We start from the raw sequence: 67,594 nt of genomic DNA, 5'->3' as shown, positions 1-67,594 counted from the left end.
ATCTCATAATACATTCAGGATAGGCTACTGTCCCAAAGAATTTTTTTTAATGAAATGAATGGAATTAATTTAGTCTGAAATGGCCACATTTTAAAAGAAAACAAAATATAAGTCCTTGTTCAAACTGAATTCATGAGTTATTGGGTTCTCCGTCAAAAGAAAACAGAGAAATCGGGTTCACCCCAAAGGAGGTTTGAGGAGAGAAAATGTTAATGTACTGTTGTATTAATTAGACATAAGATTTTCTGTTGAATTTTTAGACATAATGTTCAGCCTGTTCTCACTCCGGCCGGTGTATATCACCGCTCTGTCACGTACCTTGTGCACCAAATGGAACGCGGCCTTGTGCGCAAATATGATAGACCCAGGGACGCCCCGTTAAACAAGCCGTCACACCTCGGACGTATTATGGAACGAACACGGACGCACCTGGTCGGGGCTGAGGCAAAGGTCAAGTTACGCCATGGAGGCTGGAGCTGGTCTTCCAAGGGGAAAAGACCCCCTCCCTGGTTATGGTTAGGGTCTCCAGGGGAAGGCCTTGGGGTCAGTGCCTAAAGCTAACCCCATCCCCCTGTGCCTATAACCCTAAGAGACCCCTCCCCAATGCCTAAACCTAACCTGTGGAGACCCCCTCCTCAATGCTTAAACCTAATGTGTGCCTCCCAAGGTGTAAGTTGATCTTTTCCTCAACTGTGCAAAAAAAAAAAAAAAAAACATGGTATTGTGAGTGAATGTATAGTTGATTAATATATACACATAATCCATGCAGATGAATGTCTTGAAACAAAATATTGCATCATCCCAAATCCATTTAATGGAAGTGCAGCTGCAGCCAATATGACTATAGACCAAATCAGCGGGATGTTTACATTTACTTCCGGGTACCCCTGAGGTCCACACATTATAATGGCGGTGGACGGCACAAACTGACATGTTGAAGACAAAAACAGACAAAGAAGACAAAAATGGTTCGTCCGTGTTGTGTTGTTGTTTAATATCATTCATAACAACACTTTCACTAACGTTAGTGGAGACCAGACTAGCTAATTTACCTGTTGGACCAGACTAGAGTAGACTTGAAGCTAAATTAAATTGACCTGGCGTCAGTAGCTCTGTCTGTACCAGGCTCTTTCTCGCCGAGAAGAGCCTGGTGACGCGAGGTTACTCTGTCTGTAACGTAAAAAAACAGCGAGTTTGACAGACAAACAAACTTTATTAGCTAGCTAACACTACATAAAACAAACACAGAAGAAAGGCTAGATACGTCGGACAAGCATGTTTACCAACCGTTAACCATTTAAATTGAAAGTAGTCGGCCGAAAACAACGAGAGGGTTTGACAGCATTTATATGACAACACGCACATTTAAACCTGCCGCCTTTCCCAAGTGGTACCCGGAAGTAAATTTGTTTACATGGTGACGTCACGGTGATTTGGTCTATAGGGAGTGTCATCATTGATCAGAGAAGAGAAAAGCATGGGAACTACATCATGGTCAACAATAAGCACAAACATAACTGAACGGTTAAATGTGTAAATATATCACCTACAGTATATGAAAGCTGCATGTGTCTGCTGCTTATCCTCAAGAGATGTTGGTTAACTTTTAGATTATAAAGCCTAGGAATAATAATAAAAAAAACTGTATTTTATGGCATGACAGTGCTCCATCATGATTGAGATTGGATAATAGACCCTTCTCACGGGGGCCATTTTGTGTCGAGAAGCCAGGGTAAACACAGGTGCAAGCAAAACACTAATGAGGGTTTCAAACTTCCATGATTGGAATTTGGAAACCCTCATTAGTGTTTTGCTTGCACCTGTGTTTACCCTGGCTTCTCGACACAAAATGGCCCCCGTGAGAAGGGTCTATTGTTTCAATGCCATCCACATAAAAATGCTGTTGTTATATTGCCTCAAAACTTGTCAGCTCTCTGTCTCTCTCTCCCTGTGTGTGTGTGTGTGTGTGTGTGTGTGTGTGTGTGTGTGTGTGCGCACACATGTGTGTAAATCAGGGTGTGAATAGTGTGTAGTGACGACAATATTGTCCACTCTGTGAATGAATTAAAACCGAGCGCTTTGTAAAGAGCACTGACGCACAGCACCCACTTTAATCCAGATTACACTGAAACACTAATCCTTTAAAAACACTTTCTTAAAAAAAATATATATATATTTTGGGGGGTACATTTCTTTGTAAAATATAAATATACAACATATTAGGTATGTATTTGATATTGTGTAAATATTTGGCAATTAATGTGTCTACAATATTGTTACAAATGTGTTTGTTATTGTGTAGCCTTAGCCTATACAAATGGTGATTTCCCCAGTTCAATGGATTGATTGGAAGCCTCTTCTCAGAGCAGCTGTGTGCATGCATTACCATTGATTGCCATGTAACTGCTCAGCGTGTGTGTGTGTGTGTGTGTGTGTGTGTGTGTGTGTGTGTGTGTGTGTGTGTGTGTGTGTGTGTGTGTGTGTGTGTGTGTGTGTGTGTGTGTGTGTGTGTGTGTGTGTGTGTGTGTGTGTGCGTGTGTGTCTGTGTCTGTATGTATGTGTGTGTCTGTGTGTGTTTGTCCTTATGGGGTGGGGGTTACATAATCTGCTTCAAATCGATTGAAAGAAAGTGCAGTAGACCTTGTGCAGCCGGCTGACATTTCACCTCATTTGTACGCCCGGCTGGGTCCGGGCCTGAGCCCTGAGGTCGAGCACGAGGTCCTGAAATCACCATCGCATTAGAGTTTCATTCAGATGAGCTTATAGGAAAAACACTGTGCTTTAGGTTGGAGGGTGTAGTGTCTTTCTTTGTAGAGACAACATTAGAGTTTCATTCAGATGAGCTTATAGGAACAACACTGTGCTTTAGGTTGGCGGATGTAGTGTCTTTCTTTGTTAAGACAATATTTGACCCCTTTTCACCTTTTTATCTCTTTGCTCATTTGAGTTACATCTCTCAAAGTGTGATGTAAACATCTTACATGTGACTATTACCAAACCCAGAGTCATATATATATAGAAGAGTCGCGACATTTCCATTCACTCCAATGGACCAGTTTTTTACTCTCAAGAGTTCCCGGAAGTAAGGTTCTGGATTAAGCAGAGCTGTCGAATTGCAGCAAAATGGACAGTTTGTGTTGTGCTTTGAAAGGGTCAGACGTTTAAAGAATCAAATTGTACATTATCAGTTTTATTTTAGCATTCAAAAGTACTGCAAGCCTCCTTCCTGGCTATTCATTGGCTACTGAGTGACACATTTTGGTCCTCTGCTGATGCCACTCTCTTACTAGATTGCAACTGAAATCAATAAAATGTCAAATAGAGATTTGGATTCAAAGTCCAACAGTTACCCAACTTGGGTTAAGCGTGCAAATCTCTGACCAACGTTCTGTGACGTCAAATCATTGGGATAAAAATAAACTTCTGTGATGAAAGCAAGACTATTTTTAGAACAAATTAATAACATTCTTATGCTGCATTATGTGTGCAATGTGCTATTCTCAACTCATAAGCCATTAAACCACATTACATCACTCAGCTATTTCTCAGTCGGTCTAATAGCTACTGTATATAATGTTTCCCAGTTCTTGTTGGGTAAACAATGAACTAGCCTAGCCTACTAATATGGAAGGCCTTTTCAATATTTTGATTAACAACATACACACAGACAATATAGACTCAGAAGTGTTAGTATAGTAAACTCATTTAGTGTAAGCCTGATGTAATCTGCAGTGGTTGACTCATTGATACTCTGCCCTGCTTTTTGCCGAGCTTGTTTACAGAGGCAAGGACAGACGGAAAGGAATGACACATGGAAAGAAAACAGATAGGCTGAATACAGGTAAAGTGGGACACTTTCTGATCATTTACCTTCTGCGTCATTTTAAATTATGATCCAAATGTCTTATCCCCTCATATGATACTATTCTAAATAGCTGACTATGTTATACACATTTTTAAAGGTCTTAGCTGATGTGAATGCACAGAAGCACAGTTGATTGCATTGCATTGAGCTTTTTTGGATAAAAGCATAAATGAGGTAATGTAATAATGTAATGTAATTTAATCCAGCAGAAGATACACATTTTAAGAAACATTAAACACAGGGTGGATAACTCTTCCTCAAACACACTTTGACCCAAAACCACATTTTTCCAGGTGTCAATCTCGTTAATTGGCAAACCGGGACACTTAACGCTGGTAACGATATCACCCTTATTGCGCGTGACTGTCATGACATCTCACAAGTGAAATCAGTGTTTTCATACAGATGATTGAATTAGCTGGAGAGTGATGTTGACACTGGCAGGGTTTGCCCACTGCAACATGTGTTGTTGTCACTAATTATGCAACAGCGCTGTCTGCTGGGAGACCGCAGGCTGTCATCAATTAATCTGCTTAGCAACACCCACTGGAGGTTTGTGCTGTATGGTGCAAAGCGTACAGTCGGGTGTTATATATCTTCATTATAATAATGGCTGAATGTCTACTATTGTGCTGCCATGCATCAGTGTCATTTGAACCTTCTTTTTTTAACATCAGGTGTGCGATGTGTTAGACAAAGGTTAGACAAACGGTCTTCACGGTCTTATTTATTAACCAAAAAATGTATGGCTCCATTTGAAAATATTTCCTTCTGACATACATTACATTGTGTTTTTTTTATGGTTACTACGGTCACTTTCTATACATCACAAAACAACGGATGAAATGACAAAACATCTAGAATTTCTTTCTTTTTTTTTATAAAGAATGAACATGAAAACATTGGAAATAAGCATTTGCAGAATTGACAGGGTTCCCTAAGGATAAATAACTACACAAATTGGATATACACGACTACTTCACACACAGGATACTTAAAATGTAAAGTAAAAATGTATACAGTACGTTAGCACCAATCTTCATCTGGGCTTGCAACTTCTCGAGCCCAGGTACTCGCCAATAAATAGTCAGGATTTCTGCTTGACACTGATCCATCTACAAAGGGTGTGACTGGGCATGTGCTTGTGCTGTTGATGATGTCACAAATCACATGAATGTGACATGGAGAGCCAAAGTGAACGTCACTTCCTGCTTCAGCACTGTACCAGAGATGTTCTTCCGCAATTTATTTTCCCATAGACATTTCGTAAAATGCTTATAAAAATAGTTTTACTTGGTCAAACCAAACGGTTCAGCTATATTTAGAATCGGGAGAGACCATAGAACATTTCACTCAGACCAAAACTTAAAAAAAACAAACATCGAAAAAATATTTTCTTCAAACCCGCACGTTTTTTTAAACGTTTTGGTCCGAGTGAAATGTTATGCGATCTCTCCTGTTTCTAAATATATCTATACCGTTTGAACAAGTAAAAGTATTTTTATAAGCATTTTACGAAATGTCTATGGGAATATAAATGGCGGATGAAAATCTCTGGTACAGTGCTGAAGCAGGAAGTGACGTTCCACTTTGGCTCTCTATTGTATGATTGTCAGAGTTGGGATTTGTTATGCTATCCCCAGGTAGAATGTGATAGAAAGTTTTGTATTATGTCAAAGGCTCTTGTGATGATGTTCATTGTTCTCCATGCTACTCCGCTCTCTGCCTTGTAAACATTCTTTATTATTTTGTGCTATGTGAACCGATATCCTACATTCAAAACAATGGCACAGTAGTGGCCCACTCGGTTTTTAAAACCCACTATAAGTACGGTATGTTGATTATATGATAACCAGTATGTTGTGTATCGTTTCACCTTGTGGCGGTCAGGCAACTTTCAAAGAGCAATTATGCACTACTCTTATTTCTGAGGCAATTTTCTGAGGTAACAGGTGTTATCTTGATATATGTTATATATTCACATTCTTTATTTAATGTTACGCACAAGTCAAAAGAGGTAAATGCATCAGGAATTTTTTTGTAAACTATGATCAAACTATAGTGTATGACTTAGTCATTTTAATCCTGGTGAAATCAATAATCCTTGCATCTTTCTTTCATTTGGCTACTTAGTGGCAATCAATTTAATAGATCAATTTAATATCTTTATTTGATATGGAGATATGGAGGCGAGAAGCACGTCTAATTCATCTTGTAGTCTTTGTTGTGGGGGCTTGTGTTGTGAATGGTGCTCCTGTTCTGAGGATTAGAGGGAGTCTAGTAACCACGAGTTCACTCACAACCTTACGGAGACATGCTGAAGGATGACTGATCATAGCTGCCTCTAGAGGCAGTAGAGAGGTTGACCAGTGGACCAATTATTTATATGATGCCTCAATTGAAAGACTGTAGCATAATGGAATAACGATGTGTGGACTGAACACTAGCGTACAAATGTAATGTTGGCCTAATCTCGTTATCATCTAGAATTGCTTGAGCCTTGAAACATCATACTGTGCATCACTTTCCTCGTAATGTTTATATTTTCAAGCTGAATGAATATTTTCCCCAACATTTGTGATATCTGCTCTATAGAGCATTATTCTAGCATGAAAGTCATCCTCAATTCATAACAAACACTACACTCATTTCCACAGAGACCAAATGGAACAATCGCATGCCAAAGCAAACCCAAAGTCTATACTACTGCATGCCAGGCACCACATGGCACAGAGAACTAATGCTGCACTGGTAATGCATGCGCCGCAAAAGGAAATAGGCCCTTTTCGCAGCAACCGTCTTTAGGCGGTAAAGCAGGGAAGTAAAGCAGGTGTAACCAATAACATTAATGAGAGGGCCCTGGAACACCTAAAATGGGATGGAACTGGCATTGGTTACACCTGCTTTACTTCCTGCTTTACCGCCTCAAAACGGTTGCTGTGAAAAAGGTCTATTGTTTGGGGAAAAAGTCATTTGCAAATTTATTTTAAAATGAGCCAAATCAGTTTGCCGTATTCTAAGAATAGCCTCGCATGAGAGCTGCAGTAATAATGGACAATAGGTCCTGGGTGGCCGGGTGCGTTATATAGGGCAGGATGACTATAGCACAGCACAAGGTACAACACAGGCACATACACTCACACAAACAAAAAACATCGAGGTACCTGTGAGAAACCACCAGGACAGAACGTGTGTGTGTAATTATTGCATGCTTAGTTTATTTGGACTTGTTCTCAATTTGAGGCACTTCAATCTTTTCCCCGGTGAGGAACTGCCAGATGCCTCCTCTGTAGTTCTCATTTCCCAAGGCGTACAGGAACACGTTGAAGGTGGGAGAGGTCTTAGCCAGGATAGGAGCAATCTGCAGAAACAGGTGCGAAAACACAACGAGGTTGTCAACGCTTAGAAGACCTGCAGAGGCATCACAGATTCTCACTCAAATACAGTTATCAAGTAGAGCTGCTGGTGCCAGCTCAGTAGCCATCTGTACACATTCAACATTTTGTGGTTTAAACTATCTTTATACGCATTTTACGAAATGGCTATGGGAATATAAATGGCGGATGGAAATCTCTGGTACAGTGCTGAAGCAGGAAGTGACGTTCCACTTTGGCTCTCTTATGTGAGCGTGTGTTTGTTGTCCTCACCATCCTGAGCTTGGGGGACACCAGGTTGGCGTTCTCCACGGCAGCGTAGAAAGCCAGGACGCCATAGGGGCCCCAGCAGAACAGCATAGCCTTCAGAGGAGTGTTAGCGTTGAACTGCGGCAGAGAGAGAGAGAGAGAGAGAGAGAGAGAGAGAGAGAGAGAGAGAGAGAGAGAGAGAGAGAGAGAGAGAGAGAGAGAGAGAGAGAGAGAGAGAGAGAGAGAGAGAGAGAGAGAGAGAGAGAGAGAGAGAGAGAGAGAGAGAGAGAGAGAGAGAAAGAAAAGAGAGAGAGAGGGAGAAAAGAGAGAGAGAGGGAGAAAAGCAGACAACAGAACAAAAAGGAGTTGTTAGTGTTCGCTCCTAAAGAGTGGCAGGACAGAGAAATGTGTCATGAGGTTCACCCTCATATCAGGGACAAGTCACAAGCCTGGGATAATGGTTGGGGGGGGGGGGGGGCTGTGTCTGGGTTAAGATAATTTCATGCTGAATTGATAGAAATAGCGAGTGCGTGACGAGGCAGTTTGCTCTGATCCAGAGTTTGAAGTAAGCATTATTTTAACCATTGATTATGGAAACCAACCCGTTCCTTTTCCTAATCAGATGGAAAAGGCACTTGTGTTATATCGAGAGCAGTGGCTCTCAAAGTGGGGTCCCCAGGGGTCCTTGAAGGGGTACCAGGGGGTCCCCAGCAAAAAGGGGAATCATTTATTTTCACTAGAATTCCATCCATCAGTAACATAATGACTATTTTGGCCATGGGTTTCATGCACTTTCTGTAATAATACATCTAAAAGCAAAAATCTGATCAAATTGGGATCCGTGGTCTAATTTGTGTCAGTTTAGGGGTCCTTGATTTGAAAAAGTTTGAGAACCACTGATATTTCAGATATCAGAATATCAGAGATATTTCAGGACATCAGAGCACTAGGGGCACTTCAGTGGACACGCCCACCCAGTTCAGTGGACACGCCCACCCAGTTCAGTGGACACGCCCACCCAGTTTAAGAGAATACTGCTTTGTTTTTTTAATCATTTTCAACCCTCATTTTATATACCTGGCCACATTTTTAATGGTTCAAATTTGGCTTGGTGGTTAATCAAACAGATTTTTTTCTGTGGTGTGACAAACTCAAAAACACATATTTATTTTTGGTTTCCAGGTGCTTTAAGGCATAAATGTCATGTGCTTGATCTATGTCTTGACCTATGTTGTTAATGATTATGTAATTGTATTGTGCTAGTGGAGCGCTTGGTGTTTGTGCAGGCTTTGTGCTTGTCATAAAAGTGTCTCTTTTTAGCCAGTTCATGACCGTGAGTAATGAGGTCATGCGACGTATAGAGAGCCAAAGTGAACGTCACTTCCTGCTTCAGCACTGTACCAGAGACTTTCATCCGCCATTTATTTTCACATAGACATTTCGTAAAACGCTTATAAAAATCGTTTTACTTGTTCAAACCAAACGGTTCAGATATATTTAGAAACAGGAGAGACCACATAACATCTCACTCAGACCAAAACGTTTAAAAAAAGAGCAGATTTAAAGAAAATATTTTTTCGACGTTTCTTTTAGTTTTGGTCCTAGTGAAATGTTCTATTGTCTCTCCCGATTCTAAATGTAGCTGAACCGTTTGGTTTGACCAAGTAAAACTATTTTTATAAGCATTTTACGAAATGTCTATGTGAAAATAAATAACGGACGAAAATCTCTGGTGCAGTGCTGAAGCAGGAAGTGATGTTCACTTAGGCTCTCACTTAGGCAACTGGATTCAGCCTCTGAGCAGCCACTATTCAGAAGTACATTGTCTTTCTCACAGCACACCAGCTACTGGCAGCATTCCTTACTGAGGCACTCAGTCCTTCTTTCCCTGTGGCTATGACCTACATGTGCGTTAGAACTTGCATGCTCCTTAATCACAGGAGCAAAACAGCATGATGACGAGTGACGACCATGCTGCCTTACAAAGCTATTTCAATTCTGGTCAAAAATTAGATTCTTTAAACTACGGTAGTTCAAAAACTATTCAAACATATTCAAAGATCTTATGACAAGAAATTTGGTTAGGTAGTCAAATAAATTCTCAACACTATTTGTCAGTTTTCCTTTGAGCAGTTTCTACCTTTTGCCTTTATTGGGCAAGCATGCAAGGAAGTTGGACTTTTTCCTGTTATGAACCACAGGAGGTTTTTCTAGTGAGGCAAGTGAGGATGGTTATCCTCCCTTGCCTCCCTTGACCTTATTTTGTTAGAAGAGATGGGGGATTTTATATAATATATATATTTTTAATAAAATATCAATCAAAAAAAATTCTTAAAGGTCCCATTCCGTGCAAAAGCTGTTTTTACTTGTAAATGCATATATACTGCTGTCATCCCTCCCTGTAATGAGTGGTCACAAGCTCAGAACTGCCACAGTTGGATTTGTCCCTATCCAGCTTCCCCCTGCAGTCTCCTTCAAGCCACGCCCCCTAACGCTCTGTTCCCCAGACGGGGTATTGGGACGTCACAATGGTCCTCAAGCATACTGCGCGCGTCTCTCTCACACAAGCTACCTGCACCATTTTGTCTATAGCCACAAAATTAACACTTCTAGCTGGAGCGACGCCAACTGTACATGATCCAGCAACTGCGGAGGTGCATTCGGTAAGTCTTGGCATTTTGAGATGTCCTCTTTAGCGTAGCGTTGCTAACGTTAGTTGTGGACACAACCTAGCGTGCTGGTCCACAGACGCTAATCTGATTGGCCGCTGGGAGCCTGGGGCGGGCTCTCCCTCAGCGGCCAATGGGAACTGTTAGTTCTGAATATATTATAGAAACAGACCGTTCTTGGGACGCAACGAGATGAGGAAGGGACAACTCCGTCACAACAAACGGGGTTGCTATATTTTCGACAAATTAATCCAGAATCATGTTTTATGGACCAGAGACACGTTTTTAAGAGGTTACAGCTGCACGAATTGGGACCTTTAATAAAAAATCATGCTATTCTTAAAATGCTTCAACAACAGTGACACCTGTAGGGCACTGATGGAGCTGCATGCAGACAGAGCCTGTGCCAGTCTGTCATGCCCTGGTCATGCCCTCGGGGGGTAGACGAGAAAAACATTCTCCACTAGGGCGTTTGATTCCCATGGTAATTTATCTCATGCTAAATATTATTGGTTGAAAACTCATGCATTTCACAAGGAACAGTGAAATTATGTGTTTTTTTTAACCAATCATATTTAGCTGGAGCCTAACCCGCCCTCACCAATCAATACCAAACAATTAATTTATTCAACCTAATTGGTTGTTGATTGGATAGATCGGTAAGATTGACATTGTATTGTCCAATGTTGAATGAGTCTCTCAACGCTGAATCCAGTTCACTACGAGGAAGTGATGACATCAAAATTCCACTTTGCTGTGATGAGCTGACAGGAATATATAGATTTACACGACACTGACGACAGTAGCAGCATATTATATTTTCCCCTTATTTGTATTTACTTTTTATCAAGCAGTAAGTTAGTTCACAAGCCAGACAGTCGTTGCATTGCATTACGAGCCGACACAAGTTTCGATCGGGCGGGCCGCGGTACGGAGTGGAGACCGAGAAAACTGGGATATTTGCAACGTCTCGGCTGCATGCGGTTACACTACAGACGGCATGGATGTGCAAGTAAGTCAATTCATTTCAAGTTATCCGGGTCTTCTAGTAAATTCGGCATGCAAATGGTCTACCAAGCAGTGCTATTTTTTTCGTATTTATGTTTCATGCTGTCATTTTTCCTAATAAAAACCGCAACCTTAAACTCCCACATTTTTAAACTGAATTTGGCCCGTAAATCCATGGCTGACAGCGAGCACATTTGTAAAGCGTGAGTGAATCGATTGGGCCCAAGCATCAACCTAGCATGTCGAGAAGGGGGGGTAAATAACGCTCCGAAGTTGATGAATTGGAATGTAACTAAACAAGTATGTCAAGTCTCATACAAACACAGTCATTATAAAGACAGGTGGGCTGATTGAATGAACAACACCTGTCCTGTGAAAGCACACCTGAGTGTGATTACAATGACATCATAGGATCAGTCATGCAGTAATAGGCTACATTTAGACAGATTAATCAAAACATTGATGTCACAGGTAGGCTGTATACCATAATATATCATGAATCTATGTGAATAAATAGATTTATATAAATAGTAATCACAGCCTAAGGCATAGAGATAAATCCTGAAACCTTCTCGTAACAGTTGTAGCCTAAGCCAGTGGTTTTCAAAGTGGGGTCCCTAGCAAAAAGGAGGGATAATCTATTTTAACTATAATTCCATGCCATCCATAAGTAATACAAACTAAGCTAGTGTAGAAGTGAGTAACCATAACAGCACAAATAATTGACAAAAATCTCGAAATAAATATACAGTATTTACTCTGAGAAATGAAATAATGAGAAAAGGAACTATTATTGATGGTTAAAACTGTATAATAGAGTCCGCACACTGCTCGACTTGCTCCCAGTTGATTTATTTTTAACGTTTCGGTCAACAAGGACCTTCTGGCCCCCGAGCGACACCGGGCAAGCGGTCATCTGTACGCCACATTTCCCGCGTCCGCCCGTCGGACGGGGATTCGGCGCTGGGCTCTTCCCTCTTTGCTCGCCGCTACTGAGGGAATCCTGGTTAGTTTCTTTTGCTCCAGGCTGCCTCCGGGGCTCGACTCTGCTGCAGCCAGAAGGTCCTTGTTGACCGAAACGTTAAAAATAAATCAACTGGGAGCAAGTCGAGCAGTGTGCGGACTCTATTTCTTTTTATATGTTTCATTGCTTTTGTCCTGCACCTGCAATTTGAGTGGATGTGCGCGCTCTACTTTTTATAAAACTGTATAATGACATCACAACAGTCTAATCCTAATGCTAAATTAAAATGAGATATTCCTCTAAATCTGTCTTCAAACTGCAAAAGGAAAAAAAAAACGCCCACTTTTTTTCTGCTGGCGCCAGCGAGAGTTTCCTCAATTGCTTTCTAGCTCACCAGCCACCACTGTTATGAACAATAAAACAGAGAGCAGAGCTCCTCTGGTCCCTTCTACTGGACAACTTCAAAGACAACAGATTACATATTTGAACTGATTTGGCAGATAGATACAGTGTGAATAATCTAATATGTGAGGTATTCTTGTACTTCTGCATTCAGTTTATTGGATTTATGAATAATCTAATTCTCTCAGCGTTGCCATTATGTGTGTGTGAGATCGCGTTTGGGTTTGCTAAGTGACTGAACCAAATAACAACTCAGAGCTACTGTACTGCTGCGTTGATACAAACCTTTAGGTCATCTTTGATCTTGAATCATCTTAATATTGAATTATCGATAAGGTAAATCTCTTTCTACATACAGTGAATTACAGTACTTCTAATTCTGTGTGGTGTAATTAGCAGATAGCTTTCTTACCCTGGGGTTTCCGGTCTTCTTGAATTTCTGTGCAATGGACTGGTAAGAGGACATGACAACAAACACCTGGATGCCCATGTTGAAGATGGCCATGGGGATCAGGTAGGACACATAGTTCCTGTGTGTGTGTGTGTGGGGGGGGGGGGCAGAAAGGATGTCAAATTGTTATGAACTATGAGTACCTAGTGATTGATTTGTTTTATTTATTAGTTGTTTAAGCAGAAACAAGATGGAGAAAACGATATATTGAATATTGACCTGTCTCCCTTGCTGTAGTCCAGAGTGCAGCAGGTCCTGAGTGGCTCGTAGTCGTATTCTCCCCAGCCAATGAGAGGCATGGCAGCCCAGAAGGCGGTGAACAGCCAGATAAACACAGCCAGAGTGACGGCACTGCTCCACTGGAGCTTTGTCCCTGAGAGGAACAGGGGGGGAAACAGCGTTGAGGAATAACATTTATGATCTATTTATTATATATATATCTAGCGTTCCCGACCTTTTCCGACTCATGGAATGGAATGTCATGTCGTGAAAATCTCTCAAATGTTCGCGGCCCACATCCGACCGTAAAACAGTATGGAGGCCAATGAAACCACACAGAAATCAGAAACTTAAAAGTGAGGCGCCGTCTGCAATAGGTTAATTAATGGATAATTGATTACAAATTAATGGTACCATTCAACAATAGAGAATTGCATTCTCATATACTCTCATAATACATAATAATCGTATTTTTTTTTACCATGAAGATTGTAATGTTTTGCAAATGATTTGTCGGCCTACTTGCAATACCTGCGCGGCCCACCAGTGGGCACCCACCCACAAGTTGGCTGAGGACGCACCTAGTGACACTCAACAGTTGATTGTTAATGCCTTAAGTGCATTGCTAATGTTAGCATGGATCCAGGGTGCCTGATCAGCTCCGGTCTAGCGCGAATGCGTGATGCTGAACGACCGGCGATAGCATCATTTTCTGACTCTGGTAAAGACAAATTTAGAGTAAATGATTAAAACGATACCGCTAGAAAGATAAGAAGTTATACTTGACTTTTACACCATTAAACTTGTTGGGAACATTACAGGGTTGTTTATAACAGTAACTAAAGGTGTCTGACCATTAAAGATGACATTACTGCTGAAGCACAATGTAACACGACACTTTACTGCAAAGCAACGCTGATATTTAAATTGTCAGTTGCTGTTAATTATGACACGTTGTTTTAATAACACATTCACTCCACAGCAATGACCCTATAGTAACCTCACAATCATGTGAGAACAGCAGTTAAGCTGTTGAGTCACAGCTCCTCCTCCACCTTTGTTCATGCTTTGGTCAGGGTTGAAAGACAAAATCATTTCTATTGAAACCCAGGTTTCCTAGCTAGCTATGGTATATTTAAGCAATATAGCATGAGAGCCAGTGTGTTGTGCCAAATATATCCCCCTGATCAGCTGTTATCGGCCGAGTGGGATAACTGCTGAGCAGGGGGATATATGCCACAACACACGCAGCTCGAGTGCTATATTGCTTTTATAAAACGGTTTCCAAGTATGATAATATAACAATAATAATAATACTATAAGTCCGACTCCGACTGGCATGTCATTCTGATAGAGTCAGTTGAAACACTACTGTAAGGCGGGACCGCAAGAACGTGCGGGTGATTTGATTGGATCGTTCTGGAGACTGAAGTTGACATTGGCCAATCCTGGCGCTTGCTGAGAAGTTGAGAGCTTTCTGGAAACCCCGACAGGCAGCTCAAGCGCAGCGTTGCATTCTCAGCGCTTGCTGAGAAGCTGAGTGCTTTCTGCAAAGCCCGACACCAACTAACGTTACGGGGTTAAATGCGGGGTTAACAGCCTTTCTTTTGCAAAGAAGACATTAGCCCGCATCTATTCTTGTACAAAACATCATTTTCTGCTAAGTATTAGTAAAGTTATAAGCGAAGATCGATTCACAAGGATCTGACAGCTGTCTCCGCCATTTGTTTTTTTTTAAACCAAAGGCTTTTAGTAAGAGAGTTGCCATGGCAACCAATAACCGAGTCCAATAACCCATGGCCATGGGTTATTGGACTCGGTTATTGGATTTATACAATGGCTGTGAACCAATCAGATTGCTTGATTTGAGAGAGCCGTTTTATAATTTAGCACTATTCGCTTCTCCGTTTATACCAATTGTCATATTCATTTTAAGCGAGTGTGCTTGTTTTCTGATGATCGTTTAACAATTGAGATGTCATGGCAATTTTTGTGAGTGGTTCGGGTCGTCGGGAAAAACACCTAATTTCTCTTTTGGGTCCCAAGCTGGAAAAGTTTGGGGAGTGGGACCTCCTCTTTTCCTGGGATCTTCTGTCTTGGGGAAGCTTGGGGAACAGAATGGACTCACTGCACCCGGCATGATTACAGATAAGAGCCACTTGTTGAGTAGCTGGCCTCTTAAGACTTAGCATATCAATCGGTCTTAGAAGCAGCTGAGCAAAGAACAGAAATCTATTGAGTGAATGCATGAATGCAGTGTGTCTGTGTGTGTGTGTGTGTGTGTGTGTTTGTGTGTGTGTGTGTGTGTGTGTGTGTGTGTACTTTGGTGCCGTTGCTAGTGTTAGCGCCGTGGCTTATTGCGGTGGCAGAGGTACAATAGGCGTAATGTAACTTACTTGTGCAGTACTGGTGATATCTGTCCCATGCAATAGCAGCTATGAAGTGAATGCTGGCGAGCGCTGTGGCAAAGCCCTGGAAACCGTGAGACTGACATCCATCCGAGCCATAAGGCCAGTACCTGGACCCAGAGTGAGTGTTCACAAATCACTGCATTTATGTATCTAAGATGAATTATTACAATTATCCAATCATGACCGGGTCGTTATAGCAGGGTCTGTTCAGGTCTCTTTCATTGTCCGTGGCCAAACACGTTCACAACTGAGAACCCGGTGATCCATAATAATCCCTGAACATCTCTCATCTCCTGATTACAGTTTGAAAATCCACTGTCCCTGTACACCCGCTCGCAACAAACTATAGCCTGGATGTGTAGCTTTATCAATCTTCTGACTAGCTCCAGGGACATATCAATGTTCCTCTCTGGTGAAAGGTGATCAGTAGCCTCCAGTGATAATGATATTGATTGTTTGTACATTCCATTTTAATTTGGCAACAATTGGAAATTCATTGGTGACCGGTGGTTATGTAACGTCACTCACCTCAGAAAGCTGGAGAAAGCTGCGATGGTGGCGTTCATGGAGATGCCCATGTCAGCCAGTGCCAAGCTGAAAACGAGGAAATTTCCGGGGGTCCTCAGTTCCCTTACTTTGACGAAGGCGACCACTGTCACGGCGTTTAGGAAGAACCCGAGAAGACCTTTGGAAGATGACAGAATTGATCCACGTAATGAATTAGACTAGTGTTACGTAGGATAGTGGTGGGTGAAAATCTATACTCAAGTTCAAGTACAATTACTCCCATAAAACTATGACTCAAGTAAAAATGAAAATTACCATTTGAGAAACCTACTGAAGCAGGCTAAAAAAGTAGGCTACCTGGTTAATAGATTACTCAAACTACAAGTTACTCCCCATTGCAATATTTTAGGGTATATGCGGGCCATTGCAAAATAACAGTAGACTACTTGTTCATAACTGGTAGCCTATTAAGTAGTCTATGCTAGTAATCAAACAAATAAGGATAGCCCATACAATTAAGATATGAACCTTACCCTCTCTCCCCCCCCCCCCCCCCCTCCCTCCCTCCTGACCAGGGTCTTTCTCCATTTCCCTATCTGTCCCAGAGTGGACAAATGCAGTGAAGTAAAAAAGTAGAGTAGCCTAGTAACGAGCAGAAGTAGCCTGCTACTGTTGAAGAAAATGAGCATTTTTCGCGCGTAATTACTTGTAATGCGTTACTACTATAGTAACCCACCCCGGAGTATGAATGGAAATTGGAATCCAGTGCGCACATCTATCTCACACAACACTTTCATTTTTCAGACAGACGGGAAAATGGTCTCACGGGGGTGAGAGAGAGCAGAATGCGTGCCGGCGATCCTCCGCTCAGATCGGTTATAGATGAGCATGAGAGAGCGGTGACCGCCCGGGGAGCGTCGGGTACGTAGGTCCTGTCATAGGTGGTGGAGGTTAGCAGGTTAGGTAGGCTAACCATCCCGCCGGTGTTTGGCTGGAATTCCAACAGAAAAACACTCACCCTCCACCAGCAGACAAGATCCCAGGGAGAACACATCGAAGTCGGAGAAGCCATCCGGTAAAGGGTAGGACGAGACCATCCTGGAGGCGATTTGACCCAACAAAGTGCAGCAATCACGGAGCGCACTCACTCGCTCACTCCTCCACTATCCGCTCCTGTAGGCTACGATGCGCTTCGATATGCCTCAAAGAAGAAGCCAGCTTTTAAAGGGGCATTTCACGTGAAAAGCACGTAATTATATAAAGGGCAAGCAAACCCCCTCTCTCGCTTTCACCCCAATCCGCGCAAGAATGTCTTAAATGAACACAACCCGCAGCAGCCCCTTAAATACGTATTAGCCACCCCCGCAACGCTACTAGCCCGCAATTAAGTTATACAACAAGCCTTTTGTGTCGCCATGCGACCGCCATCCATTACGGTGCTGTGAGGTCAAACACGTTTGGTGCAGCCGCAGCCTACACCTCTGCACCGCTTTAAGGAGACTGTAGGCTACAACAGACAACAGGTGTCTGCTAAGCAACAAGCGACTGTCTGTCACCAGGCAGCAGTGATCGATGCTGGACGCACTGACGTGACGTGATGTAGCATACTGACTGTGTAGGCCTGTGCTTTTTACTTTACATGATGACTGCATGACTGTTGGCCCTATAATTATAAACAATGGTGTTTGTTTAGCCCCTAAACACAACACCACCAAAACTCCATGCGCTATTAACAACAACAACAACAACAACAACAACAACAACAACAACAATAATAACAATAAAAACACTACAAATCCATTCATTAATTTTATGCATGAGCCAAAGTGGAACGTCACTTCCTGCTTCAGCACTGTACCAGAGATTTTCATCCACCATTTATTTTCCCATAGACATTTCCTAAAATGCTTATAAAAAATAGTTGTACTTGTTCAAACCAAACGGTACAGATATATATTTAGAAACAGGAGAGATCGCATAACATTTCACTCGGACCAAAACGTAAAAAAAAATGCGGGTTTAAGGAAAACATTTCTCCTCCTCCTCCTCCTCCTCCTCCTCCTCCTCCTCCTCCTCCTCCTCCTCCTCCTCGCTCAATCACCTGGCTCCAGTGCAGATTTCAGCTGCATTCTACTGCATGTTGTACACTGACTGTCGGTAAGTAGGCCTACCTCACATAAAAAAAAAATTGAACTATCCCTTTAAATTAGAAAGTAAAGCATAAGACATTATAAGACATAATCTATGTTATCTCTAGGCAGATGACTGCTTATTGCTTCCCAACATCTGATATAAAATGTGCATCAGTCAACTGTTTACATTTCTTGTCAAGTTGAAATACAGTATACTGAAGTACAATCTAGCCTATATGAGGTTTTACAATTCATTAAGCCTGTTCATTCATTCATTCATTGATGACTCAAAGATGACGATGGAGTGATGATTGCAAACACACACAGAGGATCCACAGGATCCACATCCTGGCTATTATACCCTAGATCTGTCTCACTTTATTCATCCTTTATCCCATATGGCAGCACTGTGTTTTGACTCGTGGAGGAAAGTCTGGACTCACCAGGATTTGATTTGTGGTCAGAACACAAGTCACGACTCAGAGATGTCAACAGAGAACACCAAAGCCTCTCACTGATAGTCTCTCACAGACACTCTCATACAGTAGTCAGGGGTACACTGATGCCATGTTAGGGATCAAAAACAATTCTGGGATCTCACTGACGAGACAAGAAAATATTAAAAAAAATTAAGTCACAGCCATAATGCATGCCCATTTAGGATTAATTTGGAGTGGGGTTTACTGAGTGATAAGTCCAAAAATATGGTCTAAAATGAGCAACTAATCCTGTAACTGATCAACAAGTGTGTAACTTAGACAACTATTTGTGTGTGTGTGTGTGTGTGTGTGGGGTGTGGGGTGTGGGGGGGGGGGGGGGCGCGCAGACATAGTACAGACTGCCCAGATGGCTGCATTTCTCTTGGTTGTCTCGCTGATGTAAATGCAAAAATCCCTGTGTCCTTGACTGACCCCTGCAGGACAGACTTTAGATGTGCACTTTTCACATTGGACATGGGCTTGTTTTTGTGTCCTAATGTGCTCCTTAAAATTGGTCACAAAAAGAAAACACACTTTGATTATAGGGGCCTTTACTAAATTGAGCATATTCCTAAATTTAACTGGAAGAGTAATCTTGTGAATGTAAAGATGCTGACACAAATAATAATAATTATGTGGATATGTTTTGATGACTTTGTTTTGAAATGTGTCGTAGTTGATTCATTAAACAAACTACAGTTTATGTTGGTGGCAGAACTCTGGCACAGTATAATCCTTACACACAGTATATTGTATGATAATCACACAATGAACATACTTGTTCCAATATTAGCACAATATGTCATTCTCTATGTTATATATTATAGAGAATATCTGCACACTAAGAATGACATTGCTCCTTAAATAACGTCCAGTCTTCTGGTCCATAGCCTAGACAGCTTAATGAGATTAACAGTGCAATATGGAATGTTTAAGTTCACAAGGTTGTCCTCCCTTGCTCGACACATTTAGTGCCTAAACAAGATCCATGCAGCTTTACATCCATACAAGGTTTGTGACTTGAAGGATTTACATACACAAGGTTAAAGGGTGCATAACTGCCACTTAAGGAGGATGAGAGAAAAGTTTGAATGTCAAATTTTAGTGCAAGGCACACACAACACAGACACACATGCACATGAGGGTGAGAGAGAGAGAGAGAGAAAGAAAGAGAGCTATATTATTGATGTAAATAATGTTTTTTGTTATTGTCCCCATATTGCAGAATGGCAGATTCTGTCAGACTTTGAGCAAACAAACTTCCGACATGGCCTTGTTGTTCTAAATCTGTTTTGGCTTCCAAGTCTTTAAAACACATTTAAGCCTTGGATCATTTGGCCGTCTCTCCAGACTTTGTAATGCGAGCCAAGTGTAACACTAACCTTGTAATGTGAGTAAAGGGAAACACGTTGGAGCGGTGCCAAGATGTAGTAATTAGTAGTAGGCTACGTAGTAAAAAAAAAACTGTAAAACAAGAGGCTTTGTAATTTCCTTTGAGGTGTTTTCCCAGTTTGTGGAATTCTGGCCACAGGTTACTATGGACAAGAACTAAAGGGCCATTCTCCTCTCAGTCAAGCCAAAGTATGGCTCCTGTATTTTCTTACTCTTGTTTTGATAAGACCTTGTGTCTTTTTAAATATAGATTTGTGATTTACTTGCAAATTAAAAACCTGTATATTAATATAGCTAAATGTAAATATTTTGTGTTTGTTTGTTTCCTTTAGCCATGCTGCCTTGACAGATGAGGGATAGTGCCTGCAATGCAGGCGATGGAACGAAGAATGAAATGAATATGAATGAAAAATGATTATGTAATAGACTACTAGACTACGTATAAAACTTTTATTTACTTTAATGAGAATTGATCTGTGGTTGATTTGCTGTATAGTGCCTATTTATAATGACACAGTGTTCCATGGGGCGTTTTTTTTGTCCCTCATTTAGCATAAATTGTCTTTTTTTAACAATATGTTTTATTGAAATAAAATATACAAGTTTGTGTTTCCTGACTACACTGCATTCATTTATCACAATAATGATAATAGCAGTAGATGTAATGTAAATTAAAAATATAGGCTTTATAGAAAGAAAAATCAGAAAATGTGAGCATATGTGAAGCCACAGCAATAAGTTAGGGGCCACCTTGTGGCAAAACATAGTGGTGTCGTCCATTTACAGATTAACAGTCACGACAGGGCTCAAATGAACAAACAACATTTGAAGGGGGGGGGGCGGTAAACATCACAGTGGATTATGACCATTTCGGAAGTATTTTTCTGTGATAATAAATAGGAGGTCTCTGCGCAGCCTATTGGATTCCGGGACGCAATACGCGCATCCAGAAAGAACGCCAGTCCTTTCGCTAATCCTCGTCTATCCTTTTTGATCTGGGGACTCACAGCAGTCTGATCATCACTATGGGACAGCGGAGCGGTGGGACAATTAAAGCCATGCCGATGATATTCCGATAAATGAGGGGGGGAAAGCAGGTCTGTTGTGCGCGCAAACTGGGAACACGTAGGCAAGCTGCGTGTGCGTAAAAGGGGGCCAAAATGTTCCTCATCCTGCTGCTGGGGCTCTATCTGGCCACAGGTGAGCTTCTCTCCTCGGTGAGCGCCTGTCCGTCGCAGTGCAGCTGTTTTTACCACAACCTGAGTGACGGATCTAAGGCCAGGTAAGTGGTGGAAACACTGCAATGATGACCTAATCAAACTAATCAAAATACCTATGCTAATTTTGTTTCTGATGTGTGCGCCACGGAGGCATCCTTTTTGATGGGCAGGTATTGTGCTCATATGATTATGCATGGTGTGAACACGTGTACAAAAGATCATTCGAGTGCATGGGTGCATGTCCAATTTTATTTAATGCTGGATTATCTCTCAAAGGCAAAGATACTTTGCTCCCACATCGTTTTTGTGAGTTTTTGAATGGATTGGGGACAGACCCGGTCCCTTTGAAGTGGGAGTGCACTAGTAGCAACAGTGCAGGCAGGCAACAGCAATGAAAATAGTGTAGGTGTTATATCATAAATTGTTGCAGCAATTTTTGGGTGATATCATTTGTTACACAGATTTGGTGTAAGATTTAACCATTTTTGACCACTCAAGAATTGAATTAAATATGGTCAGAAATCCTTCCAAAAACCACATTAACACCCCAAAGACCTTGAGGAACACCATCGAATAATTCATGCTGTGATTTGGTATCAAAAACTTTTGACATTTGGAGATTTCTGTAAGAATTGCATTTTTTCCTGCGATTGGGTGGCGAGCGCTTCTGTTCTGGAAATTTCTCAGAAAACCCCCTTATTGTCAATATAGGAAAGCCTACTCCCCCCCCCCTGAATGAGGCTCTGATTACATAGAGGTCACAATAGGTCATTTTATACATATAACAGAATAGGCAAAAACATCACACATTTATGAATTACTTGATTTCATAAATTGAAAGATAAATGCAAAGAACTGCATGTTTTTTGTGTGCCAAAACCTGCATGGGATTAGATCAACGTGGGCAGGTCTTTAAAGGGGAGACTTGTGGGTACTCATAGAACCCATTCTCATTCAGATATCTTGAGGTGAGTGGTCCAGGGAGCCCTTTACAAATGGCCATGCCAGTTTTTCACTCGCCAAAATTTAGCCTAAATTTGGAGCGTTAGCCCCCTTCCCAACAGGCTAGCATGACATGGTAGGTTGTCACCAACTATGTTCTAGGTCTTCTAGTTTCATATGATACCAGGATTTTCATTCTAGCTTTAGAAATGAGCCTGCTACAGCCTCTGAGGGGGCAAAATATTAAACTGAGGGTGCATTGCATGCTCTTGCACCCCTATAGAACCGGGCCTGCTGAGTAACCCCTAGTATTTTTTGTTACTTGTGATCTCACAGCATTTCAGTGGACTTTGGGGTTTAAAATGTTAAATAAATATTTTCTATTGGGCTGTTAATTTGCAAATTTGCAATGATTATGCACAATATGTTGCTTTTAATTCTTTACACTATAGTAGTGAACACAAATACACATGTATTTCATACAATATGTCTCTCTTTTAGGAGCGTAATCTGCAATGACCCCGAGATATCTCTTGTGCCTGTCGGGTTCCCTGTTGACACGTCCAAGCTGCGGATCGAGAAGACAGCCATCAAGCAGATACCGAGCGAAGCCTTCAACTCCCTCTCCAGTCTGGAGTTCCTGTGGTTGTCTTTCAACACGCTGTCCGCCTTGAACCCGGACAGCTTCCGGGGCCTGTTCAGCCTGGAAGAGCTTCGGCTGGACGGGAATGCCCTCCCCGACTTTCCCTGGGAGTCTCTCATGGATACGCCCAACCTCAGACTTCTCGACTTGCACGACAACCAGCTGGGCTCGCTGCCCGCAGAGGCCACAGCTTACACGAAGAACCTCACCTACCTGGATCTGTCCAGCAACAGCCTGCTCACCCTGCCGGCAGAGGTGCTCACAACCTGGCTGGTGCCAAAACCTGCGCAAGGTCCCGGGAGCTCCAAGATGATACTTGGTAAGACATGACGCGTTGCTTTCAAACTTTGTTTACCCAATAAACGATTCGAGGCTGTAACACCCCTAGTCCACATTAAGGCCATGCAGGGGTGGATTTAGAGAAATACTCATGGAACAAGTACTTTTCATGTCACTTTTTTAACCTCTTCCACTTGGTTTCTGTAAGAATTGCATTTTTCAGCGATTTGGTAGTGAGCACTTCTGTTCTGGAAATTGCTCAGAAACCACCATATTTTCAATATACCTAGCAGAACCATACAGAACCTAGCAGAACCATACACCCCCTGAATGTCCCAGGTCTCTAGTTTGTGGCTGTAAAGTTTCACGAGGCTGTGATGATCCTAGAGGTCACAATAGGTCATTGTATAGTACAGTGAGGTCAAGTTTTGAAAAGAATTGTCTCACTCCAGTGAACTAGCTACTCATCGTCCTACAACATTCTAGAACTTGCCTCTGCCAATCAGAACTGCAGGACGAGGAGTAGTCTAGGGCCTAGAGACTACTCCTCGTCCTGCAGTTCTTCAGGGGTGGCCAAACCTTTTTGGTTGTGGGCCACATACAGATAGCCTATAGGCCCCTAGGCCTTAGGCTATCTGTTTGGTAACAATTATAGGATTATATTTCACATGAGAGGCACTGCACGCATTACGCTGCTCCACTTAATGTTTTGGCAACGAAACCTGACCTTCATCACGACCATCACCGATATGATCACCACCGCCGCTGTCGCCGTGGTCGTAGTCTTGATTTAGTTTATGAATTAAATGTTAATCCTCTTACAGGATTTATCACATAGCCTATACATCCACAGCAGCCATCTGTAGGCTCGTCTATCACCAGCTGGATGCCTTTCTCGCAGCCTCACTTGTCCCGCCCACCCGTCCCCTCTCACCTCAGGTCTCCACGATAACCCCTGGGTGTGCGACTGCCGGCTGTACGACCTGGTGCAGTTCCAGAAGTCTCCTCTGCTCTCGGTGGCGTTCATCGACACGCAGCTGCGTTGCTCCGCCCCGGAGAGCCTGTCGGGGGTCTTGTTCAGCGACGCAGAGATGCGGCGCTGCCAGACGCCGCGCGTGCACACGGCCGTGCCGCGCGTCCGGACCTCCGCGGGAAATAACGTGCTGCTGCGCTGCGGCACCATCGGAGTGCCCATCCCGGACCTGACTTGGCGCAGGGCGGATGGGAGAGCCTTCAACGGGACGGGTGAGTGAGTCAGCTTTTGGGAGTCTGGGGTCTCTCTCGATCTCTATCGCTCTCCCTGTCTCTCTCTGTTGTGCTTGAGAGAAGAAATAATTCGTTAAAGACCCTGGAAACCCAAAACAAATATGCATTTTGAGTTCTTCACACCACAGGAACATATGTTAATAAGCCAACAGCCAAATATGAACGATGATGAACGTTGCAAAGTATAAATTTAGGTTTGAAAGTCATGGAGAAACGAGGCAAAATTATCTCTTTATATTGAAATGGCGATATTTAGGATTTGGGTTGAAACTAATGTCTCAAACTTTTTGAGGCTTATAATTACTCACATAAGACCCTAAATTACATAGTTAGAAGGTTTTTGTGGATTTCGGTTTCCAGGGTCTTTAATTAAACAGAGAGCTACTAGGTAGGTAGTAAGGTTGTACATCTGTCTGACAGCTGTGGCCAGAACAGTGAGTTATGCAACAGCGATGATGGATGATGCAACATTGTCTAATACGTTCTTTCTGCACGGGCTTATACATATTATTTACACTTAACTAACACATTTATGAATGGGTATTTGCCTCAGATTACACAATTCTTTTCTACTATTCAAAGTGGTCCTGTGCTCAAACCCTTTTCATTTGTTTTCCCCGTCATATTATTTTTTTGTAGCGTGTCCTTTTTGTTGTCACAGTTTAACAGCCAGTGTGTTTGTGTCCTCACAGTCCAGCAGGAAGCCTCCAAGGAGGGAATCACCTGGTCCATCCTCCGTGTCCCCGAGGTGTCACATCACGATTCAGGGAAATACATCTGCAAGGCCGTTAACTATGCCGGGAACGCCGAGGCTGTCGTCTCTCTCACGGTCTTGAACACGCCCAAACCAGATGCTAACCAAACCAGCATTGACAAGAAACCCAAAGAGATGGGCAAGGCTGCCTACCAGGAGAAACTGGTGGCCATATATGTGATTCCAACCTCCACACCTCCACTCCCACCTACGCTTGAGCCTGGTCCTAGTCTGGGTCCAGGTCCTGGAGTAGTCGGTTATAGTGTAGCTGACAGAGCCACCCCCGGGCCTGACAGAGCCACCGCCGGGCCTGACAGAGCCACCCCCGCGCCTGACAGAGCCACCCCCGCGCCTGCCACCTCCTCCAGCCCAGACGGACTGCTGGACCTGGAGAAGACCAACCTCAGCAACCTGTCAGCCAACACCTCCTCCCTTCAGCAGGACCCCGACAGGGTGGTCCGCTCTGTGAAGGTGGTGGGGGACACAGACAATACCATTTCCCTGAACTGGAGGGCCCCTAAGGCCAAGAACACCACAGCGTTTAGCGTGCTGTACGCCGTGTTCGGCGAGCGGGACATGAGGAAGATCAACGTCGGGACGGGTCAGAATCGCGTCACCATCGAAGGGCTGGTGCCCCGGACCAAGTACATCGCCTGCGTGTGCGTGAGGGGGCTGATCCCCAAGAAGGAACAGTGTGTCATCTTCTCCACCGACGAGGCGGCCAGCGCCACCGGCACCCAGAGGCTGATCAACGTCATCGTGATCACGGTGGCGTGCATCATCGCCGTGCCGCTCACTGTCATCGTGTGCTGCGGGGCGCTGAAGAGGCGCATCCAGAAGTACTGGGGGAAGAAGCCCAAGGACATCCAGGACTCGTACGCCACTTTCGAAAAGCTGTCGCCCAGCACAAAGGCCAAAGGGCTGGAGGGCGAGTATCTGACCCGACTGAACCCGGAGGAGTCCAACGGGCTCCTGTCTGCCCGCTCCAGCCTGGACTCCGAGGCCACGGCTAAGATCGAGGGACAGCCCGACGAGTACTTCTGCTGACGTCACGCTCCAGCTCCGGCGCCCGCTCCGCGCCACCTCCCTCGCACTCGGCCACACACTCCGCTCCCCCATCAGAACCATAACGCTCACTCACATCCCCGCCCCCACGCCCACCCCCACCCGTACCCCCACCACTACCCTTACTCTCACCCTCACCTGCATCCCGACGTCAGTCCCCCTTCCACGGGTCCCCACAGCCCCCAGCCGTGGGAGTCCCCCCCGCCTGTCCCCCCTGCTCGCTGGATCACGCCACCAACGCCGCCGCCACAGCGAGGCAACTTCTATCAAAGGACGTTTGCACGCTGCACTATCATGGAAATATCAGTTTAGGGGAATTTTTGAAATTGTTATTATTCCCCCCCCCCTCCGAATGTTTCTGGAATGTTTCATGCTGAAACTCACCGGAATGTCATAAATGTATCCATAAGATAACACCAATACAATTTATGCACTGAGACAAAATTCAAACATGCATGCTTTCATGCCCAAACATTTATATTATATCAATATGGGAACCCAGAGTCTATTTTTATTTGAAAAATAGACTCTGGGACAGCCCTACCTTTTTTCCCAGCTTCCTGTACAGCGCGCCTCTCCTGCCGCCGTCACTTCCTTTTCCGCGTCCGTGCTCCACTGTTTACAGTCTAAATAGCAACTTGCACCACGACTTTCCAGTCATTTCCCACTGTTGCTGTGAGATGAGTTGATGTCTTCTATGCAGTGTGTTTATGCGTTAACGTTATTAGTGAATAACCGAAACAGACGCGGAAAAGGAAGTGATGGTGACTTTTCTGTCACTTACACTTTCCTTTTCCGCGTCTGTTTCGGCTATTCACTAATAACGTTAACGCATAAACACACTGAATAGAAGACATCAACTCGTCTTACAACAACAGTGAAAGATTACTGGAAAGTCGCGGTGCACGTTGCTATTACAGGGGAGCACGGACACGGAAAAGGAAGTGATGGAGGCAGGAGAGGCGCGCTGTACAGGAAGCTGGGGAAAACGGTAGAGCTGTCCCAGAGTCGATTTCTCAAATAAAAATAGACTCTGGGTTCCCAGATTGATATTATATAAATGTGAAAGGCTGAAGGAGCGTAATACTCTCAGACCTCTTGCCCCAGTGAAGACGCCTCTGCAAACTGTTCCGATCTAAGGGGAACTCAACAATTGCTATTCCGTTGTTTATATCACTGTATGTGTATGATCTGTAAATACTTTCCTGGATGATGTCCACTTACATACACACAGTAAGTCTATGCCTCTGTCTATATCTCTCATATGTTCTCAGAGAAGATATCCACACAGGCATGGTTCAATACTCTGATGACTGGATCATATGTTCTCAGAGAAGATATACACACAGGCATGGTTCAATACTCTGATGACTGGATCATATGTTCTCAGAGAAGATATCCACACAGGCATGGTTCAATACTCTGATGACTGGATCATATGTTCTCAGAGAAGATATACACACAGGCATGGTTCAATACTCTGATGACTGGATCATATGTTCTCAGAGAAGATATCCACACAGGCATGGTTCAATACTCTGATGACTGGAGGAACGCCGGAGCTGGAGAGAAGTACAGAAAGGACTGAACTGAAACAATGTAAATAGGGTGGAAATGATGCAAACTGTTCAAACTATTTATATTTCCCAACAATGAGACACATATTGCTTCAAATATCTCTATATACCTGTTGTGTGCCACCTAGGCAGCATTACCCCATGTAGAGCTATATCCCAATTATATTATTTGAATACATTTAAATAAACTTTTATATATATTATATTTATCAAGTTCTAGCGCTAGCTCTGTGTGTTCTTACCTACAATTTCATCTCACCATATCAAGATCGACCAAACTTCAATTTGGTTCTACATTCAATGAAGACAAATTTCACACAAACACATTTTCTTAGGTTTGTACACTGGTTTGCTGTTAGTTGATCTGTCTAGTTTACACTGGTTTGCTGTTAGTTGATCTGTCTAGTTTACACTGGAATGGCTTCAGTATCCGCGTGTTACAGATAGCCAACTGCTAACTAATAGTGACCTGTCAGCTGGCCAATAGAGAGCCAAAGTGAAACGTCACTTCCTGCTTCAGCACTGATAGAGAAAATTTACATCACATTAGCCTTTATTTGGACAATCACTAGTTATTAATATATTCATACACATTTCCATTTTAGTTACATATAGTTATGACACAGACAGACTTCATATTTTATGGTGTCAGAATTATGTGTATGCAATCATAACTTATTGATTAGGAAATGCGAATGGAACTTCAATTTTCTACCACAAGCACTGTACCAGAGATTTTCATCCGCCATTTATTTTCCCATAGACGTTTCGTGAAATGCTTATACAAATAGTTTTACTTGGTTGTTTTTTTTAGTTTTGGTCCAAGTGAAATGTTCTATGGTCTCTCCCGATTCTAAATATAGCTGAACCGTTTGGTTTGACCAAGTAAAACTATTTTTTATAAGCATTTTATGAAATGTCTATGGGAAAATAAATGGCAGATGAAAATCTCTGGTACAGTGCTGAAGCAGGAAGCAGGCGGTCACTTTGCCTCTCTATAAGAATTAAACCTGTAGTTAGTGGGCCAGACCATCGGGGCCAAAGACCTACTGACACTGTCAAGTGTTAATCATGCGTGTTTGTGCCAAGCCTACGTCAGGGATTAAGATTTAATAGGCTTCTCTCGGCTGCCACACTGGTAGCCTTGTCTTGAGCACGGATGTAGCCCAGAACCTTTGGCATTTTCTCGGACTATGGACATAATCTGTTACTTGCTAGTTATAGTTTTGTTGAATATCCAAATGAATGAAACTTATTCCCAATGTTTACGAGGATGCAGCTGTGTAACAGACCGTCATGGAAGGTAAGACCTTGTGGCTAATCTACATCGAGGGAAAAGGAGCCAATTTAAGCTGCTGTTATGTGTCAGTGGCTGAGGTTGGATGAATCGACCACAGGGCATATGGTTATACGGATATTATAGGGCTTTTATTTTACAAAGCTATTTGAAATGGTGAACTTTATGCCATAGTTAATCCAATGTATTGTACCTTTAATTTGTGAATAGCCTACAGCCAGCTACTGGGCATTGTTGAACTTTGTTTATGATTATTAGACAACATGCTAACCACAATTAGCCTAGATCATTTAAGCCCTGTTCCCTTCAACCATAGGTCGCTCATATGCATGGAGGAGAGCGCGTTTGGGGCCATACCAGAGAACCTTCCAGATGATATGACCAAAATACGAATAGAAAAATCCCACTTCACAGAAATACCCCGGGGGGCCTTCTCGAAAACGCCCGCCTTGGAAAACCTGTGGCTGAACTTCAACGACATCACCGTGATCAACTCCAAGGCTCTGGAGGGTTTGGGGAACCTCACCGAGCTCCGTCTCCAAGGCAACAAGCTGCGGTCGGTGCCATGGACAGCGTTCGAGGACACGCGTGCCCTCAAGATCCTGGACCTGAAGCACAACCAGCTGGACGTCCTGCCGGAGCACGCGCTCAAATATTTGCCAGGTCTGACTTACTTAGACTTGTCCTTCAATCAGCTTACGGTGATATCGAGGGAGGTCTTCCTAAACTGGCCTCTCTATCAGAAGCTACAGAGCGGAGAGGAGCGGGAGAATGTGGTGCTGGCGCTTCACGACAACGCCTGGCTGTGCGACTGTCGCCTGAAGGGCTTTGTGGAGCTGGTGCGCTCCCTCAGCCCTCCGATCATACTGATGAACTCCTACTTGAGCTGCTCCGGGCCGGACTTTAGGGCAGGCACGTTCTTCCATGACCTGGAGCTGAGAGCGTGCACGCGGCCCGTCGTCACCATGCCGGCCGCCAACGTGAGCGCGTCGCAGGGGGGGAACGTCACTCTGCGCTGCCTGGCCAAGGCCCGGCCCAGCCCTGCCCTGTGGTGGACATACGGGCTGAAGATCATCAGAGGGTTTCAGGGTAAGTGTTGAGTCTGATGTCCACCTCATCCAGACACTTGGCTGTTGAGGGATATCTTGTGGTAAATTATCATCATCCTACCAACATATTTAAAGGTATAGCAACTTTTTAGGGCCCTCCAAACATAAGCAAACCATAAACTGTTTGTTTAATTTTGTATTGTTTGTCAACATTAGAGCAAAACAGGCCTGTGTTTTGACTTATGGTGCAATAATAAGAATTAAAAGAGCACATTGTCCATCTAGAAGTCCTATTCTTCAAGAATATGACTTTAGAAAAACGTTTTTTTTTACGTTTGAAAAAGTTGCATAGTATACCTTTAACATACAAAGCCTACAACATTGGGACCCCAGAAATAAACTAGGCTACTGTAAGGAACAACCATCATAGTAAAATGTTAACTTATCTCAAAACATTATGTAATTAATGTAATCTGAAAAACAAACAAACAAACAAACAAACAAACAAACAAACATATTATTATTTTAGGAAAGTTACAGTTAAAATCCATACACATACTCATGTTCTTTGGTATAGCTGTGTGTGTGTGCGTGTGTGCGTGTGTGTGTGTGCGTGTGTGTGTGTGTTGCAGGAGTGGTAATGTTAATGTTTTCCATTTCCCTTTAATCTTTGTAATCTCCATTCAAACACGACTGTAGCATTCTAAAATTATTGTAACTATATTCAATCAATCACACACATAGTCCATAGAAAGAAGATTGAGGAGAAAAATATTAATATTATATATAAATTAAAGGGCTACTTTGCCGATTTTCAACCAGGTTTGTATCATTACAGAATCGGTAGTATATGCAAATGAACAATATTTAACTAACCTACATCTTGCCTGGACCAAGAGCTCCATGTTCCTTCACAGAACCTCCTGGGGCAAATGTCATTTGGTGCAGTTTTTCCATGGTGTCACTATTACTGTCACCATTCATCATTATTCCCTTCTCTACCTTCATTACTGTCACTATTCATCATTATTCCCCTCTCTACCTTCATTCACACAACTTCCTGGACCAAATGACATCATTATGACATCATTTGGACCAGGAAGTTCTGCGAATGAACGGGGAGCTCTCGGTCCAGGCAAGATGGAGGGAGATAAACATTGTTCATTTGCACTACTGATTTTGTAATGATATTCGAAAATCGCCAAAGTCACCATTTAATGACATCATATGTTTCCTAATGCCGTTCGAGTGTTATGTAGGGTCATTTTGTCAGCACATGTGCCCTTTCTCAAAACAGTGCACATCCTTGTTGTTTTCCTCTCAGAGTCTCAGGAAAGAGTAGATGAAGACACCCTCCGGTCCCAGCTGGTGATCCCCTCGCTCCGCCTGGCAGACCGTGGCATCTACACCTGTACCGCCATCAACTTCATAGGAAACTCCTCCACCAGCGTTCTCCTGGACGTCCCCTCTCCAGACGGCTCCCAGGCCTCACACCCCCCCGGCTTCCCCCCGGCGGCCACCGCCGAGGAAAACGTCTACATCGACATCCGCATCGCCCAACAGACCATACGCGGCATCACCATCGAGTGGTCCGCCGCCTTGGATCGCCCGTCCGAAACCGGGTTCACCGTCCACTTCGGCCGGTCAGACTCCACCAAGAAGGAGACCATCTACATCGGCCCGGGGAGCAACTCTTACTCTGTCTCCGATCTGATGCCCGCGACCAAATATGAGATTTGTGTCACCCTTAAGAGCCAGGCGCCACGCCCCGGCCAGTGCATCGTCTTTGTGACGGGCAGCGACGTCACGGAGAAGGAGCAGAGGGAGAAGCTGATTCACATCGTGGTCATCGTGTTGGCCATGGTGCTGGCCGTGCCTGTGGGGATGTACGCCTGCACCACGGACACCAAGCTGGCCTGCCCGGAGGGCTTCACGGACAGCTGGAAGAGGCGGCGCAGAGAGGGCGGCCCGCTGGAGGTGGAGAGGCACTGCACTACCTTCGACAGCCTGCAGGCGGCCAGCGACGAGGGCCTGGTCAATATGGAGTCCAGTGAAGACAGGAAGGTGAGGAGGAGATCTGATGACAGGCTGCATCAACTCACAGCCCAACTATATTAAATTAATATTTACTGAGTCACGCGGTGAAAACACAAAGCTCGCTTGCTTCAGTTCAGACACACAAAGTCACCCCCTGTTTCTAGCATTTCACTGTAGTGTGCTGATACCGTCCACAAAGTATGACAGTTTGTTGTTGTTGTTTATATGTAAATATGTAAGCTTTGATATTGACAAAGTACAAAATTCACAAGAATAGAAATATTGCCTGCCTATGGTTTTAATCTTATCTCTTCCTCTGTTCTAGGCATGGACTGAGAGTGTTGCAAAGATGTGAATGATGATCAAGATTGTAATTCAAGGATTTGCACCACTGTAGAGATACTGTAGAGATATACATATTATATATATATATACTGTAGAGACATACATACTGTAGAGAATGTGCTGCTGTCTGATTCTGTTGAATTTGTTATGTTTAGCTTGATGTCACAATGTTTTTTTTGTTTTTTTGGTTTTCTTTCTTCCCCCCGCTGATTCTGCCAAGCCCGTTCCCTTGGCTGTGGTTTCGCTAGATAGTAGGTAGGGACAAGTGGGAATCTCGATGTCATGATGTATTTCAGTGTCAATTTACACTCTTTGTTTGCTATGAAGCCTTTGTGATCGAGTTAAATGAAAGAGCACTCAAGATGGCTTTTTGCCGGACCCGGAACGGGCCGCCAAGAAACATCTCAGGGGCTTACTGACTGACTGACTGACTGACTGACTCACTGAGTGACTGACTGAGGGACTGACTGACTCCCCATTGTTGAAACATGCATGCGTGCTGTTGAACAGCAGCGGCAGCAGTTCGGGTCCGGCTCAACTACGCTTGCCTAGTCTTGTTTTTACTGATGAAATTTTCGGATCTCAACTCTAGATCCATTCTTTATCCTTAATTCCTTGTTAGCACTTTCATTTTGTTGTATTCATTAATGTATCTACTTATACTGTATATATGCATTTATTTATTCATTGTTTTGTCGCACCTTGTCATCAGATAACTTGACACATGACCTAAGAGAAGAACTTTGATTCAATCTGGTGATGATTCTAACATGGCTGAAATAGGTTCAGTGGAGCAGTGGTGGGCAGTCATGAACATGTGTCTGTGTATGTGCAGTGAAAAATATATTTCATTTTGTGACATTTGGCCTTGGCAATCCCTCAGCCCTTTCAGACAAGTAGGATTATATGAGCAGACTTAAGCTTTAAAAACTTTAACTCTGCATCCGTTTTATAATGTGCAAGGTTACTCGGCAATGCCCACTTTGCATTTGAATGAAATCGATTCATTAAATTGCGTGTGAAAGTGTGTGAATCTTGTACCATTTATGTAATGTGTGTATTTTTGTTTTTCCAAGTGAGTGGCAAAGGTTAAAACCTTCACAAACTTTAACTCAATGTCCATTTTGACAATGCACAAGGTGACAGGCTGATGCCTGCTCACACTGTATTTGAATTAAATTGATCCACAATAATTAACAGCTTAAATAAGGTGAATTATAAAGAATGAGAAGTGTCAACGTTGGAAAGTTGCCCCCTCTGCAACAGATGTTGGACTAGTGTAAATAAACAAATAAAAGGATTTATCATTGAAGTGTGTGAAGTCAACATAGTTTGATTGTGGAATGTTTAATCCTTCTTACGTCACTGTATACGCTACAGTTCCTGTCTGCCACTTCTGCCACAAGAGCCGTGCGTCACACATGACCTGTGCTGTCTGCTGACCAACCCAGACAGATGGCACATCGGATGTGCGTTGGCCAATGGCATTGTTCATTTGACATAATACCTAAATACTGGCATCCTCTTGGATCAAATCCCTCCATCCCCATGTGTTTCCTCCTGTGACGCAAGTTCAGTCCATCTCTGAGTCTGCGGAGCCGGTGCTGCTGACTTAAGATAAGGGCTTTAGCATTAAGATTAGGGTTAGGGTTTTCTTATCTAACGACGACCAGACCCAAACCCGAACCATATTGTTGTACTTGCCTAAACCTAATGTTTTATAAAAATGTGTGCAGTTTGACCAGGAGTTGAACTCTAGTTCTCTGATTGGAAGGCGTGCACCTTATCCATTTAGCCATAGGTCCAAGCTCACTGACAGCTGCACTTTTGTCACACCATAACACACCCTAATCTTAACCACATTTTTTCCCCTTGTTGTTGGAGGATAATGATTGGCTGTTCAATAAAGTACTTACTAATTAACACCAGAAGGTGTCAGTTGAGTGTGTAGTTTACCATGTAACCTTCAGTCCTCCCACAGTAACCCTGGTTCAAATCCAGCGTATGGTTGTTTGTTACATGTTCTTCTTCCTTCCACACCTCTGTCCACCATACATCTGTCAATAAAGCATCAAATGTCTGAAAAAAATAAAAACATAAAGGATGAGCTCTTATCTTTGTTTTTTTACCATTAAAGTTTTCAGAGACTGTCTGTTGTATTCATTAATGTATCTACTTTATACTATATGCATTTATTTATTCATTGTTTTGTCGTGCCTTGTTACCGTCATCAGATAAGACCCCTTATACGCCTACGTCACAATGACAACAGCGTCAGATGCGCAAGACGGAGGCAGAAAGACAGACTCCGCGCAGCCCTGTCAAGTAGTTTTCCAGTGCCTGTGAAACTATTCCAGCAAGACATGTCTTCGTGTTGTGCAGTGCGATGCCAGAAGTAATCTCAAACAAGCCATTATAGCCTATACTTTCATTCAATGTCACAATGCTGCGGGGGGAAGTAGGCTACTTCATAGCTTAAAGGAACACTGCCGATTTTCAACCAGCTTTGCATCATTAGAACATCAGTAGTATATCAGAAAACTGTAAACTGTTTTTAAGTCTGTCATTTAATTTGACAGTTATTGAGTGTTAAAGTGTCCACACTCAAATTAATAACTCATTAACTCAAATCAACTCTCAATAACTGTCAAACAATTCATCATTCATCTAGTTTGACAGTTATTGAGAGTTGATTTGACTTAATGAGTTAAGTCAAATCAACTGACTTACCATATCAATTGTGTTAGGGTATGGTCGTGGTTAAGAAAACCCTAATCTTAACCACATCTATTTGACTTGCTGCATGTGCTGTGTGTTTGAGCTGGGCTGTAGTCCAGTGGTGAAAGACCATGCCTTCCAACCCAAAGGTTTGTGGTTTGAGTCCCGGTACGGACACTAAAACCTTTTCAAGTCTTTCATTGGGAAAGCCATAACAAAACTGCCTAGAGATCCATTGTAAGTTACCTAGGCTGATGGTCTAGGGGTTAAGGCGGTGATCCTTAACAACCCCGGTGCAGGTTCGATTCCTGCAGGGGCTTTGAAGTCGTCTCCCCACCCCTCCCTCCTCCCCCCCCACCCCTCCCTCCCCCCCCCCCACCCCTCCCTCCCCCCCCCCCCCCCAAGGCGGTCACCTTAACAACCCCGGTGCAGGTTCGATTCCTGCAGGGGATTTGAAGTTGTCTCCCCACCCCTCCCTCCTCCCTCCTCCCCCCCCACCCCCCCCTCCTCCCCCCCCCCCCCTCTGCCATCTCCCGGCCTCCTTCCTTCACCGTGTTCTCACTCAACCACTCTCACCATCTCTGCAGGGACTGTGCCTGCTCCCCTCTCTCCTCTGCGGGTCAGTCCCTGCAGAGATGGTAGTAGAGTGGTTGAGTGCGAACAGGGTGAGAGGAAGGAGGCTGGGAGATACATACATAGATGGCAGAGGAGGGCATTTTGTTGGGGGAAGGGAGGAGGGAGTTAGAATGGGGGGATGGGTGGACAGGTTGAGGTCAGACAGTGGGGGGGCGGTGGACTGGTTCCTGCCTTGGGGGGGGGGGGGGGGGGGAGATGGGTGGACAGGTTGGAGGGGAGGTCAGACAGTGGGGAGGCAGGGGGGGGTGGTGGACTAGGGGGGTGGTGGACTGGTTCTTGCCTTGGTCTCTTGTCCTCTCCTGCCTTGAAGTCCTCTCTCCTGCCTAGAAGTCCTCCTGCCTTGCCCTCTCTCTCCCTGTCCTCTCTCCTCTCTCTCTCCTGCCTTGAAGTCCTCTCTCCTGCCTTGCCCTCTCTCTCCTGCCTCTCTCTCCCTGTCCTCTCTCTCTCCTGCCTTGTCCTCTCTCTCCTGCCTCTCTCTCCCTGTCCTCTCTCTCCTGCCTTGTCCTCTCTCTCCTGCCTCTCTCTCCCTGTCCTCTCTCTCTCCTGCCTTGTCCTCTCTCTCTCTCCTGCCTTGTCCTCTCTCTCCTGCCTCTCTCTCCCTGTCCTCTCTCTCTCCTGCCTTGTCCTCTCTCTCCTGCCTCTCTCTCCCTGTCCTCTCTCACCCCCCACAATGGATCTCTAGGCAGTTTTGTTATGGCTTTCCCCAACAAACGACTCGAAAAGGTTTTATTGTCCTTAATAAACAGATCACTATTCAAAACTTGACAAGACAAGACTGAACTAAACCAAACACATACAGTAGGCTAAGCCCCTGCAAATGGGTCCAGTTACAGTATGTAGGCAGCAGTCCTGGTGCCTTCCCCTGTCAGAAGCAGGGACATGAATCCCCCATTGAAGGATGCAGCCCCTCCTATGCAGAGACAAACATCATTAGTTTTCAATTAACCACTCAATACAACAAGAGTCCCCTTCAACACAACTATTATTACATTGACTTTCCCATACGTCAAACCTAATCATTTATAATGACTCCAAGTAGTTTAACCCCTCAAAAATTGGTTTTACAGTTTTTCACAATTGTTTAAACACATTAGACACAATGTGCACAACCTGAAACTGAACATGCAAAGGCATAATTCTACTGATAAAGCATTCATATAGTGTTTTCCATTCTGCACACCAGTGTTCAATGGGTGCTTAGAAATGTCTACTCATATGATGTATGTGTTTGTCATTTGAAAAGAAAATACCATTTAGTGAAGAGTTAACACTGTTTTGAGGGCAAAGTGTGCTTTTGCAAGAGAAGGGTAGGATTTTGCATTTTGTGTGTGAGTTTTGAGATTTGTGTTTCGGGTTTTGAGAAAGTGAGGTAGTCTATCAGGAAATGTGTTTAACACGTTCACTGCCAATGACGTATTAATCCGTCAAAAAAAATCCAACGGTTGACTGCCAATGACGTATTAATACGTCAAAAAAATGAATCTTTTTTTTTTGACCGTGGGATGTGCATCTAACCCTTTTACATCTCTTATATGATGCCACTAAGTGGCGACAGTGCTCTGCCAGACTAGAGGAAGGCAAGCAAAAAGCTGTGTGACGAAGCCATTCTCATGAAAATGGATTGGCGAAAACGCTTTCGTTTTCGCGCTGATTGCTGGCGGTGCGGGATTGCAAATTTGCATAATAGATTACGGGTGGAACACACTTTGAAACACGCAGCATAAATAAGACCAGAATCGCAAAAGCTTCATCAAAGCTCTCAACCGAAACCACAAGAAACGAGCGAGCCCATCCAGACTTGCACAGCGGCCGCCAGCAGACAGGCAGCAGCAGCAGAAGCAGTGAGCCTGGTGACGCGAGGTTACAGCAGCAACAGAAACGAGCTTGTGACACGCCCGCTGCAGCCAAGAAGAACACACACGGAGGGAGGAGTTTGAAGGAGAGGGGTGTTGCCTGCTGTTATGGAGGAAATTACTGTTCAAAACTATTGTTTAGATGTCTGACGTCTTACTGATGCCAAAAATGAATGGTTAAAGTGACTGTTCTATCGAATTTCACAAAAAGCCGTTTATCTCAGAATAATTTTTCAGACGCTGAAACCATGCTGTATTCAACTGCTAATGCTTACATAACTACTAACTCTACAAACTAACTCTTTTAGACAGAGAAAGCACACATTCTATTAGTTCTTTTGAGATATTGTGTGTTCACAAAATCTTAGCAGAAAAGAATCCTCGGGTCTTGAAAGATGAGCCAGAATCCTCAAAAAAACCCTCTGGCAGAACCTACCTACAGTAAAAAAAAAACGGCTGGCAGTGAATGTGTTAAGCAATTGTGAAAAACTGTAATCAATTAAACCCCCCTACTGAATCACACTTGGCATGTTCCATTGCTCCCCGTCTACAAGTGAGGTTGGACCATGGGTTGGACCCATCTGCCTCCGTTTCGCCTCCTCAGTCCAGACCAGGAAACTGAGAACTGAGAAGAGGTGAGAAAACACACGGGGGTACAAACATTTTGCACAATGTTTCCCAATAAAGTCATTAGCTAATAAAATGTCTCTGTGTTGTTATTTAACTGTTTGAAGGGATTTTACAACGTGAGAGATTGCAGGATTACGTGGACACAGCACACGGAGTGTTAACTATCGCCCAGGCAGGAAGGCTTCCCCGCAGACAACAAATGTAAGAAATCGGCAATTAAAGTTTTTTTGGTACTGCCGAGCAAAAGGTAGGCAGGAAATCTACTGCTGCACCACCCGGGTGCCCAATTTCATGTCAACCGTGTGTACCGGTGTCAAAGTCACCAGACATGCCAATGAGAGCCAGTGGAGTGATGGAGACGTGGAGGGGGGAGGGAAGGCGGGGCCTGTTGGTCACAGAAATCCACCTGTAACCCGGGGCGCCTACCTTGTGCTTCTCTTAAGTAAAGAGTTTTAGTGGAGTCCCACCTCGTTCTTTTTGTTCTCCCCGACAAACAACGTGGCCACGTGGGCCGGCAGAACGTTCTCCAGCAGCAGGTGGTTCAGGTTCTCCCTGGTCTCGATCTCGTCCTGATCCATGTGGTTCTTGTTCTTCAGCAGTCGGAAGCACGACTCGTTCTAGCAGAGAGAGACGGGTGGTGAGGATGAGGGAGGTGTTTTTTCTTCTTCTAAAATATATATATATATATATATATATATATATATATTATATATAAAAGTATATATGAAGAGTTCATTTGCAAAAACAGGTATCTCCGTTTGGATTTTTTATCATTTTATTTTCTATATTGATGTATTGATACTGTAATTAATTTATTTTTGGGAAATGTTTATTATCAATCATAACTAAAACATATTCATCTGATAATTTCCACATAAATCAACTCAATGTTTTCTATGTGCACTCCAGGGAGTATCAAACAGATGTTGTTTGTTCATTTTAAGAATGGCGTTTACCTGTTTTTGCAAATTAACTCTTCATATTATATATATACTTTTTTTTAATATATATATTTATATATAGAGGTTGGAGAGGTTTGCACTCAATTTGAGAAATTATTTTGAGAAAACTTGTTATTTCAAGGCAAAATGACAAACTCCAGCATAGCATAAGACGCAAGAAGCTACTTGTTACATAGTCAAAGCCACATCACTGGCAGAAAAGCAGCTCTTACTCTAGGTAAAAGAGAGGAGGGCCATGAAGGAGGGATGTAAGAAAGGTTAGGAACCAAAGGTCACACATCTGCCATCCAGGTACTTGCGAGGCACCGTTAACTCTATAGGGATGCTATCAGTCTGTCTTTATGCCTGTGAGCAATACAAAGTTATTCATGTGTGTGTGTGTCTCTGAGAAATAAGGGATAAAAACGGGGAGGGAAATGGGGTGAGGAGCATTCTCCTTACCTGTTGTGAGATGATGAGCATAGTGACCAGGAACAGGGTGATATATATGCAGCTCATCACCTGGGGGTGTTTAACCAGGCCAAGCTCATTCAGGACAGATGCATCGTTAATGCTGGAGCACAAAGGGGAATTCATGGTTGGACCTCAGTTTCATTTGAAATGTTTCACCTAATTCATACATGGTCATTTTAGGGATGCAGGAATAATTAGGGTTAATAATTGTAACATTGTTTGTTCGTTTGTCTCTGTGTCTTTGACCCTGGTTGTCTAATGATGTTGGTATCAAGGTATTTAAGATGATCATCATACTATGCTGGTCACTGTAAGTGGTTCTGATAAGATCTCACCACCTCTGAAATACTTCATGAGACTGAACTAGACGATGCATGAAATCTAAGTGACTAGAGTGAGTGACTAGTGTTCAATTATGACTCATATCCTGTAATGCATGAGCACCCCCTCCCCCCTCACAGTACAATAAGACCATGTGACAGGATACAGGGTTGACATCCAGAGTTCAGTCCCACCTGTTGCAGTTCCAGTCGTGTGGATAGAGGATGCGTCCATAGGCCATGAAGAGCTCCTTCTTGCAGCCGAGGATGATGACGCAATAGCTAATAATTTGAGAGACAGGATGCAGCAGTAGACAGAGTACTGTGGGAGAGAGATGGGGGATGGGAGTTAGACCTGTGATAGTTAAAATATAGTTACAAGTTAGGAATAAATTGATGAAATAGTTGTAATGTATTTTCATTTTGTAAAATGCTTATAAAAATAGTTGTACTGGTTCAAACCAAATGGTACAGATATATTTACAAACAGGAGAGATGGCATAACATCTCACTGGGACCAAAACGTAAAACAAATGCAGGTTTAAAGACAATATTTTTTCAATGTTTTTTTGTTGTTGGTCCAAGTGAAATGTTCTATGGTCTCTCCCGATTATAGCGTTAGCTGAACCGTTTGGTTCGACAAACTATTTTATAAGCATTTTACGAAATGTCTATGGGAAAATAAATGGCGGATGAAATTCTCTGGTACAGTGCTGAAGCAGGAAGTAGGCGGTCACTTTGCCTCTCTATTGTTGCCCCTCTAGTGCAGGTTGATCATTTTATTTTCCAAACAATGTGGCATCCTTTCGTTCCTAACACATTACCAAGTCCATGTTAGGAAAGATATCCAGCATGATTTTTCCCCCCATTGAGATCTGATGTGTTTTCTAAGTGTTCCTTTAATTTTTTTGAGCAGTGTACGAGCAAGATTTTCAATTGTTATTAAACAGTCTAAATGTAATAACGATGCCTCACATCTTACCTTTAATAGTAGATGAGACCTGTCTTGATGATTGCAGTCTGTGTGCGGGCCGGGCAGATCAGGAAGAGAAATGAAACAGTGAGAAAACACACGGGGGTACGAACGTTTTGCACAGGGTTAGGGTTACACAATGTTTCCCAATAAAGTCATTAGCTAATAAAATGTATCTGTGTTGTTATTTAACTGTTTGAAGGGATTTTACAACGTGAGAGATTGCAGGAGGATTACGTGGACACAGCACACAGAGTGTTAACTATCGCCCAGGCAGGAAGGCTTCCCCGCACGGCTGAGACGCTGCAGTGACATGGGCGACAGACTACAGTGAAGACACATCTCCAACCCAAACAGTGCTCCACTTAACCACCACCTCTTGTGTAGCCCCCAAGGTGTAATGTATTTACAATATTTACAAACAAATACTAATTTCATCCAGGTAATGTTACTGTTTGGCATATTACTATTATAGGGCATGGGCTTCACCATGACAGTTCCACTTTAAGTTAAACATATTTCAAGTCATTATTGCTCGTCAATACACATTTCACCAGAGATTACTAAAAAAGAATAAAAATAATTGCCTCTTTGAGGTTGGTTCAATGTTCTTCTTCGGAAAGAGTCCTGAATTCTCCGTCCTGTGTATGGAATGGAAAAGGTAACAGTCAATCTGAGGACTGATTTACAGAGGTGAATACCAAACATGACAGGCCTTGCAGGGCAGGACTTACTCGCAGAGCTGGAAGCAGATCGTACAGGGGTGGAGCCAGTAGATCCATGTCCTAGAAAGATGCTCATTTGCGTTGACATCACCTGCACAGTGCACAGACATGGCCAGACAAATGTCAATGGAAAGTATTTGAGAAGTTATTAAATGTTCAAATCCTATTTAATTTAAGAGTTGTGACCAGCAGCTCAGCAGGTCATTCTGTCGGTTGGCCGGTCCCCAACAATTTCACCACACTTAGGTTAAATGAGGCAAGGTAGTCGTGTCATGTGTGCGCGTGTGTTTCTGTTCATGTCAATTGATGGAAAAAGGGGGCAATGGGGGCCATATTTAATAACTGCAGGGTGGCAGAGTAGAGTGGATCCTGCACCTGCCACCATGAATGTTACAAAAGTGTGTGTGTGAGAGAGAAAGCTTGAATTCATGTACATACACATACAGATCCTTTAAAAAAAAATTGAATATCATGGAAATACCATGGATGACCGTGGGCTTCAGCAGATTGTCAAGCAGACGATTAAAAAATTTGGCGGAGATTCAGAGGGAGTGGACTGAGGCTGGAGTCAGTCATAACTGAGAAGTAACTGCTGATTTTCTTCACACTATTCTAATTTCTTGAAATACTGTTTTGGGGGGTTTTCTGGAGCTGTAGGCCAAAATGATGAAAAATGACACAAATAAAGGCTAGAGATATTTCACTTTGTGTGTAATGAATCTATAATCTATGAAAGTTTCACTTTTTGAAAGGAATTATGGAAAAAACTACCTTTTCCATGATATGCTAATTTTTTGGAAAGGATCTGTACATTGTAGCAGCTACTTCACATTTGTGCTTGTTACTTGAATATGTCGGATTAAATGCAACACTGGCACTAATTGTTCCAATCACGTCTCGTTCCACATATCTGATGTGAAATCATTGCAAGTTCAACGCCATAACTTCATGTCCAATCAGAACTGTTCAATGTAGCCGAATGCCATGGGAATTTTGTTGGAATTACTGCACCCACTAATTTAGGGGTGCCAAATGAACACAGTAGCCTACTATAATCAAATTCAAATGAACACAGTACTATAATCAAATTCAAATGAACACAGTACTATAATCAAATTCAAATGAACACAGTAGGCTACTATAATCAAATTCAAATGAAGTACTGACCACAGACTGTAGAAAGAGATGTAATGCAGGATAGCCAAGCGAATGTGTTTGGATGGAAGTTTGACGCTAGGCCAATCAGAGGCAGAGAGGGGCGGGTTATGCCTTCGCATAGCCTTCGCCATCATCCGAAAAAAATATCGCCTCCGGGACAACAACGCTTCCTACCCAGCGTGTGCACGTCTTTCCGACAGGGGTGGTTGTTATGGCAACTATCAACAACAACAACAACAACTACTACTAACTACTACAAGACATAAAGACGGAAATAGGCTACCTTGTTAATGTGTCTGTCGGAGACACGGCCGAATATCAGCCTGCGCTCAGCTATGTATACAGGAAGTAAACCGGATATTCAGGTGGGTTGTGACGCGTGATTTCTAACCCCACATAGGATAAGCAATAACCACGCCCTGTGGCGCCGGGATTGGCCAGGAGCAACACTGGAGGGCACGCAGAGCGGACATTGAAATGAATTATGGTCACCTACCTTCCTTAGCATAGTAATAATAATAAGCATAATAATTCTACACAATCTACACAATCTACAAAAACATGCAATAATATAAACGGTGGTGTGTTCACGTTCATAGCTCATATAATATAATGTATCATATCGTTAATTTCAAGCTCAATTCTTACCCAGAGAAAAGGTACAGCACTGAAAATGTAACAAGCAAAAGTTTTTTAAACATCTTTATTTTAAAAGATGAAAAACCCCAGGTGCTTTAGTCCCAAGCTTCAATGCTCCTGGCCAATCCCGGCGCCACAGGGCGTGGTTATTGCTTATCCTATGTGGGGTTAGAAATCACGCGGTTGTGAAGGTTGTTATTGTTGTCAAGTTAAAACTGTCTATAGCCAGGCACTTCAAAAGTCATACAGAGAGAAGAGAGAAATACAACATGAGTGGCAATGCCTTTGTGGTTCACTGTGTATGTCAGCTGCCTCCAGAGGGAGAGGTTGTGTGTTCTAATCTGGGATGTGCACAGACTGAGCTTTCATCTATGTTTTTTGAGGCAGCAAAGTTATTTGTATTTGAATAAAAGTGTAAATAGGCGCCGCATACCAAACTTCTTTTAGTTTTTATTACAATTCGAATTAATTTGAGGATATTAAAGTGTTAACATAAATGTTATTTAAGCAACCACCACCATCCAAGCTGACCGTCCTGATTGTACCTGAAGGAAGCTTCACTTTCATGTGATCGAGAGACATAGAGAGACAGTGAGAGAGAGCGAGACTAAGAGAGTTCGCCCAAAATCCCGCTGTAAAAAGTTTGACCTGTCTGGTTTTAAAAATGTTACATTTCAGCTGTCAATCAACATAAAGCTGGTGTGTGTGTGTGTGTGTGTGTGTGGGGGGGGGGGGGGGGGGGGGGGGTTCCAGTAGACTATTGTGACACCTTGCCCGAAAGCCTAAAGAGTAAATGTGGAGTGACACCAGAGGTTTAGCGCAGGCAACCACCACCACCACCACCCAAGCTGAACGTCCTGATTGTACCTGAAGGAAGCCTCACTTTCATGTGATCGAGAGACATAGAGAGACAGTGAGAGAGAGCGAGACTAAGAGAGTTTGGCCAAAATGCCGCTGTAAAAAGTTTGACCTGTCTGGTTTTTAAAATGTTACATTTCAGCTGTCAATCAACATAAAGCTGGTGTGTGTGTGTGTGTGTGTGTGTGTGTGTGTGTGTGTGTGTGGAGGGGGGGGGGGTTCCAGTAGACTATTGTGACACCTTGCCCTAAAGCCTCAAGAGTAAATGTGGAGTGACACCAGAGTTTTAGCACAGGTTTAAGCAACCACCACCACTCAAGCTGAACGTCCTGATTGTACCTGAAGGAAGCCTCACTTTCATGTGGTCGAGAGACATAGAGAGACAGTGAGAGAGAGCGAGACTAAGAGAGTTCGGCCAAATCCCGCTGTAAAAAGTTTGACCTGTCTGGTTTTAAAAATGTTACATTTCAGCTGTCAATCAACATAAAGCTGGTGTGTGTGTGTGTGTGGAGGGGGGGGGGGGGGGTTCCAGTAGACTATTGTGACACCTTGCCCTAAAGCCTAAAGAGTAAATGTGGAGTGACACCAGAGGTTTAGCACAGGTTTAAGCAACCACCCCCACCACCACCCAATTTGAACGTCCTGATTGTACCTGAAGGAAGCCTCACTTTCATGTGATCGAGAGCCATAGAGAGACAGTGAGACTGATTGTACCTGAAGGAAGCCTCACTTTCATGTGATCGAGAGCCATAGAGAGACAGTGAGAGAGAGCGAGACTAAGAGAGTTTGGCCAAAATCCCGCTGTAAAAAGTTTGACCTGTCTGGTTTTTAAAATGTTACATTTCAGCTGTCAATCAACATAAAGCTGGTGTGTGGGGGGTTTGCAGTAGACTATTGTGACACCTTGCCCTAAAGAGTAAATGTGGAGTGGCACCAGAGTTTTAGCACAGGGTTAAGCAACAGCTGAAATGTAACATTTTTAAAACCAGACAGGTCAAACTTTCTGAATTCTACACACTGTGTTCACACTGACAACAACACAGACCATAAAGAGTGACATAGGGTGGAATTGAACAAGTGAGCAGCTGTTTATCTGACTGAGCTAGAGTCAGAGACTGACTAGACTCCTACATCAGCTTATTTCTGTCAGTGTTCAAACTACTGATGATAAAAACAGCATCACTGGTGCTGCCTGAGGCAGGAATCGAACAAACAACCTTTGAACATCTCACAACATCCACATGTTTATCTGAGTGAGCTATAGCCCACCTCCTCTTGTCATGTTTTCATATTGTCGCTTTAAACCTTGATCTGTGACTGTTGAAGTAGGGCTGACATAAATATTTGGAATTGATTTAGAAACTTTTCATGACGTGATCCCAACTTTTTTATTAAAATGATTTTAAAGGACATTGAAAAATGTGAAATTGTTATTGTTTACAATGAAACACTGCTTTACTCCTGGGCAGTATAGGATTAGAGGTCTTCCTAAGGTGATCAGTTTGATCCACTTCCCCTGGTTGAGCTCTTTACACAGTTCAAGTGTCATGAGGGAATCTCTTGTAAGGAGCTTGGCTGGACACCAGACAAACAGGAGGGCTTGTTGAAATGTTGCTCATGGCTTCATTCCTGACAAGCGACGTGGGGGCAAAGAAATGCAACAACTTCTGTGTCAACAAAAAGTTCAAAGAGTGGACGTATACAAAATGACAGAAACATGAACCATAAACGCATACAGTACCGCATGGTACTGAACCACAAACATTTTGAATGATGACATAATAAGACTGGAAAGATTGTCTTCCATTACATGAAAATGAAGTTAATTGTACACATTGATGACAAAGTACAGTAAGCTGTTCCCATGTTATAAAAAACACACGCACGCAAGCAAGCACACACGTACGCACATGCACACGCACACACACACACACACACACTGCACGTCACCCAGCAATAGAGAGGCAAAGTGACCGCCTACTTCCTGCTTCAGCACTGTACCAGAGATTTTCATCTGCCATTTATTTTCCCATAGACATTTTGTAAAATGCTTATAAAAATAGTTTTACTTGTTCAAACCAAATGGTTCAGATATATTTACTGTAGAAACAGGAGAGACCACATAACATTTCACTCGGACCAAAATGTAAAGAAATTGCAAATTTAAAGAAAATATTTTTTCGATTTAGTTTTTTTAAAGTTTTGGTCTGAGTGAAATGTTCTATGGTCTCTCCCGATTCTAAATATAGCTGAACCGTTTGGTTTGACCGAGTAAAACTAATTTTTTATAAGCATTTTACGAAATGTCTATGGGAAAATAAATGGAGGATAAAAATCTCTGCTACAGTGCTGAAGCAGGAAGTAGGCGGTCACTTTGCCTCTCTATACACCCACCAAGTGTGAAATAGATCGGATGAACAGTTCTCATGATATGCGAAGGACACGCACGCACGCACGCAAACACACACACACACACACACACACACACACACACACACACACACACACACACACACACACACACACACACACACACACACACACACACACACACACACACACACACACACACACACACACAGAGCTCTTCTAGTATTGGTTCTGCATTCTCTTCTGCTCCAGTCTCATTTTGAGCTCTGAGACCAGTGCTTTGTTCACAGTGTCCTGTACGCTCATCTCTTTTCTCCGTTTGGGCTTGACCGCCACCGCCGCCGACACCGTGGGCACCGCCCACTGCCTGTTCCCTGCTATGTAGGTGGGGGGCGGAGGGGGCAGAGAGGGGGCACAGGGTGGCGCGGGCGGGGGCCACTGTCTCACCACCACATTGCCGATATTGTTGTTATAGTTGACGTTCTCCACGATGACCTCAGCTGGTTCTGGCTCCTCTTCCTCCACACGGAATCTCACCCCGGGGTTGTCGGGCTTCTTGAAGGGGTTCCTCAGGGCCCAGCCGTGGTGCCGCGGCCTCCGCTTGACGCGCCGATTGGGCAGGATCCGGTTGGACTTTTTGTTGCGCATGAAGGTTGCGGTGGAGATGATGACTGTGACTATGAGCATGAGACTAATGAAACCAGCGAGCATGCCTAGGATGTGCAACGGCTTGTCTCTACTATGCATAAAAAATGATGCCAAAGGCCCCCCACTGAGTTGGGTCTGTAAAAGAGCACAGGGAGAATGTGTGTGTTACTGCAGGTATTATTATCATTTGGACGTTGGGACGTACAAAATGTTACTTCTGCCAAAGAGACCCAGCTGAATTCAGAAATGAGTCACGACCAATACTCCAGTGTAACTCTCCAATGCCATTCATCAGAGGTCCTGATGTCAGTTTAAAAAGAGAAGATCTATTTCTGGGTGCTCTTGACAATTAAACACGTTGAAAATATTAATTCTCTTTGATCAACTGTTTTGTTTTGCTCACATTTCTGTCAAGACAAGATCAGAAGGGTTGATTGGGACACCCATAGCTGAGACCATTCAGCTAGTCCATTTGTCGATGAAATGATGGTATGAATTGATTTGAATGAATGTTAGAAACTACAAAGCTGAATTCATCCATTCATTGGATTTTGAAAAGTTGTCTTAATTTTTTTGGGGTGTGTGTATCATAATGTGATTAGTACATAAAAAAAAATTAAACTGTCAAGAGAATAATCTATATTGTGCTCCTGTACAGTACTCTTTTACAGACACAACCTTATCCTAGCACAGCAACTTTTCAAAATAAAATGCCAGAAATTCTTCTGAAATCATCAGAAATTCTGATGACCTCAAGGCAAGCTTGATCTATGGCATGTGCCTCCTTGTAATCTTTCTGATCTTGCCCTGATGGTGGATGCGGGACTTTTTCACAGAGTTCCAGTAAATAAGTGTTGAAATGAGGATTGTCAATGAAATGGCGAAGGAGACAAGGGTCAAACAGATCCCAAACACAGCCCCTCGACGCTTCCTGAGGCCCAAGAAGTACGAGACAAATCTGGATTTGACCTGAAAACACAATAATTGCATGTGCATGAGATTCAATTGGTCTAGCAAATTTAAAATGGCTATCTAAAGCGATCTAAGCAAAGAAGTGATTGAAGCTTTGGGGCTGTGTTCATAAGAGTCTGCAGAAAGGTACCACCTCCACATGCAGCTCACTTGAGTGTTTCAGCACATACACAAGCCATACTCTAGAGCAGGGGTCGGCAACCTTTTTGATATGAAGTGCCATTTTCAATTTTGCTTGTCAATCAGTGTGCCACACCAAGACTAATGACTCGCACATCCAAATGTAACGTTATTCCTTCCAAAATCAGGACATTGAAGTAAAGCACTATACACAGCACGGCCCTTCTCTGTCTTGCTCGCTGGCACTTTTCATCTGCTTTCTGCTGCCCAGAGCCATGTATATAGGATATTTACGGTAGTGACCCACTCTCTGCCTCTGATTGGTTGCCTTCTATGGCAGCAGCAGAGCAATTGAGTTGCATCTTACTGCTCTGCTGCAACCAATCAGAGGCAGAGAGTGGGTCACTACCGTAAATAATATAAAAAAAATAAGTAACATGCCGCGCAATAAATTGCAAATGGCTGTGAAGTAGGTAATTTGATAGCGCACTTCAACATTTCTACAAAAAATCTCAATTGCGCACTTATTGCTGCTGTGCGCTGCCGTGCCAGTGGTTAACCCTTCACATGCCAGATGTGGCACCCGTGCCATAGGTTGCTGACCCCTGCTCTAGAGTCTATGGAATCTAATTAGAGAAATGCTAAACATGCTTACATTAGATTTTGGGGCTTGCACTGCAAATTACTGATAGAAAACACTCACACTACAGGTTGAATTAATGAATTCAGCAGATTTAATTAATGAATTCAGCAGATTTAATTCATTTCTGCATTATGCTACCTCCACATTATGTTCTGATGATGAGGATAGAGAAGAATGCACATGTGACCTTGTCACAATTTCTGCACATATAGAACTCCATCTGAGGTTTTTGATAAGGTGAAGAAATAATGCACATAAATACAAATATGCACATTGCTATCTGCATTTGTAAATTGTGAATTATTTTTCATATTGCACATATGCACACCTAGACACACACCAAAGGCCTTATGTGGACCCGTTATTTTGCATACGATATTCTCCTCACATGCTGTAATCCAGATATTTGCATACTTTTCATGCATATTTATTTATGTACGAGTGTGGTAATACTAGTGTTGTAATTGTTGGTTGTTTTTCATGCAAATCGTTTTTTTGTGTGTGCTTGCCACAATAGAGCCACTGCTCTGATTGGCCGTCTGTACTGGAGGTCCAATCTCCTTCTCTAGACCTGATTGGTTGGTTTGAATCTGGTAAAAAGGGGCACTTTTCCAGTTTCCATTTCTGAATACTCAGAGTATTCAAATATGTCAAATACTGTACGCGACTCTCCTTTAAGGTTTCATCTTATCATATCTACTTGAAAGCAGACTTATTTCCTACAAGAAACACTCATAGGACTCCAATCTGGGAACCCAGAGTCTATTTCTGCATGTAAATAGACTCTGGGACAGCCGTACCTTTTTTTTAGGATTCCTGTACAGCGCGAATCTCCCGCCCGGGACTTCCACTTCTGCACAGCGGTGCCTTTTAAAAACATACATTGCAGTGCTTTTATTTTGAATGCTAAACATAAAAATTATTTTATATTCACTAGCGTTCGGGACTGGAAATCTTATATTTGCAACAACAGAGTGGCACTGCGCAGAGGCGGAAGTCCTGGGCGGAAGATAGACTCTGGGTTCCCAGATTGATATGGGTCTAACTGACATACTGCTACTCTCAACTCTGTCTACTTACGGCTTCAGTGATGTCAATCTTGACAACTGCAGTGGTGCTGAAGGAGGGCTGTCCGCGGTCTCGGGCCTGGACCACCACTGACCAGGTGCAGTCCTTCTGGTTGGTGATGTTCTGAACGATGTCCATTGACTTGATGTAGGACTTGAGCATGATCTCCCCCGTGTCAGAGTCGATGTCAAAGATGTTGTTTGGGTCAGCTTTCATGATGGAGTACTCGATGACATTGTTGGGTTCCTCCGCATCGTCGTCCACAGCCTGTGTGCAGATCATTAAAACAACACCAAGAATTATACTGGCTTTCATTTGATCTGACACTCGCAGCAATTACTATTTCCACAAGAACATACCTCTATTTTCACTGGTGCTCCGATGATCATAGTCTTCTCTAGGAAGTTCTCGTGGAACGCAGGCGGGTGGTCATTCAGGTCCAACACAGTCACAAAGACCTCAGCCAGGCTGTACTTCCCCTCTGTGTCTTCTGCCTTCACATAGAAGTTATACTTGGATCTCACCTCTGCGTCCAGGCTGGCCCAGGGCTGAGTGTAGATGATCCCAGATTTCGGCTGTATCAGGAACCTGTGATTGGGGCGACATCATTGAAATGTTACTTTTCAATGATTAGTTTTAAATATAGCCATGTCATGTTAAAGTTGTGTGAACTGTCGCAGTTTTTAAAATGTACACCGCACAGCCGGGGCTAGAGTGAGCACTCAAGGCTGGCTCCATAGGGTCCCATTGTCGTTTCCACCCGGAAACGCGGTGTGTTTACCAAAATGCTGCTCGGCTGATCCCTCGTATAGAACAAGAATGGAATCAGATGTTTTTTCAGTGACTGAATTATGTACTCGCCTACTATAACTGTCTTGCAAGGTAATTGGAAAGATGGAAGCAAAGAGCAAAGTCTATTTCCTCCTCCAATCCCATTAGAGGATTAACAAAGACAGAGGAGCAGCAGCCAAAGACAGGACCAGTCCTGAGCATGGTGTAGATCAGGACTACATGGTCCTGAGCATGGTGAAGACCAGGACTACATGGTCCTGAGCATGGTGAAGACCAGGACCACATGGTCCTGAGCATGGTGAAGATCAGGACTACATGGTCCTGAGCATGGTGAAGACCAGGACTACATGGTCCTGAGAATGAAGTATTGTATCAATGGAGGCTAGGCTTAGCGTAAAAATGACAAAAATGCAGATTATATGCAGACACAGAACCAAGAAATGCAACTACAAATACAGTAGAACGCCATTGCAAAATGAACGATGGATTAGGTTAGAAGTACCCTCATGTGACAAGATGGTTTTGACTGAAAAAGCATGAATTTAGTTCAAAATATTCCAAATCTCTCTCTGCTGCTTATTTTAGAAATCACTCTCTGAGATGACATGTGAGGTCACTTATCTCCTCTTAATTCACTGCAGAGCTCAAAATCTGTACACAGGAGTGCAAAAACACTTTAATCCTGCCTACATTTCTTGGTAACAACAAGTAGTGTGTCGGGAAAAGCACTTTGAAGAGAGATTCAACATGAGCCTACTGACATACGTCTGTTTGGATTGGTACATTCTCACTCAACACAATTAATATTTAATTAGTTTTACTTTTGTTTTGTCTTAAATATAGTATTTTATGTTACATGTGGAAGATCAGTCTTTACTTGATGGGTACAGTATTGAGGTGTGTTAGGAACTGAATGGTATAGAATTCAGCTGAGACTCCAGCTGTAGGGATATGTAAGGCATTTTTGGACTGCTTCAGTATGTGAGGGTTGATCCACTGATATGAGGCTGAGCCTTTTTTCTCTGAAGTCAGGTTTATATTGGAAATCTAATAACAGTCCAGCCTAAAGACAATACAGGCAAAGCCTCTGAGGGACTAGTGTGCTTAGGTTCATTTATGAAACAAACAGAAGCAAGTTCAAATATGAAAACATTTGCTTGCATCTCGTCTGCTGGAACCTCGTTAGCTGATTTTCTCCATTAAGACTCACAACATGAGTAGAGAGAGACAGAGAGACAGACAGACAGAGACGAACAGACAGACAGACAGACAGACAGACAGACAGACAGACAGAGACGAACAGACAGACAGACAGACAGACAGACAGACAGACAGACAGACAGAGACGAACAGACAGACAGACAGACAGACAGACAGACGGACGGACGGATGGACAGACAGACTTATCTTTGTAACACAAACACAGAGGGCCTCAAGCTGTGGGAGGGCAGTGTCAGTGTCTGGACTAGCCTTGCGTTCTCAATCATACATTCATAAATATGTGATATTTCTATTACACACTACTCAAGTTTTGAAACTGAGTTTGGTTGAAATCTACAAAACTGCAAACAAGTAAAACAGTCAATTTCTTTCCCCTGGGCAGACAAAACTACAAAGCTGGAGACAGATTTTGAACAGGCGGCGACTACTAGTGAAAATGTGGCTATGACAACTGATTAGCACTTCAGGATGTGTCCGATATCTCATCTGCAAATGTATGTGTGGAGTTGTGCATCATGGAAGAAATAAGGTGGTGTGGGGACGAGAGGGGGGGGGGGAGGAGAGCGGGGGGGGGGGGGGGGGGGGCGAGAGGAGAGCAGAGGGGGGGAGAGAGGAGAGCGGGGGGGGGGGGGGGGAGAGGAGAGCAGAGGGGGGGAGAGAGGAGAGCAGAGGGGGGGAGAGAGAAGAGCAGAGGGGGGGAGAGAGAAGAGCAGAGGGGGGGAGAGAGAAGAGCAGAGGGGGGGAGAGAGGAGAGCAGGGGGGGGGGAGCAGACCAGAGGGGGGAGAGAGGAGAGCAGAGGGGGGGAGAGGAGAGGGGGGGGGAGCAGACCAGAGGGGGGGCGAGAGGAGAGCAGAGGGGGGGAGAGAGAAGAGCAGAGGGGGGGAGAGAGGAGAGCAGGGGGGGGGGGCAGACCAGAGGGGGGAGAGAGGAGAGCAGAGGGGGGGAGAGGAGAGGGGGGGGAGCAGACCAGAGGGGGGGCGAGAGGAGAGCAGAGGGGGGGAGAGAGGAGAGCAGAGGGGGGGAGAGAGGAGAGCAGAGGGGGGGAGAGAGGAGAGCAGAGGGGGGGGAGAGAGGAGAGCAGAGGGGGGGAGAGAGGAGAGCAGAGGGGGGGAGAGAGGAGAGCAGAGGGGGGGGAGAGAGGAGAGCAGAGGGGGGGGAGAGAGGAGAGCAGAGGGGGGGGAGAGGAGAGCAGAGGGGGGGGAGAGAGGAGAGCAGGGGGGGCAGAGAGGCCTGGTTTCCATAGAGACCATAATCCCTAGCTACGGCCCTGGCAAAGGCTATTATTATACTCACAACTCAGCCCCTGAGCCATAGATGGAGTACTTCACCTCCCCCCAAAGTCCTGAGTCTGGATCTGTTGCCTGCAGACAAGCAGAAAAGAGACATAACGTGCTGCTGCTTTGTGTGTTCTGGTTGTTGCAGAGGTTTGTCGTTCAGTTTAACACAGTAATCGAGGTTCTTTGGAACCACTTGCATCAATGTGGATTCAAGTCTGGCGTCAAACTAATTGATCTCTTTAACCAAAATCACACACGTTTTTAAGCTATTCTATGTGATGTCCTTTTTGATAACAACTTTTCACAAACAAATTCACTGAGCCTCCCCTGAAACCGTTTGGCGCCCCGCTGGGGAGGCCTGCCCCACACTTTGAAATCCTTCACCTACAGTACAGTGACCATCTCTTTCTATATAGCACCACTGCTGTTTTCCCTCTTTCCATCCTGAACAGTTGAGGTTGGAGATTTTAAGTCCTTTGCTAAATGGAATGAACAGTACAGTCAGTCAGTCCCCCTGTACTGTTCTAACAGTACAGAGGGACTGACAGTACAGAGGGACTGACTGACACTGACTGTGAATGGATCTGTGTTGGACTGTATTCATCATCATCATAATCTGTGTCTGACTGTCCAGTGTCTCCATGTGTGTCTGTCTGTGTCTGACTGTCCACTGTCTCCATGTGTGTGTCTGTGGTTGACTGTCGGCTGTCTCCGTGTGTGTGTCTGTGGTTGACTGTCCACTGTCTCCGTGTGTCTGTCTGTGGTTGACTGTCTGCTGTCTCCATGTGTGTGTCTGTGGTTGACTGTCCACTGTCTCCGTGTGTCTGTCTGTGGTTGACTGTCCACTGTCTCCGTGTGTCTGTCTGTGGTTGACTCTCCGCTGTCTCCATGTGTGTGTCTGTGGTTGACTGTCCACTGTCTCCGTGTGTCTGTCTGTGGTTGACTGTCCACTGTCTCCGTGTGTCTGTCTGTGGTTGACTCTCCGCTGTCTCCATGTGTGTGTCTGTGGTTGACTGTCCACTGTCTCTGTGTGTGTGTCTGTGGTTGACTGTCCGCTGTCTCCGTGTGTGTGTCTGTGGTTGACTGTCCGCTGTCTCCGTGTGTGTGTCTGTGGTTGACTGTCAGCTGTCTCCGTGTGTCTGTCTGTAGTTGACTGTCCGCTGTCTCCATGTGTGTGTGTCTGTGGTTGACTGTCGGCTGTCTCCATGTGTGTGTCTGTGGTTGACTGTCCGCTGTCTCCGTGTGTCTGTCTGTAGTTGACTGTCCGCTGTCTCCGTGTGTGTGTGTCTGTGGTTGACTGTCGGCTGTCTCCGTGTGTGTGTCTGTGGTTGACTGTCGGCTGTCTCCATGTGTGTGTCTGTGGTTGACTGTCCGCTGTCTCCGTGTGTCTGTCTGTAGTTGACTGTCCGCTGTCTCCGTGTGTGTGTGTCTGTGGTTGACTGTCGGCTGTCTCCGTGTGTGTGTCTGTGGTTGACTGTCGGCTGTCTCCATGTGTGTGTCTGTGGTTGACTGTCAGCTGTCTCCGTGTGTCTGTCTGTAGTTGACTGTCCGCTGTCTCCATGTGTGTGTCTGTGGTTGACTGTCCACTGTCTCCGTGTGTGTGTCTGTGGTTGACTGTCAGCTGTCTCCGTGTGTGTGTCTGTGGTTGACTGTCAGCTGTCTCCGTGTGTCTGTCTGTAGTTGACTGTCCGCTGTCTCCATGTGTGTGTCTGTGGTTGACTGTCCACTGTCTCCGTGTGTGTGTCTGTGGTTGACTGTCAGCTGTCTCCGTGTGTGTGTCTGTGGTTGACTGTCAGCTGTCTCCGTGTGTCCAAGGTCACTGGCAGGCTGCTCTTTTATCTGATTGAAATTGCCTGGGATCAGGCGGTGACGAGCCTCTCTGCTGCTCACGCAAGAGCCGGATTTATTAGTGAGCCTGTAGAAGGCTGATGAACTGACAAGGGCAAAGCTTCCAGTAGCCACTGAATGTAAACCATCCAGTTGTGTTGGTGATGACCAGTGTTAGGCAAGTTATTTTCAAAATGTAATATACTACATATTACTAGTTACTTTCATTTGAAAGTAATACGTTACTTTACAATATTACAATATAACTCGTTACTTATTACACTACTTTTGCATTACTTTCACCAAAATAACAGCAGTAGCAGAATGACATCGCCACCCTGGAACATCCCGAAAAAGAATTTAAACCGTCTTGAAGTCAGTGTAAACCGTCAAAAAATGTATCCTTTTCCTCTGTTATTGGCATCTATAGTGGTTATTTGCATAAAAACACACCACACATTTAGGGAATCAATGGCTGTCTTGGGCATTTGGTTAAAATCAGCATTCCTCTTTAGCCGAGAGTGATGCCATCATGTATCTTTAGACAGGATGAACACACTCGCTCACCGTCACAGACACCACATTGGAGCCGCCGGGTGAGTTTTCGGGGATTCTGGCGATGTAGTAATCTAAGGAGAACTTGGGCGCGTTGTCGTTGGTGTCCACGAGATGAATCACTATGTCTGCCGTGGCACTGAATCTCTCTTCTGTATCGACCTCCACTGCAAGTATCTAAGGAAAGGAAAGGTAAATAAACATACATTAATTAATAAATGAATGAATAAATAAATAAATAAATAAATAAATACATAAATAAATAAGATTTAAAAGAACATGAGAAGAGAACAGGACATAAATGCCACTACTTATAATCCCCTTAAATATCATGGCCATTTGTAGAGAAATGTGTGCATTGTGACTTTTTTTTCCATCCCATTTTAATCTACTGCGTTGTGCAGTTAGTTCATTTGCAGGAAAGGAGATGCGAAGGATACCACAGACAAACGGGTTCACCTTGTATGTGAGAAAATGGTGCTTCTCATAGTCCATAGCAGCAGAGTCATCCACTAGGATCGTGACCTGGGCCTCATTGAGCACAGTCTGAGGCACGACCCGCAGCATCCGGCCCGGTCCAATCAGTCTCAGATTGAATTTAGCGTTAGCACCCTGCGAGGATACAACACAGTAACATTTAGCATTAGCACCCTGCTTAGGATACAACACATTAACATTTAGCATTAGCACCCTGCGAGGATACAACACAGTAACATTTAGCATTAGCACCCTGCGAGGATACAACACAGTAACATTTAGCATTAGCACCCTGCTTAGGATACAACACACAGTAACATTTAGCATTAGCACCCTGCGAGGATACAACACAGTAACATTTAGCATTAGCACCCTGCTTAGGATACAACACAGTAACATTTAGCATTAGCACCCTGCGAGGATACAACACAGTAACATTTAGCATTAGCACCCTGCTTAGGATACAACACACAGTAACACTTAGCATTAGCACCCTGCTTAGGATACAACACAGTAACATTTAGCATTAGCACCCTGCTTAGGATACGACACAGTAACATTTAGCATTAGCACCCTGCTTAGGATACAACACAGTAACATTTAGCATTAGCACCCTGCTTAGGATACGACACACAGTAACATTTAGCATTAGCACCCTCCTTAGGATACAACACAGTAACATTTAGCATTAGCACCCTGCTTAGGATACGACACAGTAACATTTAGCATTAGCACCCTGCTTAGGATACAACACAGTAACATTTAGCATTAGCACCCTGCTTAGGATACGACACACAGTAATATTTAGCATTAGCACCCTGCTTAGGATACAACACAGTAACATTTAGCATTAGCACCCTGCTTAGGATACGACACACAGTAAAATTTAGCATTAGCACCCTGCTTAGGATACAACACACAGTAACATTTAGCATTAGCACCCTGCTTAGGATACGACACACAGTAACATTTAGCATTAGCACCCTGCTTAGGATACAACAGAGTAACATTTAGCATTAGCACCCTGCTTAGGATACGACACACAGTAACATTTAGCATTATCATCTGCAGTTGTTTTCCCCTACAGAACATGCTGGGGTTATGGGAGGCCTAAACATGCAGGAAGGAACCTATTTATAGTCATCTGCATTTGTTAAAATACCAGCGGAAACCACATAATCCATGCAGTATCATCCATCCAATCAATGTAAAAGCATCTTTTTACGTCAAACTTTCTATATTTTCGATGTGGGATGAATTAATAGGGTATCTATCTGCTGCAGCAGTATTATAATGGAAGATAACAACATTGCTCATGAACTTATCCTTTCATGTCCTTTTATAGACAGCAAGCTAGACTGTCTGCTCTTTTGAGCACATTATTGTTAGCGTGTGAAATGCTAATTCTCTCAGTGTCTCATATCCAGTTTTGGGCAAGTTACTTTCAAAATGTAATATACCACATATTACTAGTTACTTTCATTTGAAAGTAATACGTTACTTTACAATATTACTGTCTGTGTAGAGTAACTCGTTATTTATTACACTACTTTTGCATTACTTTCACCAAAAATAACTGCAGTAGCAGAATGACATGGCCACCCTGGAACCATCCCCAGAAACAATTTAAACCGTCTTGAAGTCAGTGTAAACCGTCCAAAATTCTAAATGTTATCCTTTTCCTTTGTTATTGTCATCTATAGTGGTTATTTGCATAAAAACATACAATTTGATTAGGAAATGATTGTATCTTTACTTAAATGTTCTTTGATAAAGAAAATGTAACTCAATTTGTAACTTGTGTTACTTGACAAAGTAACTGGTATAATATTACTGAAATCCTATTGTAAGTTATATTACTGAGTTACTGCTAAAAGTAATATATTACATGTAATATGTTACTTTTGTAATGAGTTACCCCCAACACTGCTCATATCACAATGTAATTGTATCATTACAGTAGTGTAGTGCTGTTACATAATAACCATCACTGTTCCTTCCTTTTGGCTCATTGATCTGGCTTTCAAAGGCAACAATATCGACGCTGCTGTCTTCTCACTAAGCAGTCACTCAACCACTAATACGAGTTACTGCACCTGATCGGAGTCGTTGACGGTGATCTTCAGACCCCTGAGTATCTCTCCCTCTGGCGGGTGCTCGTACATGGTCAGCTCAAACATGTTCTGCGGGCCTTTCTCCCCATAGAAAGTGGGTGGGTTATTGTTCAGGTCGACCACCCGGACCACCAGTGTGGTCTCCCCGTGGTCCACGAAGCTGCCGTCAGGGGCGACCTCTGATGCCTGGACACACAGGGTCATAGGTCAGTCAGTCCACATTTGTGATTTAGCTATGTTTTTACCACTTTTTCCTTTCCTAATGAGATTTCTGTGGGAGTTTTTCCCTACAGTAGGTCTTTACTTGAACATGATTAATACATTATTTTCAATGTAATCAAATCAAGAAGAAAGGTAGAAAACTATATATCTGCGTCCCCGGAAGGCTTTTCCAACGCCGGCCTCCGCTTGGTGTATAAAAGCCCCGGTGGCCAAGCGAAGCATCGTCAGTGTTTGTCTACAAGCTTTCATCTCACACGCCTCCGAATTCAGCATCTCGTTTCCCAGAATTCAAGGTCACCTTGGGGACGCCCGGGGATGACTGCTCGTCACGTCATCCCCATGTACTTCAGCTGCCCACCGCTTCTGGTAAGCCTCTAAGCGCGTGTGTGTGTGTGTGTGTGTGTGTGTGTGTGTGTGTGTGTGTGTGTGTGTGTGTGTGTGTGTATGTGTGTGTGTGTGTGTATGTGTGTGCAATGTATCTGCTCGTTGGCCCTATACTACCACATGACATAATAAACAGAATGGCTGAATGAATGACGTCTTACCCTGACTTTAATGTTGAAGATCTCTCTCTTCAGATACAGGGGCTGAGTCAGTAAGGTGATGCGGCCGGATGTTTTATTGATGCTGAAAACACCATCATGGCCTGCAGAGGTGATCAGCAGACAGACCTATGAACACTCCCATCACACCAAACCTCGTCATCTCCTTCACTTTATTCTAGTACTGTACTTTTATTAATACGACTTTGCAAACAGTATACTGCAGCCATAAAACCACTTAGTTTTGCTGTAATATAGCAGTAAAATATACAGGACTCGTCTAGTCCTCTAGGACAGTGGTTCTCAAATCTTTTCACATGAAGGACCCCCAAACGGACAAAAATTAGATCACAAACCCCCATTTGATAGGATTTTGTCCCATGGTCGCCCATATGATAAGATTGATGCTTTTAGATGTTTTATTACAGAAAGTGTATAAAACCCATGACCAAAATAGTCATTGTGTTACTTATGAATGAATTATAGCGAACATAAATGACCCCCTTTTGGCTGGGGACCCCCTGACATCTGTCACCTACTCCCTGGAACCCCCTCAAGGACCCCCGGGGGTCCCCGGACCCCTATTTGAGAACCACTGCTCTAGGAAGGGGAGATGCTTACCACCGACAAGTGAGTAACTGATTGGATTGGGGTTCCCCACATCTCCATCTTGGGCAAAAACAGTGTATATTTCCGATCCCTAGGAACAGATGATTTACAGCATCATAAAGGTGCGTTCTGTTAAACAAACATAACACACTGTAGAAGCTATAAGGTAACCAAGATAAATGCCATGAAATTATAAACTGTGTTCTATCAGCATGTTATTAACCCAGGAACCAAATTCCACATGCTTCACAAAATTCTCACATTAACATCAGTGACGAACTACATTATACTCATGAACTACTCATACTCACTGGCACTGACACTTCATAAACGTAGCCAAAGTACGGCGTCCCGATGAAAGATGGCGGCGTGTCCTGTGCATCTATCACGTTGATGGTCACGGTGGCGCTGGACGACAGGAACTGTTCCCTGCCGTTAAAGTTCCCACCGCCATCCTGGAACAAATGTAATACGCATTTTAAACCTCCACGATTTAACAAGTCATACGATAAAATATCATAGAATCTCTGGACAGGAGTGCTGTTCTTCTGATATATATATATATTTTTATGGAAGGCTATAGTAATAATAAGCAAATAAAAGTTAAATGTTAGGATGAGTTCCATCAAGTGGGGGATGTTTGGGATCTGTCCGGGGTCTGTTTAAATGAACAATCACATAGAGGCCATTTACACCTGGCGTTAACAAGCATTTTCTGCCATCAGATTGCAATCTGATGGCAGAAAATGCTTGTCCTCTCAATCCGCGTAAAGTTGCTGTATCCAGATTGAGAGGACACATTGCATTTCCACTTGTGTTCAATGTGTACACAATGCATCCCTGACCACCTCCGGAGGTGGTTTGGCTGATCAGTTTGCACTCCTTCTTCAATGTGTTTTGGGGGTGTTTACACCTGTACTTTCAAGGGATAAAGCACAATCTGATTGCAATCTGATGACAGAAAACACATGTTAATGCCAGGTGTAAATGGCCTCTTTATGTATAGGCACATTTCATCTATAGCCTACTGGAAAAGAATTCCAATGAAAACACATACTGCCAGAATAACGAGCAACACATAACGAGCAATACAACCAATACCTTTGCAATGACAGTGACAAAGTGTGTCTTGGATTTCTCGTAGTCCAGCGTTTCCCCAGGTTTGATACGGAGTACGCCACTGTGTCTGTCTATGGCAAACAAACTGGACTGGGAATTCTGCAACGGAGACAGGAGACAAAGGCCGCCATTTTAAAAGCTCAAACAGAGACAACAAATGAGGACGAGGTCACGTGAGTAAAGAGCGTGTGACCCCTAAACCACATTTACTAGCAGCACTCACGTGAGCTCTCATCACAAGTGGTCAGATGGGACACATCATCAAAAAAAAAACACTAAGCACTCAACAGCCACTTGAATGAGGCCACATCCTGTCTAAAGTCCATTTCTCTATCTATCCGGGTTGGATGTAAAGAGCCCATATGCCCAAGGACAGGGCAGGCAGGTGAAAGCTGCTGTCCAGATGTGCACTGCACTGCCTCGCCCGTCACTGTCACTCGGGGCCAGCTGTTCTCTGGGCCTAATAGCCCAAAGTGCAAACTAACATAGAGAAGCCAAAGCGGAACGTCGCTTCCTGCTTCAGCACTGTACCAGAGATTTTCATCCGCCATTTATTTTCCCATAGACATTCCGTAAAATGCGTATAAAAATTGTTTTACTCGTTCAAACCAAACGGGTTCAGATATATTTAGAAACAGGAGAGACCGCATAACATTTCACTCGGACCAAAACGTTTAAAAAAAGAGGGTTTAAAGGAAATATTTTTTCGATGTTGTTTTTTTAAGTTTTGGTCAGAGTGAAATGTTCTATGGTCTCTCCCGATTCTAAATATAGCTGAACCGTTTGGTTTGACCAAGTGAAACTATTTTTATACGCATTTGACCAAAAGTCTATGGGAAAATAAATGGCGGAAGAAAATCTCTGGTACAGTGCTGAAGCAGGAAGTGACGTTCACTTTGCCTCTCTATTCCCTGCCACCCGCTGCCCAGGCAGCCCTCTATAAGCCTCCCATACCTCACACAAATGTAATTGTGATTTAATCCCGCGGCCTCATGACTACACACTCGAGCACATGTACAAACATACACGCACATGCAAAAGCTCTCAAATCTAAACGATGCCAACCTCACTATCGTTCCATCAGATTAACCTTGGGAGATGGCCAGCTCGTGCTGGAATTTCCAATGAAATGCATTTTTTGGGGGGGATCTGGAATATCCTATAAAAGCATATTTTTTTGTGTGGCCATATGATGATGTATTGCAGCAGTCACAGTGGGTACTGTAGCATAGAGCAGTGGTTCTCAAATTATTTAATGCGAAGGACCCCTAAACTGACAAAAATTAGACCACGGACCCCCATTTGATAGGATTTTGTTCCACGGTCCCCCATATGATAATAAGATTGATGCTTTTAGATATTTTATTACAGAAAGTGTATAAAACCCATGACCAAAATAGTCATTGGTTTACTTTTGGAATTTCTTTTGGAACATTGGAATTATAGTGAAAATAAATTACCTCCCTTTTGGCTGGGGACCCCCCTGGAACCCCCTCAAGGACCCCTGGGGGTCCCCGGATCCCCATTTGAGAACCAGTGGCATAGAGACACTGCATGAAATAGGCCATGCCCATCACGGGGGAAAGCGCTCCATTCACTCCCATACACCAGCGTCATTTTCCTTGAATTAAAAGCTAAAAGCTGTTGTGTGGTGGGCTGCGCAGACAACAAATGTAAAAAATTGCCAATTTTTTGTACTCCCGAGCAAAACAAGGAAGCCATTGAGAATTGGCGAGAAGAAAAATGTGTATCTAGCTGTCAAGGAAGTAAGTTGGAGTGTTCATCTTCCGTACAGGATATACCGTATGACCTTTGTGTGCAACACGCAGAGTTTTTGTTTTGGGCGTGGTTTCTGAATGATGACGCGCTCCGCAGTGTCTCTATGGACGGTGGGTGGGGGTTGTTACCTGTAGCATGGTGGGTGGGGCTTGTTACCTGTAGCATGGTGGGTGGGGCTTGTTACCTGTAGCATGGTGGGTGGGTTGTTACCTGGAGGTAGTAGCTGACCGAGCCTCCGGAGCCTGTGTCTCTGTCCACAGCCTGGACGTTGTAGATGCTGCTTCCAGACTCAGTTGTCTAAAATGGGCAGAAAATAATCCAAGTCACATATAGGGCATAAAGAACAATCACACAGTTATTCTGTTTTCCTGAATGACATGAATGAATAGAACAGTTTTCGAGTCAACTTACTTCCAGTACATCAACGATGGCGGGCGTATTTTGGAATTCGGGTCTTTCATCATTTGAATCCATTACAAATATTGTGACCCTTTCCACGACCTGTAAAGAGGAAGAAAAAACAATTGATATCCAAAAAGTATTATTCCCCAATTTAACTGCATATTAATACTTGCATACATACATACATACATACATACATACATACATACATACCTTGCTTCGCCCATCTGTGATGCTGACAAGAACTTCAATAGAATCTTGTTTCTGAATTGATAATGACAACAGAGGAGGAAATCAGAGAAGAAATGAGGATAATGAAAGACAAAAAACAACAACAATCATTTTAGTATTTCAGAAGACAATATGCTCAATAACGTTTACATGAATTGTAATTGACCAGAGCACAAAGCAGTCCCTATTTTCAACCCCAGTCGTTTTTACCTCTCTGTCCAGCTTCTCCACCAAGGTGATGTTTCCAGATCTGGGATCCACTCTGAAGTATTCTTTGGAGCCTGGCTCAAAGCCAAGGCCGTACCTCACCTCCTGGCCTTCAGGGTCTGTGCCGTTGAGAGAATAGATGTGTGTACCTGAAAGGTAATTATAGTTATTATCAGTGTTCAGTCTACTCAAACCAAACTGTTGACAGAAAATGCAGAATTGGAATGTACGTGGTATGCTAATGGTTTTCCAGATTTAAAATGTATATCCCCATATTGTCAAACGGAAGTATTTCAAATAAAAGACTTGATAACACTGGTTCCAAATGCCTCCAACCAACCACACTGAAGAGTTTCTTAAGTATTTGATCCAAAGCTGTTGTGGAACAAGCAGGTTGAGGTAAGCAGATGGCACCCCAGTGGCCTGACTGATGGAAGGTGTGGAGGGACAGCTGCACCTCACGCTATTCACAGCCAGCAAAACAGCCCTCACATCAACAGGTGGCTCCAGCCAGCAAAACAGCCCTCACATCAACAGGTGGCTCCTCTCCGACAGATTCCAGCCTCCTCATCAGCATGTTAGTGCGAGTGCCTAACATGCCACACAAACATCTGCTCCTCTATCAAAGACAATCTGACACCCTGCGCTCTGGAATATTGGCAACCGAAGTCAGTCATTTTGCTGATTGGTTTGCTCTCCGTCAGCCCATTAGCGGTTGAAACTAAACGCCCTGCAGGGTCAGAGGTCAACCTCACCGACAGCCGTGTCCTCCGAGAGGCTGAACAGCGCCAGGTTCCCGTTGTGGCTGTAGGGCCCATTGTCAAAGAAGTACGGGGCAAAGTCTGCATGAGCTAAGGAGAGAGACAAACATAAAAATCACAACGTATTGGCTCCAACATGCAATTGTTTGACGGTATAATAATGACAGATTCGATGTAATTACTCTCAACGGCCACAGGAGGTTACATACTGTAAATAAAGCTGGCTATAGAGAGGCAAAGCGACCGCCTCCTTCCTGCTTCAGCACTGTGCCAGAGATTTCTATCCGCCATTTATTTTCCCATATAGACATTTTGTAAAATGCTTATAAAAACAGTTTTAATTTAGAATCGGGAGAAACCATAGAACATTTCACTCAGACCAAAACTTAAAAAACGACATTGATTTCTTTAAATCAATCGCAATTTTTTTACATTTTGGTCCGGGTGAAATGTTATGTGGTCTCTCCCGTTTCTAAATATATCTGAACAGTTTGGTTTGAACAAGTAAAACTATGTTTATAAGCACTTTACGAAATGTCTATGGGAAAATAAATGGCGGATGAAAATCTCTGGTACAGTGCTGAAGCAGGAAGTAGGCGGTCACTTTGCCTCTCTATACTGTGCTAACGCCCCCCCCCTGCTCTCTATCCCTTTGGCTAGGATTACAGGTGGGTTACGTCAATGTCCTAAAATACCTCTTCTATACATAGGCCACAGATCTCTAGCGCAGGAAACGACCATTTATCACAATCATCCAGATACTATAGTTACAGTATATTGTATCTATAACATCATAATTTCACATGACGTAACATGAACGAAGGCCTATGAAACAAACATCATAAATCAAACAAGGAAATCAATATCATAAACAAACAAGGTGTAAACTCACATGCAACTATTATGAGCAAATGAGCAGGTGAAGCATTAAGAACATGGATTGAAAACACAAGTCAAATAAAAAGTCAGCACACTGCAGACACAAAGAATATAACACCATCCGCTCAGAAGCTCTCTCGTAACAGCATTTACAAATCCCATCACAGCAACAAGAGCTAATTAGGTCAATAAGATATGAAACTTACCAAAGCAGGCATGCACCAAAACACAAAGCAATGACAAATGTAAAATCTTTACATTCGTCATCCTAAAGAACGACGTGATGAAATGGCAACCATGAAGAGGGGCTCAGCGGAGCGTCCCGCACATGAGGTGTCCTTCTCAAGGTGTTTGTGGACAGCTATAAGGGGAAGGCGAGGCAGAGGCTCACATGCTAATCCAATGACAACATCTTAGCCTTAAAAACAGCTACTCACGGGCCTGCTGATGTCCACCTTAAAAACAGCTACTCACGGGCCTGCTGATGTCCACCTTAAAAACAGCTACTCCAACTGGGCTACTTCTTCATCCAATCCACAGGAGGTGGCTGGGCCTACAGGCCAGAGGAGCTGAGGGCACTATAGGCAACTTTGCTGAAGATAAGACAGGTATTCATTCATATATTAATTTTTGATGTATTCGTTGTTCTATAGCTTTTATTTACCAAAGTTAATGGGTAAATATATGTGCATTTGTCTAATAAATAATGTCTAAATATATTTTCAACCTTGGAGGAGATGCACAAGATATCTTTGGAGGTAAGAATACAAAACTTTCACAATCTTGTGAATTTACAAATGTTCAATGAATTTGACCAGTTTGTCTTAATAGCATTCTACACTCTGATACGAGTTTTCAACAAGTGCTGTCCTTCCATGTTCAGACTGAACAGTTCAGTCAAAATGTTTGCAATCAAGTTGTTTACATAAATACTACTGTAACTTTTGATCCTATATTTTCTCACGAAGTATGGCTATACTATTTTTTTTTACTACTGTAATGTTTTGCCTGTTTTATTATTGCATTAACAGCTACAAAACACCAGCTTTTGAAGTCTACTTCTGATACCACTGATATGCAGGTATAACTAATGAAAAAAATGTGATCGTTATGATAATCATGAATAAAAGCATTTACAGATAAACTGTGCTGTGTCAAACTCTTTAATGGACACTATAGTGGGATTAAAAAATGTGGCAGAATCCATACTGTCTGGCGAGTGGCCATATTTCGGCTATTGTGCTTACCATCTGCTATGCACTCCATAAGCATCTGTTGCATCGAGGCAGAAAAACATCACTACTTTTTCAATGAATAGATTAATTACAGCGCAGATGAGGAAAGTAGTCAATGATCTGATGAGATGACCCATTTCCTGCTGAGCTGGTTTCTTTATATGTGAGTCTGGACACGTTATCCTTGGTTTGTCCTCCATCAGATCATGCAGAGATGCCAACAACACAAAACAAAAGTGGCTTCTTCAAAGCTGTACTTGCTATTTACACTGCTGCCTCCAAATTAACTGATACTTCTACTCAAGTGGTTGAATACATGACATATTTATCACATTATTCTGGTTGTTTATGTTTCTTAGTTTTTATTTATTAAAACTGTGTGTGTGTCGAGGTTCTCTATTTATTAAAAACCATATTCATTTCAGTAATTTAATAGCTCTCTGGGACTTTTTGGATGGTAATCTAGGGCAACAAAACTGGTTAATCCTCTTGTTTGATACAGTAATCTAATTTGGCCCCCTCAGGTACTCTTGCAAGTAGGGGTTATATTATAATTACCTAGTGAACCTCTTTCGTCTGACAAAGATCATCTCTCTGCAAACACCAACACATCAATTAGTGATTTCTTCACTTTTACTACCGGTAGTTGTCTTTTCAGCTCAGACTGAAAATGTCTCTAATTGCTCTCATGATCAAGATCTGCAAGCATGCAAACAAAAGAGCTATAGGCACTTAAATTCTCCCATTAGATAGACCCATTAGATTAGATTAACATGCACTGCATTAGTCAGGCTTATGAAACCTAAGAAACAATAAAAACGTGTATCTTTGAATACATTTCTAAAACACTGTACTCTATGTATAGTATACAAAAGAAACATTTAAGCTGCAAGACAATTGTCTGATGCTGTAAAACGCTAACAACACGTTGCATGCAAGAGGATTTAAACACATTAGTAAACCTTTGACAGTGCGCATTTATTCTAGTGAAATGAAATCTAC

The 67,594-nt window shown here is 43.4% G+C and overlaps 4 protein-coding genes and 1 long non-coding RNA gene across 5 annotated transcripts; 2 read left to right on the top strand and 3 right to left on the bottom strand.

Annotated features, from left to right (window-relative positions):
• Nucleotides 1-7,082: 7,082 nt before the first annotated feature.
• Nucleotides 7,083-17,271, bottom strand: rgra (retinal G protein coupled receptor a; the record flags this gene model as incomplete). Its single annotated transcript, XM_083658363.1, has 7 exons — nt 17,138-17,271; nt 16,141-16,297; nt 15,598-15,719; nt 13,202-13,355; nt 12,944-13,061; nt 7,513-7,626; nt 7,083-7,226 (listed from the first exon to the last, which is right to left on the bottom strand). The coding sequence occupies exons 1-7, from the start codon at nt 17,214-17,216 to the stop codon at nt 7,083-7,085; spliced, it is 888 nt and encodes a 295-aa protein (XP_083514489.1). The 5' UTR covers nt 17,217-17,271.
• Nucleotides 17,272-21,282: 4,011 nt separating this feature from the next.
• lrit1a (leucine-rich repeat, immunoglobulin-like and transmembrane domains 1a) lies at nt 21,283-26,273 on the top strand (the record flags this gene model as incomplete). Its single annotated transcript, XM_083658552.1, has 4 exons — nt 21,283-21,404; nt 22,786-23,246; nt 24,146-24,451; nt 25,165-26,273. The coding sequence occupies 4 exons, from the start codon at nt 21,283-21,285 to the stop codon at nt 26,271-26,273; spliced, it is 1,998 nt and encodes a 665-aa protein (XP_083514678.1).
• A 2,788-nt stretch (nt 26,274-29,061) lies between these two features.
• Nucleotides 29,062-32,332, top strand: lrit2 (leucine-rich repeat, immunoglobulin-like and transmembrane domains 2; the record flags this gene model as incomplete). Its single annotated transcript, XM_083658223.1, has 3 exons — nt 29,062-29,171; nt 29,482-30,254; nt 31,539-32,332. The coding sequence occupies 3 exons, from the start codon at nt 29,062-29,064 to the stop codon at nt 32,330-32,332; spliced, it is 1,677 nt and encodes a 558-aa protein (XP_083514349.1).
• A 6,651-nt stretch (nt 32,333-38,983) lies between these two features.
• Nucleotides 38,984-41,191, bottom strand: LOC310796469. Its single transcript, XR_014553676.1, has 4 exons — nt 41,151-41,191; nt 40,364-40,490; nt 39,837-39,948; nt 38,984-39,050 (listed from the first exon to the last, which is right to left on the bottom strand). It is a non-coding gene; the product is annotated as an uncharacterized lncRNA (long non-coding RNA).
• A 5,919-nt stretch (nt 41,192-47,110) lies between these two features.
• On the bottom strand, nt 47,111-65,624 carry cdhr1a (cadherin-related family member 1a; the record flags this gene model as incomplete). Its single annotated transcript, XM_083658222.1, has 17 exons — nt 47,111-47,674; nt 50,355-50,609; nt 50,702-50,930; nt 53,650-53,717; nt 56,028-56,192; nt 56,475-56,627; nt 58,589-58,792; nt 59,374-59,474; nt 59,992-60,070; nt 60,291-60,434; nt 61,081-61,197; nt 63,088-63,174; nt 63,289-63,378; nt 63,493-63,543; nt 63,721-63,866; nt 64,473-64,568; nt 65,564-65,624. The coding sequence occupies 17 exons, from the start codon at nt 65,622-65,624 to the stop codon at nt 47,111-47,113; spliced, it is 2,610 nt and encodes an 869-aa protein (XP_083514348.1).
• Between the last annotated feature and the right edge of the window lie 1,970 nt (nt 65,625-67,594).

Source organism: Poromitra crassiceps, assembly GCF_964638095.1.
Source record: "Poromitra crassiceps genome assembly, chromosome: 22".
Classification (NCBI taxonomy): Eukaryota; Metazoa; Chordata; class Actinopteri; order Beryciformes; family Melamphaidae; genus Poromitra; species Poromitra crassiceps.
This window is presented reverse-complemented; position numbering and strand designations above follow the sequence as displayed.